This window comes from Cyphomyrmex costatus, unplaced genomic scaffold (assembly GCF_001594065.2).
Source record: "Cyphomyrmex costatus isolate MS0001 unplaced genomic scaffold, Ccosl1.0 scaffold281, whole genome shotgun sequence".
In the NCBI taxonomy this organism is placed as follows: Eukaryota; Metazoa; Arthropoda; class Insecta; order Hymenoptera; family Formicidae; genus Cyphomyrmex; species Cyphomyrmex costatus.
This window is the reverse complement of record NW_017276922.1, coordinates 827,118-891,965: the sequence shown is the minus strand read 5'-3', so window position 1 is coordinate 891,965 and position 64,848 is coordinate 827,118. Positions and strand designations below refer to the sequence as shown.

Here is a 64,848-nt window from a genome sequence, read left to right as displayed (position 1 = left end):
TCTCTCTCTCTCTCTCTCTCTCTCTCTCTCTCTCTCTCTCAAGCTTCCTTTCTTCTTTTATTTCGGTTCGTGACACGCATACGACCATTCTTGACAGATGTTAGAAACAGAGCGAATGCATCGTTATAAAACTATTACGATTTATCTCATTCTTGTTGCATTCGCGCATCTGTAATTACCTAACCCTTTTTTTTTATATCTTGAACACATCATTATCATTATTTATCATAAATTATAATCTTGGATAATAAGTACAAAGTTTCACTGATGAAATTAACTATAGTAAACAACTAAGAAATCAGAACACAGCCGACATCTCCCGGAAGACCGAACGATCAGAACGATCCGCAAGAATTGAGGGAAGATTGGAGGAGGTGGTAGCTTCTTCCGCGACTTCACAACCTCTCTCGGAGGTCCACTCTCGTTCTATCTCTCTCTATCCCTCACGTGACTTCACTGGACTCTGTATCATCCTCCGGGCCGGTGTACCAGTCGGCATCGTGTGAAGTCCGGCCGAGCCATTATATCCCCCTTGACCGCCTTCGAGGTGTATATACTATCCAGGCATCTCCAGGCATCGCGAGAACGAAGAGGGTGAGGGAGAAGCACTTTCTTTCTCTCTCCCTCTCCTCTTCTCTCGCCGTTCATCTCTCGAGGCTCTTCTTCTTTCACACGTACCTGTTCGTACAGGCAAAAGAGAATAAGACAGAAGAGAGAGGGAAGTGCGTGCTGGATCGCAGAGCCGAGAGGTGTCGGGGCCCGCATTAAGGGGGCGGTACGCCTCGAAGGGGCCCCGAATTATGACGTCACGGACCGCACACGACGCGATCAGGTGAGCCGAATACAAAATGGATTGTTAATTACGGAGTCCTCTTCCCACCCCTCTGATCGCCACGGTGGCCGTCACTTACTTCAGCCTATTTCAGCGAGTCTCTATACGCTTAACCTTAAAAGTAATATCTGTTTTCTATTAAAGACCTGGAGGCATCTGAAAATGCAAGGGTATTAAGAAGCGCAAATGTCTACATCAATATATTAATTTCTTTCTGCGAACAAATATTTGTTATTCGGAAGTTATTTCAATAATTATAAAATAAATAAAAATAGTACTTTTATGTTAAAGCAACATAGATATATGGAATCAACTATGTGAATTAATATCTCAAATAGTATCTTACAGAATACGTAAATAAATAGTCTTTATTTTGCAAAATAATTAAAATTCTTGCACATATCTCAGAACATAAAATCGTATAAAATATAATATTAATGAAACTGAAAATAAATTCTTTGAATGAGCGAAAATTTTATCTTTTTCATTTATTAATATTTATATAAAAATTTATTAATTCTGACTTTTTATTGACATTTGCAATAACTTACAGTTTATAAGTCGAATATTCTCGGCACATAAGTGCTTATCAAAATGTCACCGGAAATACGAATCTTTGAACCTTTCAGAAAAAGTTCATCTCAAGTAATTCGATTTATTGTCGGGATCATAAAGATACCGCGCGTTACGTCGATACTGGAGAAACATGCTCCAGGTGAGGAGAAAGAGAAGAGCGAGCAAAGAATGCTCGGTTGGGAAGGAGGCAAGATCAACGGAGAAAGGAGTCATCAAATTCATTAGATCCACTCTCACGGGCGAACATTAACGAACTCAAACGTGTGCTCAGCAGGCCATGCCATTCTGGTGGACGGCAGAATCATCCGGTCGATTATGAGATAATGCTGCTCCAAAAAATAAAGAGTGACAGACGAAAAGAGGAAGAAAGACAGAATAGGAGGGGTACGAGAGGGTGGAGAAAGAAAGATCAAGGAGGGGAAGCTCGGAGGAGCGAAAAGAGAAAAATAAGATACGACGTCTCCACCTCTCGGAACGATCACCAGCTATATCGAAAGAGAACTGTAACGCGTGTGAAAAGAGAGACAGATATATAGATGTGAGGAGAGCTTCGAAAGTTAAAAGAGAGACTACGAAACATGGAAGAGTAACTACAGCGGAAGGGATAGGCAGTTTACTTTCATTCATGAAATTCTTTATCTCGACAATCTTACAAAAATCGGTTCCCACAAGAAGAGAGCTGAATAGCAAGAAATGCTGGATACCTTTCACGAATGTTTACTTCATAGGTGGTCGATTTAAAGACTACATTAAATGATACATCACGTGATAAATTTATACGGAAAAAAGTGTCACCCTAAACATCGCACCCTATAATACATTATAGATTAACTTTCCTGTTCTTCAAATTTTAAGCATTACTTCGTATAGCATAAATACAAATGAATATATCAATTCAAATTACAATTAAACATCCGCAGAAAATATGTCTGCAAAAAAATATAGTCATCGCGTCGCCGACTACTCGCGCGACACAACTCGATTAAGTACTCAATCATACGAGGTTAAAATCACTAATGGGTTCGCGTTTTCTTCTTTACCGCTGTACTTGTCGCGATCGTGTATCAAGAGATAATAATAGATAATAACACGACACACACGCGGAGCAATTCGACTCATTACCTACAGATTTGAGTCGCAACGTACGATTGATTGCGCGTCGACCTTGTATCACAACACAATAAGTAGATACAAACATCGAGGTCACGCGTCAACCAATTTATCGAGAAATGTTTCATAGAAAATAAAACATTTTTTATTTTACACAGTAATGATTTCCCAGTTTTACAGCAATACTAAGTTACCGAGATGCTTGGTCTGTGAACCTATTTAATTAATTTATCTAAACTATTATAGAACATAGGAATAATTATTTATATCCGTTAGAATTACATTAATCATATGACAAATTCGCGGTAATGATGAAATAGTGATATGATGAATACCGATTACTTCCTAACTGATTGTGAATGAGATGCGGTAGCGTGAGAAAGGGTCAAGCATTGTGTCTGAAACGAATCGTAAATTGGCCCGATCTACGTGTAACCTGCCACCGATGTATCTAGGAGCACCGCAACATGAGGTACATAACGATCCTTAATCGATTCGCGGATCAACGCGTTGCTTCACAAACACAGGTTTCTACTCTCTGACATTCTAACTTACACGCTGTAGAATCATCTTGGAATGTTATGTTGCCGTACGTGCTATTCTAGAATTTCTAACCATCGGCATATTATCTATCATCTCGTGCTTAGATTATGTATTGCTTCATCTACGGCTATTTATCTACTTCAGGATAACGGAATCAATTACTAACGCAAAGCATATGATTATCTTTATTGATATGCTAAGCGCGTAATCGATTTATTTCTATTTCGAAATTATGGACAAATAAGATATTTCACCACAGATAAATGTATAAATTGCCAATTACGTAAAAATATATTAATTGTCGGATTCATAAAAATAAAATAGATAAATTTTATAATGTATGTTAAAAATAGCGACTGATTAAAACTCATGGCAGCAATGTGCGCTTTGGATAAGTAACAATTACATATAGCCATTATAGAAGCAGAGTATCAACAATTATCTTCATCACTGTCGGTTGCACTTGTTGCTCGATTATCGCGGTTAAGGTATCATAGTGATTGCGCACTATTTGAAATATTACGCATCATAATCTCTTGCCTTCTTGGCGATCTCCGAAGTAAAGTGATCACATTACTTAAAAGTAGTAATTACTTCTTTATCACCGATATTCCTCTATCATCGCGCCTATCACTTTCACGACGATCTCGCGACATCACATTCATATTTACAAAACGACCGTCGCAGCGTAATAAATATAGCCAACAGCTAATAAGCGACAGTTAATTATGTACACAAATTCGTATATTCAATCCATATAAGCGTAACGAAGGCAACTTGGGCGGTGGAAATCCAGGGAGCCAAGTTGCCTCGCACAAATGAGTATTTATGAGTCTGTCGCGGCTCTATATTATGCCTCATTTCGCCAGAGAATCGATTAGCTGCTCTAATCGCGCGACGTATAAACAAAACGTTAATAAACGCCCGTCCCGATCCACCGGATTCTGCTTGCGAGCGACGAAAGAAGGAAGAGAAGGATCGGGTCAGCTCCTATGACACATTTGCGCAAGTACTTCTGTGTGTGATTTAATTTGTCATATGTGAAAATAACACTATAGGGTATAACGAGGCTAGTTGTGACAATTTTTATTCAAATTATTATAAATTTTTATACAATTACAATAGATTAATGAAAATTACGGTAAAATTATAGTAATTTAAACTTTATAACGTTAAAAAATATATTAATAACTTTATACCAAAAGGACACATTTGATTTTTATTAATCACTTCAATTATTACAAAAAAAATTTACCAAACAATTTTACTTTTGATACATAAAAACGAAAAAGTACACGTGTTCGACTGTTCAAGAGTCAAACACGGATTATTGAGTTTGTGCAGTAGCCTTCATATCTTGCGCTATCTTACGCAAATATGAACGCAGTGTCTATACATATTTTAGTTACTGAGATATTTGTATGTCTCAATTTGCTCCTTGGCTCAACTGACCCCATTATCCTACGTTTAAATATGTAAATCCATTTTTGAGTATGCAGAGAGTATATTATTTTTAAATGAAACACTATAATAACGCTTAATTCGATTGAACGCACTAATGAATACTAAATGCGCACATTGCTGCAATGAGTTTTAATCAGTCGCTATTTTATTAGTCGCTGATGAAATTGTTACAAATTAATCGTATATAGAATGCCTAAAGTTAATTTTTAGTAAACAATTGGTCGATTGAACAATATTAATTTACATTACGTGATCGCAAGTTAAAAAGCAGCTATGTAATTCAAGCTGATTGAGAGATAAATTGATCCAAAAGAAATACGAGAACACAAATTGTTTTAGGATTATTTATACGAGCTATGCTAATAGCCGCATACATCAAGATATCGATTACTGCTACGATTCATGAGCGTTTAAATAAATAATTGAAAGATGTATAAGAATGATAACCATTCGCGACTGCTTATCGTTTATTTTTCGTGATGGAGGACTGTGTAAAGTATAGAAGTATTTTATGATTAGAATGATATATAATCAAGAGAAATTATAAAGTATACAACTCACAGTACGAACTTTGTTCTAATATTAACATTTAAGAGAATAATGATTATTTTTTAAATTATTATTTTTAAATATTGTTTTATTAAATCTATACATTAAATTTTGTATTAAATTGTACATTAATAATTGTGAAAATCATTAATGATTTTAAAATATTTTTATTTTTATTTAATCAAATATAAATTTCTTTATAATTAATTTACCAAAATAATAATATAAAAATTAGTCTATTAAAAAAATTAATAATAATTATGATAGTTTTAATAAAATATATAGTCAATTTACCTTGTTTATAAAACTTTGTACCTATATTAACAAACTTTGTCAGTTAGACATTCTTTCGTCTATATACTATTTATAATTTGTTAACATTATATACGGCTAAATTTCAGAAAATTTTTAAAATAGTTTATATGTGTACATATTGTATTCAAAAAATCTTATTTTAAAAAATACTGAATTGCTGATTATATAAAGAAAAGAGATCACTTGTACAAAATCTACATAAAGAACTTCAAATGTAATTTCATTCACAACAATGTACCCGATGACGATATATCGATATATAAAAACGACTGCTTTGAAGTATGTATCAATAAAAAAATCATAGATCGCGATTAATGTCCAGCGAGTTTTACGAAGAAACGCGTTATACCTCAAGAATGCACACGAAATTATACGGGTGGTCCTCCTCAATATAACGATCGAGATCTCTGTTTTAAATTGTTATTATAAATCGAAAAGAACTTACGTTTTGACTTTGTAAAGGGGTTCCGTGTATCGTTTGTCATTAATTTTTGTCACCACGCCAACACAATGATAACGTTATGACAGACGAGATATCGATTAACTTGTAAACATCGCCTCTGAATAAGATTGATTGACATCATTGCTATAAATATAAAGGCAAAACAGTTTCAATAAAAAATCTTTCTCTTTCATAATTTGAGGTATACCTACTGATTCAGTATGACAAAAAATATAAATATTTCATTATTGCAGCATTTTGCATTATTATACCATAAATTTTTAACATTTCGAATACGCACAATTTATTTTAGAATTAATAATTATGTAATTTGCCCATCGACATCTAATAATTCAAGTCAATAATATAATAATAATCGCGAGATAAAGAAGATAAATCAAGCTATATAGTTTTAATGACAATTAGTAATTATTTATACTTTATATTTCGATTTATACTTTCATAAATCTTAATTCTTTAATCATAATATCTCAGAGTACATGTAGATTAATTTTATTACATTACAATAAAAAAACATGTGTCTCTATATATAAATACAGAAACGAGTTATAGATACGTGTGTGTTTGTGTCCTGCTGATAGCCATATGTTCTAAATAAAAATAGGAGGCAATTATCATATAAGTCGTTATTTATAGTGCTGTCGAAACAGAGATCATCGCGGATCACGTTGGGAGACCCACCGCGCAGCGTAGGAAGTCTCGTCGATCTTTTCGTGGCACTCGATCGCGCGGGTGGGAAGGGAAGAGGAGATCCGAGATCGGCTCTCACCGATCGTTGGCATCGAAAGATGCTTGAATAATAGAGCCGCATCATCGTATTTAATAATCGTACAATGGACGACGTGACGCGATAAGATCGCGATCGTTTCGGTGGATGGACGAGACCTCGATAAGCTGGCCGCTCATAATAACGCAATTAACACTTCTTTGTTCGATCAATTTTCGTCTCGCTCGCCTCGGTGAATCGTCGCGAATTGCAGCAACGGCATATAAAGAAAAATGACTGCATTATAACCTTGGAATATTTTCTTCTGAGGATGCTTGTAATTCAGATCCGACAAAACTATTTCTTGCTGTTTTAGAAAATATGTTTTACATTCATTGGCATTTTCTAAATATCTTCAATTTTTCTACTGTTTTATACTTATCTAATATACATATGTAAAACATATTTACCAGCATAATTATAATATAATATTTAATATTATAAATAGTATGTTTAGCCATGTGTGGCATCTATATAATTCATTACATTTTTAATGAATGTATTTCAAAATCACTCGATTAATATTTTACTCTTCTAAAATACATCCAAAAACTTGTTCGTTCATAAAATTTTTCTACATGCAAACCTTCGCTAAAATAATTTTACGTGCCATACAAGCGCCTCGAAAAGAAGGGAGAACGCAATAAGGCGACGACAAATTCGCCCTAACAAACATACTAAGTTCTCGATAAGAATTGTACAAAGTGAGTACGAAATATTGCTTTCTTTGCGAAAATTACGACAAAACACGCTGATGAAAAGAGCCGGTCGATAAACGTGCTCGTATCGTAGGCTTATCATGCCGCAAACAGCTGCAAATCCTGTCGAAGCGAGTGTCTCCTGTCAGATGGAAAACGTAAAGGTACCCCCATATTATATTAGCTAATATATTTCTCTCCGTAATTCCCGAACACCCTGAAGTGCCTGATACACCGACGAGACCCCGGTCCCGGTTGATTACGATCGTTTACGACCGCTAAATCATCCGGCGTCTCCCCTCCTTTTTCTCTTTATTTGCGAAACGTCATGATATCCCTAATCGCTGAAACCGGTAGTAAAACGATCGTTACTAGTCGCGACAAAGAAACCGCCACCTTCGAGAACAAACGAGCCAATAAAACCGCTTTACCGGGTCCCTTCCGTTTCGTCGTACGCTCGGAAACACGCGCATTGCTATGCGTTGTTTTTTCATGGTGCACTTAACATTCCAGAAAAGTATATGGGGAAGCGATTTTAGATACGCAACGAGAATACAGCTGCCGACCATCCCGTGATGTTTAATATTTTGGGATTAACCGTCGCGCGAAACTTTCGAACGAGCAAATATGAGCCCCCCTTACAGTTCACGTAAAATTTCTTCAATGCATTAACGTAGATTCTGCAGCTCCTCAATTAAGGATCAAAATTTTCAATGTTGCATTTACATTTAAACGATAATATATTTAACCCTTCGTGATAACCGTGAGTCAAATGACGAGCATAATGTAAATCATCTCAAGAATTGGACTAAAACAAAAATTTTTAAGTACTTAGAAATTTAAAAAGTTATAATCTTTTTAAGTAAGAAAACTCATTTTCCGAAGTTAATTCGTTTACAATTTTTGTTTAGTGTTAAAATTAAATTTTCCACTACAACGTCATGGTTTCATTTTCTAAAAGAATGAAATTATATATTGTAACTTTTTGAAAAAAAAGTCGATAAAATTAATTGATTTTTTAACATTTCAAAAATGGTTCGGGTCAGAGTAACCATCGTGACTTTTTGTAAAGGATTAAAATACAATAAAATGCAATATTATATACTATTTCTTTCATGCTTGAAAAATCAATCATGCTTGAAAAATATCCACTTAGAAAAATCTGAGTTAATCTCTCATCTCAGCTTTTTTCAAAAGCTATAATCTTTTAAGACCTTTCTCGTGAGAATCACATATAATAATACCTTTTTCCTTTCTTCTATTGGAAGGATAGGATACTCACAGCAGGAACTAACTCTGGCTTTGTTAACCGAAAACTGAAAACGAACTGTCAAATGTTAGTTTATTATAAACAGTTTTGGTCCAAAACTTAGTGTCATAGGTTTAGTCCATGATCCGTTACTGTTTCATCTCTATTAGTAGAAAGTATTCAATTCATAGATTTACCACTGGGAGTTTATATATACAAAACACTGGCGCCACTCTCCTTCTTTCTTACTTCTATAGTATGCTTCTCATTCGTACAGTCAAACGTTATCTCGCGTATTCGAATGAAATTTAAAGTTGTAAAATCAAACGCGTGTTCAAGAGTATCCTCGAGCGTGGGTGTTGAGATTCTAATCGAATCTCGCCACTAGTAGAACAACAGCGATTAGGCTTTTCCAGAGCACACTTACTTGACCGGCTCTAATCTCCGTTCTTGTAGGTGGCTCCGAGAGATAGTCATCGCTAGTCGCAGCTATACGAGTCGCTCGGAAAGAACGCTTTATCAACTTCAACCCTTTACACGATCTAGATCTCGTGGCAATTCTTCGTTCTCGTATTTGCTATGCTGGACACGCGATAGAAAAAAGAAAAATGAATTCGATATCTTCCATAAATAAATAACTTACGTAATTCAAAATTGATAATAAGAATTCCTATTAATATGATATAGCATATTTTAACACTTTCAAAATTTACAATATTGTTTTTCTGTTTTGCGTTGAGTTGTTGACTTCCTTATTGGAAAATAATATATATTGTTAAGAGTTTAATATTTAAATTATAGAAATTATTAAAATATTAAATTAATATATGTAACATATGTGCAGTATGAAAAAATATAGAATATAAAATAATATTAATATTTCTTGCACAATTAAGAGAGAAAGAAATCACATGCACGTAAATTCCAAATGACGAAATCTATAATAGAAATGCCTTGGAAATCGGATTAGAAAAGTAGACGGTTCACACAAAAACAGGAAAAATGTGTTCGAGACACAAGATTACAAGGTTTAAAATGTCTGTCGATAATTCAAAAAGCGTTTCAGAATAATCGCTTCGGAGGTAAGGAATCATGGTCGAGGACTCGAAGGTGTGGAAGCATGCAGAGTATACGGTCAAGCATGAATCCCCCGTACGCATACCAGTATAGCTATCAGCGAGTGCGAGATCCGACAGCTTCGGAGGTGGCAATGAGCCCGGGTCCCGCCTGCCGCCACACCCACACGCATATATCTTATTTTCCCTTTTTATTTATTCGGATTGCTGTTGGTCGAGGGCCACTCTTCGAATCCCTATGGCTCGGTTGCCATAATAGGCGAGCATGGTGGCCCGCCGCAGCGACCCGCTAGCCTTCCTTCTCGCTCGCGGGCTACCATTCTTCACCTGCGGATGCATCTTGGTATGCATCGTACTCTGTTTTTCTCTTTCCCACGTGCCCACAATATTGTTGCAAATGTCTTCCAAAGAGATGTAATGATGTTTGACACGTATTATTTATAAAACAATAGAATTATAATAAAACAATACTACTTAAAGATGAAAGTTGAGAAAATATATTTACAAAAGATTCAATATTCTTTCAAAATCAAATTATTTTACAAATTGTTTTAAAATTAAGTGCAAAAAGAAGATCTATTTTGTGCTCAAAAACAAGTATATTTCAAAAAAAAAAAAAGTGATGGAAATTTACTTCATTGCTTTATTACTTTACTTTATAAAAATTCCAGATTTAGCTCTATTTAAACGTTTTAACTAAAAAAAATTAATTCTTCCTTTTTCTAAGCACACTTTTGAGATCAGCACTAATCCGTTCATGGCACGACCCTAATTCGTACGATAACTTATTTGTGCTCTACATGCTGTAAACCGATCATCCGATAATCGATGCGAGAAGAAAAGAACAAGAACATGATATATCGAAGTATATTCATTCTGTTCTCTTCATTTTTCTCTCTGTGTGTCTCTCTGTCTCTCTCTCTCTCTCTTGTGAAAAACCATGGGTACGTATATGTGCACGCATATAGTGCAATATTACTTAAGATATAAAAGAAAACTCGAAGCACAACATATACAAATGTAGAGAATATCATCGTTGAAGATCCTTTCAACCTCTTAAATAGTTACAGCCAAAATCGACGAAAAAAGGATTTCCCGCTATCGAAGCGTCCATTGTGTGCGTGTTGTATTCCGAAAAAGAAAAAAGACATCGAGACCGGAGATCGTCGTTGCTGCGAAGAGACTTTGTTCTTGTTTCCTTTCTGAAATACTGTGTTTTCTCGGCTGTGATTTTTCCCGATTTTTCTATAGGCGCGCGTACACGCGTGGATGCATCCGAGGGGTGTGCCACGATGAACGCGAGTCCTTCCGTCCAGGAGGGTGCTCCCTGCGACGGGGAGCGTGGTAAACAGGCGGAATCTCTATGATCTTCGAAAGAAGATTATTGGGGCTACTTTAACGAGCAGATCGATTACGCTCGGACGCACTCCAACAAGTGCCTTTTAACGAAAAAACGACGACGATGATACGTTCGGTGTATCCGGCCTGTCGATCGTGCGATCGAGCGTTATACGTTGCAATGGATATCTTTCCTCGACTGCTGTTCATACCACGTTGTTCAGCGAGACTTATAATAATATGTACCTGAGCTACCGCACTTCCTCTCAACTAGAAAAACCTTCATTTTTTTCATAAATTCAAAGTCGATATACTCTCAACAGACATTTGACAAGTAATTAATAATTATAATCGCGAGCTCTGTCATTATTATAAAGCAAATATAATTATAATTATAATAAGTATAGTATAAAATATATGAGGACTTTAGAATTATCGAACAAGGTACACGTGCACGCAGCAATTTTATTTAGGATCAGCATTTCTATTCCTTTCCGGAACATTTATGTCGGGTGATTCTTTCAGCAGCGAGTTTTCGGTTGTAATCTCGCCTTGAAACGATCAAATGGGTACGAAACCGCGGTACTGAAAGGATGGAGGCGTGACAACACATCTGCGTAGCTTTCTTCATTCATTCTTTCTTCGGGGGTAGATATCGCACTTTAGACCGCCTTATTTAGTCGATATAATAGTTAATGACAGAGCTCGCAATTGCATTGAGTATCATAATAGAATTGTCAAAGAACTTCCTGCTCGCCTACCGAGATAAAACGAAAGCAAAATCTTGAAAGATTAAGTCCAGGAAACTCTGCATTTATAAAAGACATCTCTCCTTTTTACACAATATAAATCGATGCATTATTCAATTTTGTTTTCGTATTAAAAAGTTCAGGTCTTGAATAAAATTAAGATAAAGTGTGACATGTAATTATAAATCAAATCAAATAGCCAAGTTCACTTACGAATCGATTTAACCTGACGAATGTTTTCATTCCTTATTTATATGTAATACTCGATAGAGAATAAAATTGTTGCGTTCGGGAGGAAAGATGAAGACCAGGAAGAAACAAGAACAAGGTAGTTTTTACATTAAAAATAACATTTGCACACGCGTGCGCATAGAGTACTCACGTACATGAATTATTATGCAGATTCTACAATAGAAATCGCAACGGCCGCAGGATCCCACACAAGTCGCAGAACATTAACCAATCACAGTCGAATATGAAAAAAATAGTCGTCCGCGATTGGTCAATTTAAGATTATACGGCTGCCACGACTTCTATTATAAATAATATCGTACTATAGGTACAAAAAGACAGATTTGCAGAGATGCAATATTAATTGCTTTTTTAGGTCACCGTAACAAATGTATTTTCACAAAATAATTTTTCAACTTCAACGTCGTTTTCAAAATTTCTATATGTGTGTCTCCTGCTTTTACTCTTTTCATTCACTGCATTCAAACCAACAGATTTTTCAAACCTATTATGATACTTTAATTTCAAATTTATCATTTTTTGTTTGCTATCTCCTTTCCATGCATTGCTTTCCCCGAGAATGACATCTCAAAACATTATTCATCAATAACAAAAATCTCAAGTCATGTTTTCGACAAGTAATAAAAGGAATCGTATTTCCTAAAAACTCCCCAAGCTCCTGTTTCGGGTCTTCTGCTCTTATTGTCAATTTTACGAAAAACCAGATTAAAAATCATGAGCGAGACAGAAACGAGTCTTTGACAATATCCATCATTAATCTATTACAGTATTAGGTGTACAACTTTGCTCCCGCCGTTTTTACAGGTATAAATTTATACCAATATAATAAATGATTAACAGGAATTCTAAATAATTTTGTTAAAAATAACGAAACAATCAACAGTTTCTTAATAAAAATTATAAACGTTAATTACATATTTCCAACAATGCTACGATATCGTCCCATACGATATCATTAAAAAAATTCTTAACGCAATATATGATAAATTGTAGAAAAGAGAGTTATAACCTAAGAATAAATCCGAAAATAAAAAAGCAAAATTTATCTAATACACTTTTACGATAATTCGAATATCACAAATAACCTATTAACTCTAAAACTTTGGATCTGTTTAATAATTCATTTAGCAACGCGAACTTTTTTAGACCGCTAACGACAAAATTATGTAAAGTGCTCACTGGCAGACGCATTAGTGGTCCATCTGCATACTGTCTCCTTGACAAGATATATCCCCCGAGCGTATACATATAGTAACGATAGTAACGATCGAGAAATTTATTACGCCGCAAGTCTAAGGCGTATATCCTGCCGCTCGTGCGGATTACTGTAAATTATCTTATCTATCTCACTTATCTCAAACACATCGTCATTCCTGTCAGCCCGCACGCAATAGGTGAAAGTCTGTAATTACGGGGAACTGCTCACCCCACGAGTAAACGAGTTTCAATACCGCTCGCGAAAAACCGAGCTTTACACAGCTTGGAAGCCTATTATCATTATACAGTTTCCTGCGAACCTAGTGTGTTCATCCCCAACGGCCCTTCTTGTATCCCCGGAACTTCAAAATTTCGTCTCTACCGGAATGCATATTATTAAAACATTCCAGAGTGCTCCCTATCGACCTCAACGTGCCCTGCAGGGACGCCGTGCCGATGGGGCAATTTCTAGCATATCCATAGCGAGCAAATTGTTGGCCAATGTAGAAATTTCATCACTTTTCTCGATAAATATTCAAAAGGCAAGTAATAAAATTTTTTCAGCTTAACGTTTTTTATTTTTGATTACATAATTTCGATTTTTTTTTTATTATGCATAATTGCGAATAAAATAAAATTTAAGAGATCTCTCGCCCTTGGATTTAGAAAAAAGTAAGTAATATTTATGATATTATAGAATAAATCTAAACGCGTAACATTAAAGTCATGTGTTTTATATTGCTAAATAAAATACTAATAATGTATAATAATCAGAATGTCAAAATATATATATTTTATTGTATTCTCTCTTTACAAAAGAAACTTCCTTTTTGAATGTTTTTGAAGTCTTTCCTTTGAACATGAAGCTTCTTCGGTACAAAATATGAAAAAGCATCTACAAAGCTTTTGTAACGAGAGATATTAGTCCTTTGTGAAGCAGGATAAGCAAAGTGCATAAAAATTTAAATAAACCGCTTTTTGCTCTTAACTTTTGTTACAGGATATTATGTGAAGATACGATAGCGCATCTCTATTATCGTTTCTTCACTACCTTCCTGTAGTTAACTTCTTGCTAACGGGCGGATGTCTCAATTAAGATCGAAGACGATCGACTGCAATTACCGACGATTTTCACACCGCCATTCTACGCGTTCCCCGTTCTTGTGATCTTTTGCTTCCTCTTCCCTTTGAAGACACAATAATGACTATCTTGCGAAAACAAAACTACTCTTTGCACGCGCATCAATCAATTATTGTGCTCGAAGGCACGCAGTTTCATCTAGCATGCGTTGTTAAATGCATTGCAAATGGATAACTAATGAATAATTTCCGTGAAGCTTCATTTTAAATCTATTTACTTAAAAAATAATAGAACTAGTAATTATATATACATATATATATCAATCTTACATGATTCTATGCATATTGCTTAAGAATTCATAAGCAAATTAATTATAACTAAAAAACTGGAATATACAAATAAAAATTTTTCACGATATCTTATTTGTATAACGCTTCTTGGCGATATTCAAAACTAAATAAGTATTATAAATATATTAGTTTCTGAAGATTAAAATAATTTTCCACGAAGATTACATATACATGTTTTTTACATCGCAAAAATATAAAAAATAAAAAATTCGGAAACTGTTATGAAAAAAGATGGATCCAAGCTGATATGAATAAAAATTTTGTGCAATAATATTTCACAGTTCCTTCTCCTATATGACTCAAATATGAAGTTACGAATAGATATCCATAAGCGTCGTATACACTTGTTCTATATTCCGCTGTTTAATTCTGTAATTTCAGCGGGAGACATCTGCTCTTTTCCAAGATAGCTCAAGTGAAAAAGGTATATGTACGTACGGGTTTAAAATAGAAGAGTGGACGCAGCAAGATACCTCTTTCATTGCGCACCGTTCGAGAAAACGATCATTAGCATTGAATCGTGCAATAAATTACGGCCATGATACGGCAATCCCTAAAGTAATCTCCCTCCTTCATTGTAGCGTAAATCACTCCCTCGCTAATGCGGTGTCGTAATAATGTACAGATGTGAGTATGCGAATATTTACGAGAACATTTCATTAACCAACCATCCCTGCTTGACCGAAATACCGAATCTGAAGAGAATCTTATACGAATCGTACTGCAGATATTGGTAATGCGCACATCATCTCTCTCTCTCTCTCTCTCTCTCTCTCTCTCTCTCTCTCTCTTTCTTTCTCTTTTTCTCTCTTTCTTTTACACTTCGCCCTTCATGGAAGGATTTCGTACCTTTTTTTTCCAAGCCGGCCAATTAGGTCGCCAAGCGACGGCGCATTGCACGGCGATAGGATGATCGAGCGGTGCGATCGTATCAGCGCTCGCGTGCCAGGATCATGGTCAGGACACTCGATAGCTCGATAAGTAATGCACCTTGATAGGATGACAGAAAATACACGGTCTAGAAGAAAGAGATGGGGGAAGGTAGAGAAAGCGAGAGATGAAATCAAGCAGGAGAAGTCCGCGCTTCCAGTGGTTCCTCTGGAAGTACGGACGATGTTATCGGGACGAGATATCGAGACCGGCAATGTGTGTCCCCCTACGAAACGAATGGAACGTGGCTCATCCGCGAGGCAAAAGGAACCATATGTGTCCAGCAGCGTATGCGCCGCGGTAAATGGTCGATAAATCGCCGCTCGATCTGCCTATAATTCCGTGGCATGCGAGATAACGGTGAGCGCCATAAGGTACAGACACCGCTGCTCGTTAGTTTCGAAACATGCGATAACAACATTGTGCTGATTCGCGTTTATCGAACCGCGACAACCGAAAAGCTGTTTGCATCGAAGCGAAGTGAGTTAAGACTAAACCTAATTAGGCACAATTTATTTCCGTCCCTTTTTACATTTCTACAGTAACTGTTGAGATTAAATATCATAAAGTTAATTAAATCAAGTTGTCCGTATTGGTGTTCCAATTAAATAAATTTTTCATAAGGCACTAATGAAGCAAAATAACATAGCATAAAGATAAATTCTTCTTGTTACGATTATTGCTATCCAATCTTCATTAGCGTTACAAAAATGACATGTAAACTAATTTGAAATTAATTTAACCATCTTATAGTTATTCCGCATCATCAAAAATTGATGTCCATCCTTTCATTTATCTGGTCTAATAGTTTCGCTAATTCTGTCCGATTGCTAACGAATTACACACCTGTTTTTGCTAGCATGTGGATCCTAATTAAGCGTAGGTCAAAGGTCGCGAGCAAGGGTGACCAAACGAGCCACCACAGATTCATCGTAGTCCATGTGACCGGCGTCGCTACCGATTATCGAGAGAGAACCCAGCTGGCTGCGCTTTGTGCCAGGACGTCGTTTGATCTTCGACCACGTGGCACGGTGGGGTGACTACGAGCGCGGTGTACGAGCCGGGGCCGTTGCGGCTAATTGCCAGCTCAGCGACCACGTCAATGAAATCTGCACTTCCACATCGCGTCGATGAGAAATCGAAGGCAACCCGGGAGCAAGGGGAAAAGTAGACACAGGGTGCTCTGCTCCCTCGCTGCAACTTCCATAATCGCACCATCGACCGAGATCTTCGTACGACAGATTATATTATATTAGATGCACTGCTAATTGGCTTTAGAAACGTATCAACGATGAGATAGCCATAAATATTTCAATTTATCTATATCTGTTTCGTTTTCTATACTTTTATAGAACTGCGTGCATATGTATGTGACAAATAGATTTTAAAAGTATGCAACTCTACATTAGTTATTTAACAATTAAAATCCGTCTTGCTTGAAGGAACAAGCGCATCATACTGTTTAAAAAATGAAGATGTCTAGTGTTTCACCAAGATCAAGAAATTCAAGAAAAGTTAAAGAGCCACAAAGGCCCTATTTAAAAATTTAAAAATTTCAAGAAATTCAAGTTTCTTAAGATCAAGACAGGAAATACAGTATCAAAAAAATGCTCAAGACAAGAAAAACGTAATTTCTTATCCTGAAAATTAGGACAAAACAAGAAATGTTCTTCAAGACAAGAAATCTTGTCTTAGTGAAATTTAGATGTCGAGCTGTCTATAATCAGTTTTATCTGATATTGATATTCACATTCCTTGTCATACAAAAGGTAACAATTCGAAGAATTTTAAATATCTTATAATCAATACGAAAAGGTAATATTCATCTTGTTAGCAAAAATCAATCGTCAATAAAATATTATAAAATCAATGACATCCTTTGCATTTGTTATATAAATCAGAGAAAATCCGAGGAAAGATCTAAAGAAGAGGGGATGAGAGTAGGCGGACGGCTGTTTGTGTAAGGGAGGAAGATAAGCCTCAATTATGCCGATTGACTCCTCCAAGTGATGCTAGGTAGGGGAATTTTGCTCCTCCTACTTGTCCTGTCACGTGATCTCAGACAACCTTCCTTCCTTCCTGCCTGCTTTCCTTCCTTTCGGTCTAGAGGGTAAGATCCTTCAAGAGTAGGGAAATGCACCGAGACATCTCGAGACATGAAGATGATCTGCCTGCTCGCACGATAATGAAGCGAGATATGCCTGTCAAGACATTTAAATGCACGAGAAATTGCATTCGTTTCAATTAATCGTAAAGATGCAGAGAGAATATTTCAATGCATATTATCTTTCGCTTAACAATCAAATAAAATTCAATAGCTTGAGCAATCAACTATATATTGTATTAAATAATTCGAAAAATATAATTGATAGTGTGTCGGTTGCATGGAAATACTTATGTTTAACCAAATAAGCATCATAATTTATTTTTACTTAAGCAACTTCAGTAAAAAAACTTTTTTTACTCACAAATAAATGTTTTATTCGTTATCTTCCTTTTTGCAAATTAATTGATTTGGAAGTATAAAACATTTTCCAACTACTGATAAGAGATAATATAAAATAAATAATAATAGAAATTCATAAATAATAAAATACTGTAAACAATTTAGAATCATATATCTATGACTACTAATTACGATCTAGAAATATATACAAGAATAAGAATAGAGAAAATTAATATTTCGCGATATGATAATCATCCCAAAAATTTAAGTTATGAATGACAACATACTTGTTGGTTCAAGGGGAGGCATTTATCTATCGAGATAAATAAAACGAAGTCGCACCGAAAGCGAGAAAAAGACAGATTCAAAGTGAGAGAAAAAGAGGAAAAGAGAAATCCAGGAATGGTCTATGGTCCACACATTTTTGCATCTTCCTTCTTCCTGCGCACGCTGTGTTATTTCTCTCTTTCTATCACAGCTCCTCGTTGTCACGTCATCCTTGTCTAGGTGGTTTTGTTCGTCCTTCTTCGTCTCTCACACTGAATCTCGGGGTGGTGGCCGATGGTGGTGGTGGTCGTGTCCGGATGGTGGTGGCTATGGTGGGGGGGTAGTTGGTTCCTTCGTGCCTATACTGCTCCCTATCTCTCCTTTCTCTCCCTATAGGAGGGCGAGGAGGGTCCCCGTAGCCGTGTACTGCGCACCGAGTTCATCATAGACAGAGCGATCTCTCTGACAGCTCCTCGTCGGTCTTGAACAGAGGCGGAATCATCCAGATTCTGTTTATCTCTCCGGCTCTACAGTAGCGTGGCGTCGGTGTCAGCGAACGTAGGAGACCAGAGTACACACGGGGATAACAAAAGTGCGTGACCTTCTCGCGTTTCTCAATCGGGCAGTTTGTCTCGAGCACCACAATCGTTTCAATTCCATTGTGCTCCCAGACGTTTAAAATTTCTAACTATTTAACTCTGTCTCATCTGCAGCTTTTCGACAAACAGTCTACCTTTGATCTTACCTTTCTGTCGACATGAATCTTTTCACCCCGCAAACGTGATCCGATCAAACGCATTAACACCTCTACTCCTAGAATTCTTCACGAAACGAATTCTCTTTTCCTCCCGCTCCTATCCGCGACCCTTCACGTTTCCACGTCTTCCGCAATCCTCAAAGCCTCGCCTGGCTCTGTCGTCACCGTCGCACCAAGCGTGACGATCTCGGGAAGTTTGCTATTTGACTGTTTGCACGAGCGAAGCGAGAGATAGGCGCGGTTACGAGGGAGAGAGGCAGAGGAAGCCACGGTGGAAGAAGAGGCGGTGGTTGAGGAGAAAGAAGAAGAGGACCTGTAACCGAGAGACGGGGAAGGGGGAGATCGTGATGGTCCGTGTGTGGGAGGAGTAGGAGAATCCGGAGGGCGACTTTTCTTTTATTTGAGCTTGACACTTCGCCGCGAGCGCACATACACCGGAAGTATCGAGTAAGTCATCAAGCTCTTCTCTCTTCTTCTACCCAACACATCGAAAGATCGATCAATTTGCCTGAATCTCGTTACCAACGAAAGAAAGTGAAGAAGAGAAAGAATTAACATACCCGGAGGGTGGAAGGACGATAGAATATTATCGGATCTTCGGATAGAGATTTTACCGAAAAGGGTATCGTGATCTACGACTTCGAGGTGCAAATTGGATAAAGGAATTATCCAAAGGCAAATTATGTTGGAATACTTATTCAGCGCCGAAGAAAATACCAAAGACATAAAGAATAAAACCGGTGCAACAAGGACTATAATAAGTGATAGTGACCTCACCATATACCTCGACAGTATTTGTCCTCCAAAGATAAGTGTATCTAACAAGATTCAGCGAAGCTGAAAATGTTCACATCGCTCTTGATAAATGTAACGGAGACCTTTCCAATGGGAACGTAAGTGAGTGGTTCATTAAAGGATAGCGAAAGTGAATACGCATTGAGAACGAGTCTCATCATCCAGCTAGCAAGCGAGCCGACGCAATAAGTTGTGACGAGAGCCGGAATCGAGACGCGTATACGCTCAATGAATCGCCCGATCGTCGCGGAATATTGTCCCGGAGTAGTTTTCGAAACGCACCCTCGAAGCAGAAAAACTGGGAGCTCTCGAATCGTACGGAACGTCAAAGGAGAAGCGCCGGTGCCCGGGGCGAGGAGGAGTTCTCGACGCGTGCCAGGCTGGTGATCACAGGCACCGCGGCGAGAAGAGTAGGAGAAAGACCGGAGAATACAAGGAGAGAAAGAGAAAGGCGAATGCGGAGAGAGTGAGAGAGAAAGGGAGATAAAGAACGGGAGCAGCTTCAGCATCATCTCGAACGAAGGGTTCTTCCGTTCGGGTGCTAGGGGTGTGCAACCCTGGACGAAGGGTCGCACTCAACTCTTTTAAAGTGGGTAAACCGCGCAAAGAAGCGAAGACGTCCTCGGGGCGATGACAGGATGCCTCCATCTCGTACAGGACGTGCATACGAAGGATCGCCATCCAGGATCGCCACCAGGATCGGTCCCACCGTCGCTTTGCTGCTAATTCTCTTCGAGCATCGCCGGTGAGTACCTCTATGATTTTACGCGACTCAGGAATTCATTAAAAATCATTTATAGAAACATCAATGCCAGCGATAAAAATCTTAGTACATACAAGTACATTTCAATTTCATATGCTACTTTAAAAAGAGACAGAAATTTATGTACGTATTTTAGTATTTTATTTATTATTTCATCCCATATAAAGTTATATTGATCAAGTCTGTTAATAGTACAGAAAAGAACTTCATACTTTAATATAATGCTCGTTCTTATAATTGTTATATCATATAAATATAATTTCCAGAGTAAAATATCATTGGTCTATTAAATGCATTTTATTTATAAAAATAATAATTTTATCATTGATATCCATGGAAATAGATAAAATAGTTTTTAGTAGATTTTGATTCCATATAAAAATAAACAATATACTGTATAAGATATATACGCAGTCTAGACATCTTTCGCGTATATAAGATTTAAAATAAACTTTTTTTCTGTAACATATTAAAATACAAGACGTTTTTTGTACACGTCATATTTGCAAAATAACTATATCAAAATATGTGCCGTTCTTAAATTATGCAAATTTATTATCGTGTTCATTACATGTTCCATTGTTCACTAACATCGCCAATCTATTTTCGCTTAAGCATCTCATCCGCCCTTCGTGACTGACTGACTAGTAATTCATGCGCGCGCGTCTCTACGATCCCTGAAGTATATCTTTCTCTCATTCTCTTCATCTTCTTTCTTCCCCTTCACTTCGCACTTCAGCGTCGCGGTGTGAAAACACTCTTCCTGGAGTGTCTGCCTCGTACTTTGGTCCACACGATACTCTGATGCGCCGCGATGCACCATAATGCAGACGTCAAAACGTCACTCTCGCCCGCTTTGTCCGTCCGTTGTGACGGAGCGCTACAAATCGCGAACTCGCTCACGAAATGCACGTTGTCCACTCCGCGATGGAAAATACACGACAATGTCCACGGGACAACCGAGGAGAAGCTGCAACGAGCAACGGGCTCGCCGTGTCTAATCTCGCCAAGAAAAATTTACGAGCGCGGTAGCACGGCCAGCTTCTTCGCCCTCTTTTTTTCACAGTGCATCCTCCATGCTCCTGATGCACCTCTTCTCTTGACACTCTCTCTCTCTCTCTCTCTCTCTCTCTCTCTGTCTCTGCTGAAAGAATCCGTCAATAGGGTGCGCTTCTTCGACCCGGCGGTCGTATCGACGGCTCCATAGAGGCACACAATGACGAAGTGCAAATAGACCGTTCCAACCAAGCTCCACATCACGAAGAATGAATCCCGCTGCGATCTTTATTATAGCTCTCCGTAATACTAATCGCGCCTTATGCACCAGGATCGTCCTGAACAAATCCTTTTCTTTTTTTGCGAAAAATGTACCAGTGAAACGACGATTCTCAGGCAACTTGCAGATTGAAAAACAGATTGCTTTGATACTGCTTCGACAGAGGTGTTGCCACAAATGTACGAATGTATTATACATAAAAAACACAATTTATTAAAAAGTTTTGTAACTATTTCAAGAATAGTAAATAATATCTCAAGTCAAATGGAAAGATCAAAATGGTACACATAAGTTTAGATAAAATTAAGAAATGTTGGCTCAATTAAAGCGAATTCCTTGATGTACACTTTACATTAATAACATTACCATAATAATATTCTCTCTCATTAACTTATACACTTAAGATTCTCATTATAAAGTTGTTACGTTGATAAACAACAAGATCGTCGCTTAGTATAACTTTCAATCACAGACGCTATAATCATAAAATCCGGTATCACGCGTATAAACGTGCCAAGTAATTAATTTTATAATCGTGGAGTTTCGTGATACATTCCTCGTTTGTTAACGTCTGGGGTGTGATATCGTACTAGATAATCGCCAATGGTTCCGTGCAGGTTCTCAAAATATATATACACATGAACGATTCTTCGTCAATGGTGACGGCTTCAATAGCCTCTTCTCCGAGACCCACGTAGCTTCTTGTAAATAATTATGTCTAGCATCCGGGAACAGAACGTGCGTTCACGTGTGTGAGTAAATCCACGTACGTACGTTCACATATGCACACTTATACGAGCCGGACTTGCAGGACGGCATTGAATTACGGTTCTGATGATATAATAGTCAATAAACTGGTTCGCGCGCGTCATTAACGTCTTAACACGCGTGCACGCGGCTTTCCCTGATTACGTCGCAATGCGTGTTTTTTTTTTTTTTTTGCACGATGCGAATTTACATCGCAGATAAATTACAACAAGAAAATGTATGATGAAAGAATTTAATATGCTATACCATACTTCAAATCTTACTAATAAAAATTAATCGCGCGTTGAAGATTCAGCAAACTTTATATTCCCAGTTTTTGTTGAGATAAAAGCATAGTTGACAATTTCTATAATATTAAATTTTTCACGGCAGATACCAATATATATATATATATATATATATATATATACAATTAATTAATTAATTAACAACATATTAAATGTAATCAACTTATAAAAATCTATTATGACTAAATATAAATTTTTTTAGCAAAGCATATAATTGAAAATTATAGAAATCATTTTAAGAAAGCCTAGATAGCGACAGCTTAAATGATAATTCGCGGTTAAACCATTCGCGGCTTCAAATGATATCATTTTCAAGGAATTCATATATTATATCGAGGAAGAGATTGTGTGAAATCTTGAATGTTTATTAACAAATGGAGTTTTAACGCGAATGCCCTGTGAGCTCTCTAGTAATTGACGAACTAGATGAGAATCCAGTTTTATCGTCAAGTTACAAGTCGCCATAACTTACGCTGCTAGATACCATCTGCAGAACGTAATTCGCGGCCTATCGCATTCCCGACAATGTACTCGCTGCGAAATCGATTTACTCTCATAAGATCGAGAGAAGAGCGGAGGCACCACGATATCTACCGCAGGTATTCTCGCGGGTCGGATCGTGAAAAAAGGCGAGTTCTCTCTTCCCACTGAGTATATCCCATTAGACGCGAAATTCCGTGCCGTGTTCCTCTCTCATCTCCGCGAGCAGGACGAAAAGGGAGGGAGGGATTAAATAAAACACGTGCATGTCGCCATCTTGGATTCTTCTGCGACCCCTTAGATTATTGCAAAAATGCGGGACACGCGCTCGCGTATCTCGTCTCCGATTTGCCCAGCGGATTCCCTGAGCACCTGAAGACCGAAGTGAAACTATAACGGTCTCTGCGGTAAAAGCGCTGATTGTTTATGTGCAATAAATCGATCTTACTGCGTTTTAATTATTACTGTAGTCTTTAAATGCAATTTCAAATACATGCAACTCTTAATTAAAAACTCGGCATTTCATAAAATAAATGATCTCTAATTTATTTAAAGTCTCATTTCTTAATCAGTACTGTGATGTAATAATCGCACACAATTGGTTCACCGTTATACAAATTAACATAATGTGTGCTGTACGTACATAAATTAAACGAGAGAGTAATTATATTTTTAATACTTCATGGTTATTATTTATAATTTTATAAAAAGGTATCTTTCCAAGTGTCTTTATCTTTTCATTTACAATAGTTTTATAGTAGTTGGTTTGAAAAACATTATTTAAAGTTCGTTTTATATTTGTAAATGTAAAACGATAAGTTATTGCAAAAAGACTCCATATACATATAAAAAATACCCATCATTCATTTTTAATCGTACATACATATGTATGTAAGAGATAATTCGACAAAATTGTTCTCGATAGATTAATCTGCGTAACAATTATGAGTTTTATAATAATTATACTGATTAATAAACAAAGATTTGCGGTTTCAACAAAACGATTGCTTTAAAGGGTTCGGTACGTAGAATAATTGCCTTACGTATCCGACTCGTTTCTTATTCGCGAAGTGAGACGCATGCACGAGCGGGGTAGCCGAGACGAGAGGTAGCGAAAGGAATCTCTTGATACAATCCAACTTCCTCTGCAGGTACGCGGTGTCTTCCGTAATTTGTTGGGAGAGTTAAGATCATTAATCTGCTTTCGGTAGATCATCAATAGCGCGAAAGATAGCAGCGGTGCAACGGTGTACCGGTAATGGGAGCTCTCAATAACCTCCGCGACCCTAAAACCTCCCTCCCCCTTCGACGTCGTTCTTTCCCACACTACTACGAAGTATCGCGCCAGGACCTTTTTACCTTTTCTTCTTATTAATGCCCATTCGCCCCGTCCTCTCCTTCCTCTATCCTCCTTAAATTCGCTGTCGCCGACTTCTTCGTCCTGCTCCTCTTTCTTCGTTCGCGCGGGTGCTATACACAGCTTTTACTTTAGAAGAAGCTCGTCCGCTAATTTGTACCCGCAGATAACCAAGCGACCCACGAAGAGCCTTGCACCCGCCCATGACATCCTACAGAACCCTACGACTCCACCGAGAACTCCTCCGAGGAAAAAATAAACCATTTCGGAACGCTACGAGCAGATTAATGATGATCGCGAGAAAGAGTATGGCGATTTTCGCGCTGCTGGCCAATCTTGCGAGTTTCAATGATCATCGATGGGAAACTTTTTGATCATATGTTCATGTTTTAACAATTTGTGTTAATTTTTATGAAACCATTCTTCACGGACAATTATTTAGTTATTCTAATTGATCTTACAAGATTTTACGAGAAAATTTCAATATTTGTCATATTTAATTTTTGCTGTTTTGGTAGAACTAGAATAATTTTGTAATAACTTCTGCGCTTTAATATTTACAAAAATACTTAAAGTACATATTCTTCATAATCTTTTTATTCAAAAAATAATTTATTGAAGACTTTATAAAGTATAATGGCGTTTTTAAAATTAAAAAATTTGTAAGGATCAAAGGTAATCGACACACAAAGGAAGCGCAGCTTGAGAGAGCAGTGGTTAATCCAACAGAATTCAATAAAGCAGTTCAGTTTATGGCTTACTATTTACTAAATACATTCGGCAGGCAATAAAAAAAGCTGTGGAAAAATTCTAACGGTGCATATCCTTTTGGTAAAGCATGAGGTAACTGGAAATGAAGATTCTGGTCTTATAGCGACAAATGAAGCGAAGGAATAACCCTCCCCCCCCTCTCTCTCTCTCTCTCTCTCTCGACGAACCGACGCACGCTCTCAAATACACGCGACCCAGACCGGCATACAGCGTATAAGAGCACGCACGCTCGCCTCTGCCGTTTCTTTTTTTCACCTCGAAATTAATTAACACCCGGTACGCCGTAATACGTAGCCATTAGGCAGCAGCCGTCGCTTAAGATAGCGTTTTAAGAGCTCCTCTTACAAGAGATGAATGCCGTTATCGCGACCAAGCGGGGGATGAGACGCAGGGTGAACCCCGGAGAAGCCGAACGTGGGCCTTTCCTTCTGCCATCTCTTCTCCGAAGAGCGCGATGGCAGAAACAGACGGTAAGATAGAAACGGTTTTATCGGCTCTTTAGAAACGTTCGCACCTCTTGACCCCGGCCTCGTAAAATTGAAGGAAAACGGACGCTCGCGTGCGGTGCACGCGTGCGCGAAAGTACCCGCGCGTGACCGTAAAACCTGCTCCAGACTGCCACGATTAGTGCTGCACCTTACAGATTCGAAGATGCAAGCCGGGCCAGCTCTCGATATTCAATGCCTCCGCACAAGCATTTCCATTAACATACTGAGTGTGAAATTTAGAAATCGCCGTTTAAAACAAACATCAGCATACAGCTATCCATTTAATTGCTGACTAAGTAGATTGCTAAAAACTATCACCACTATAATACAAATAAGATATTAAACAGAAATAAAAATTTTAGAAAATAACACTGTTATTTTTAAGATTCGTTACAAGTAAAAGTAAAATGCTATGAATAAAAAAAAAAAAGGATTATACCGAGTCCACTTCAGAAAAGAATCTAAGTATTTTCTCTATTCGTGCTCATAAAATATCGATGTTTTCTATAGTATCTCAATACCGATGATTATCCGTAGTGTAATTGCTTGCACACCGTTATCAGCGAAGAACTCAACGATAATCAGTTTCGCGAGTTTAACCAGGTGGCGAGCTTGACCGGCTGCTTCCCTGCTTCCTCACGTCGTCACTAATTACACTCGACATACGCTAAACTAATATGTACGTTCGCAACTGAAAAGAGAAGTAACGGCAATGAAAAGACTATGATGCGAGTTGTAACTTGGCGAGAAATACTTATAGCTTATCACATTTTCATTTTTGTTAACTTCTACAAGGATATATTTTTGGTAGGTATATAGCAATATATTCTAATTTAATTAAAAAATCATTCAAATTCCGATCAAAGATTTTGCAAAAATTTATGACAAATCAAATATACGACATAATTTATGACGTACAAAGTAGTTCTTTTCGCAAAATTTTCCGGGAAAGATGCGAAAGGATTAATTGCATTTCTATACATGTTTGCATTTCTATTTAGCAATCATCAAAAGAGCGTTTTAAAAATAAAAAAAAAGTGATATCTCTAACGATAACAAATTATATAGCCTCTCGCTATTCAGAACTTGCGATTAAAATCGAAAACTGAAATTGATTGCACGTTATATGACATTAATTTTGTTCTCAAAAGATAACTTTAAAATGACAGCCATATTATCGAATTGCACATTGTATGATTTCTGTATTAACCGTAAAAGTGGAAGATGCGTCATATGTATATATATTTTCCAATTCATCCAATCTTAATTTTAGAAAAGAAAATTTGTCTAATTTTATATTTAATTATCGCATAGCCTATAGTACTTTAATGATAACCGCTTAAGGCAATCGAAGAAATCGACGATTATTCATGCGCCGATTATCACTTTGCTACCTTTTTCAGCGCAAGTTGCCTAATGAGCAATTCAGTGGATGATTGGGTGAGTGGCAGCGCTGTCGTTTGTAACGGCATTCCAGGATTGACGAAGGATCAACGCGAGCTTTGCCATAGAAATCCCGATGTTACCGTAGCCGCGATCAAAGGGCTACAAATGGCCATATCCGAGTGTCAACATCAGTTCATGTGGCACAGGTGGAACTGCTCGTCCCTCACAACTAGCAGCAGAACTCAACAGAGCAGCGTCCTTCTTCAACGAGGTACTAAGAATACTTAACGAGCGAAATTATCTGATCAGATCTGAACTCATGATTAATAATCTACCTTGCCACTAATGGCGTATTAATGTTTCCTGGATCATTAAATTCGTCTCGGTTTGCACTATATGAACAAAATATAAAACCCGTTATGAAACTAAAATAATTGATAAAATCATGTAAAAAATAGCAATGCAGTTGAAAATTTTTATGATGCGAACATTATAGTTTTCTCGAGTATAATTTGTGGTTAAAAGAACTTAATTCATTCTATGCATAACACAAATAATACGAATATAAATTCGTTTTGCTCATTATTTTGAGTTTTGTACTAATCGAATATTTAAGTGCACAGAACACGTTAGACAATTGAATATCACAATCGAAAAAATTCCACAATAGTATTTCGCAAATGTATAAAAGTTCTGGACAATTTTTCATCGTATAATCGCCACGTACAAGTTCCTTGAAGGGTACAAAGTGGATTCTTTTACGACGTCGTTGACGGGACGGCGTAGGCGATGCGAGGCGAGGCGAGACGACGCGTTTCCTTAAATCAAAGCACACTGCGTAACCTACCCGCGGCAGACCCCGAAAACCTGTCCCAATTCCATAAGAAGACCCTGCCCCCACGGTCGGCCTATTCCGGTGTGACATATAAATTCGTCGTGGCGCGTACGTGCGCCGCAAGAGGAAACATATATCGTGTCGGACGAATGCGCGAGAGCGCGACATCGGGCGCACCTGACCTGAAAGCTTAAGCTCGTTCGCAGACCCGGGGGCCCGTTTCTCCCATTCGGCCCCTCGTTATCTGCCTCCGTGGATCGGTACGCCTTTTCTTGCTCGCGAGACAGGAGAAGGTGTCGATTCCACGACTTTTTCGAGAGTTATGTAAAGCGGCCCGTCTCCGACTGATCGTAGAATTCTAACAAAATGAAGTTTACAAGTACAATCCTCTTTCTCGCGAAATAGCTCAGTAAATCGTCTTTGTTCCCATTATGTTAATCCTATTTGGTTTGTCGCGTCAAATGTTTGATTTTAAAAAATGGAAAGTTAAAACAAGCAAATTATGTTAGATAAACTAGTTAAACATTTGATCTTTACGTTGTAAAAGACACAATGTCCTTCATTGTACAAAGCTGCATCACTCGCAAATGTTCACACACGGAAACGTTCCTCGTATTCGTCGCACTTTTACATCAAAGATGTGTAAAAGATTCGCGATTCGCTGATTATCCGTAACATTGGCAACAACCGATCGACCATTATTAGATTTTGGTTCTCGAGTCAGAGGGCAATAGCTTCCGAGAAGCTTGTATCTCAGCAAGCGCGACTAACAACCACTGTTCCTTTTTAAGATATCGGTGACCAGGTGGAGAGATGTCTGTGATCATTTGAGAAATCCACCGTGTCAAATTTGGGCCTCGGGTCTCGAGAAGAGCCGTTCATAGCTCAAGTCACTCAGACACGGTTCTTTTGCCCTCTCGTTGCTCTCAACGTTACCCTGCTTCCCCTCTATCCCGGCTTCTCGCCTATCGTCACGATTTCGTCGGACTTCAGCAAAACGACTTAATGTATTATGAAAAGTACACGGAACCGATCTTCGACCGCTTCGGCCGCAGCGTAAGGCCCACACAAGAAGACCGGACCGGCTGTCGCGTTTCCCATACTGACACGATGCTCCACGAAAACTGGATTTATAGACATAAATATGAAAACGTCAAAATGAAGACTCTTTTCTATTTTTAAGATTACTAACTCAGGTCACTCTTTTTGAATTCTAACGTCGAGAGATTCCATAAATTGAACTCGTACGTGATGAATGTAGAACCCATTAAATTCTCATTATAGAAAATAAAGACAAAGATTAGACCATTGCTTACAAGTCAGCTAATCAATTTTCTTTCTTCTATATTAATTAAAAAGCCGTCAAATATCCGTAAAAGAAATATTTCTCTTAAATCAAAGAAAATAATATCATTAATTAAACAAATCTTTTACATTTTTATTTATCCATACTCTGAGAGAGAGAGAGAGAGAGAGAGAGAGAGAGAGAGAGAGAGAGAGAGGAAACACAAAAAAAAACACTAGCATTGCAAGTCTATCGAGCGTATTGTTCATCAAGTTCTAAATAGCAATTCAATCATTATTATTTACGTAAAAGCTTCAATAATATAATTGTGAATTGTTAATAGTTTGTAATAATTAATAATTGTACAGCAGATCACAAAAATATAAAAACTTTTTATATTAATTGACTTATCACAATGAAATATTATACAACATATATATACATATAATATAAATATTATATTATATTATTATATAACAAATAACAATAACAAAATAACATCAGCCTTCAATTATTTAACTTATATTTTATCAAGCGTACAGCAATGATTACAAGCTGCATCTCTTCTCAATATTTTATATATTTATAAGTATTTCACTTATCTCTAAAATATCTAAATGATATTTACATTGGCAATAGTTAAAAAATAGATCAAATACGAAAGCTAAAAGAAAAGTTAATTGAACAAACTTGATATTTGTCTGCGGATTAGTTGTATTCAAGAGATACGCGTGTCTTCGCAAGACCTCTCTCGAACACTATCTATTGAGTTATCTAAATAACGATTTGGATCTGACACGTGGGAGTAGCGCAAGGCCTGTGCACCATTCGTCACTACGTCGCTGCACCAAGACTGCTGCGACGAGAAACGAAAGGAGCAGAGATCGCTGCGCGTTCCTCGGGATTCTTCCCTATCTTCCACTTCGAGTTCTCCACTGTCCGGTGAGAGAAGAGACGTACAACTACCCGCGGAGGATTTATTACACGCTCCCTCCGTCCCTCTCACTGTCGAGAAACAACGATCTCGCGGCACGGTAGCTATCTGCATTATAAAACGTTGCTGCCAATACCCGTATATAGCAAAAGCTTCGAACCACCTCTTCCACCGTAAGATCACATAAAAGGTCCCTCTCATTTCGTCTCATTCTACCGACAGACGTGCTATTCTCAACATCGAAACTAGCATTCTGAGCATCAAGTCGCGATATCGAATTCGATAGTATCCGCCGAAAACTAGTAGATCCGCTCTGCTGGTTCTCATCTCCAACGTTCCTATCAGTTTGGAGAATCTCGAAGAAATGCTTTAGTCAGTGACAATCTTCAGGTTTCACGAAGAAGTCTTTTTAACATCGTCGACGAAGAACGACGTAATCAGCTGCCAGCTGTCCGATTGCCTTCTACACTGAGCAACAATCCATTGGAGCCAATGGATCCATTTCGTCGGGTAATCTAGTAACAGTTGGCAATGACTGAAGAAATCCTTGTCGCAATAATTAGCGAAAAAGAACCAAGAGATTATATTTTATTAATTTAAATACTAAATGCTTTAACTTCTATACTTCATCACGCTATTCAGAATTAGAATGAATATTTCATGTAATTTCTTCAAGTTGCTATATATTTTCTTTTACTTAAATTCTACAAATATATCTACTCGTGAATTAAAATCTAAAAACTGATGATAAAAAGTTAAACGTCTTTAAATTTTTCAATATTTAATTTCTTAGTTTTCAAATGTTTCATTTTTCGAATTTTATAATTTCACATGAATATTTTAAAATTGTTCAAACAAGTTCCGAATACATCAACGCGATAAAAAAGATAATGTAATCATGAGAAAAGGAAAAAATATTCCAGCCTGTATTCCTGTAATTCAAAGATAGTTGTGCGTCGTATCGTTTGTAAGTTGAGCAGCCACCAAAGCAGTCTCGCGAATGGCCGTCCGTCAATCGAGTCTGAAAGATGTCTTGGAGATTCTGGGAGACCTTGAAGGGCTCACAGAAAAACCACATCGCATTATCACAGTGAACCAATAACTAACTCTTTTTTTGAAACACCAACTTCCATTTTATATTCGTTCATATCTTTGTCCTCTCTAAATATTCCGAGAATACGTGCATATAAATCTACATCCATTTATGATATAGTATGTTTTAGAATATTCAAACAAAAAATCCAAAAATTATAAAACTACAAAAATTTACATTGTAATGAAAAATATGTTATTGTTAAATTATTGAAAATTTAAACCAAACAATACAATTTAGAAATCTTAGACATCTTCAGGCTATTATGTTGTTGCTGCTAAAGTTAGACGATATCTTGCGGCGATTCGCAATTTCCGCGTAGAATTGGGCGAGAAATCGCGATTTGTTCGCAGACTTCTCGCGAGGACGGAGTTTGGCATCGCATTGCTTCAGGCACCCCGTCGCGAGATCGTTTATACATGCGGACAGTGGATGCCCGCCGGCCGCCGCTGCTGATGGCCGCACTTTGTTTTGACGGACGGCTGAATAATCTACCTCTGAACTGCGCCTGATGGCTGTCTGTCTGTCGGCCCATCGTTTCGTTCTGTCCCGAACTCGCTACCGAAGTTCCTTCTACGGAAGCTCGGCTTCCCCGGTGTCCCGCTGTTTCATGATCTCTACCTTTATCCACGAGAGGAGAGAGCGATATCGCAGCCTTGCGTGTATTATCCATGTCGTGTTCGACGGTGTCATTGACGACGACCAGCAATTTGCTAACGGAGACAACTGAGATACGAGTGTCTCCCCGAAGCTTCGATGCATCCTATCTTAAACAATTACTTACAAATATACCTATAACGATCCCGATTTTGTTACTTCACCGCGTTGATTCCATCACATCAAAAGACTAACACAACATGATAAACTAAATCAACCTATTATCGGTCTCAAAATTTAATCAATAAAACATTCTTAAATCTGCAATCGTTTAATGAGGAAACTATTGAAACCTCGAAATTTTTGTCCAAATGTACCAAAAGATGCAAAGAACTTTAATGTGAAAAAATGCGATACCTCATACTAAATTAAATGATAAATCATGGAAGGAATGATTTATTTTTTGAAAGTTTTGGCAAAATAAGAATGAAACAAGACACAATAGCCAACTATCGATCACATTCTGTTGCAGGCTACAGAGAGACGGCATTCGCCTACGCAATTTCGGCAGCTGGCGTAGCTCATAACGTGGCTCGTGCCTGCAGTATGGGCCGCCTGCTTTCTTGCAGCTGCGATCCTTTACACTATATGGATAATCCGCCGACAACTACCAGAGACGTCACATTTAAGTGGGGTGGTTGCTCTCACAATCTCGAATACGGCATGGAATTCTCGAAGCAATTCCTAGACACGCGGGAGAAAGCCGGCGACATACAGTCTACAGTGAATCTACACAATAATCAAGCCGGTCGTCTGGTAAGCATTATAATTACTTTCCCAATTTCGACATCGTTAAATTCCGGATATGAGCATAATCATATTAATAAGGGACTTAAAAAAGAAGAAATATCACGTCTCATAATTTTTGTTATAAATTTTTTTTATATTTTACATTTCGATATTGCAACGCGTAAAAATCTATAATATTAGAGAAAAAAGTATATAACTGAAAATATATTTTTTATTAAAAAAATATTATGTAATAAATTAATGTGTTCTTTTATATAATTATTAGATTAAAAAAAAAAAACAATTCGTATATATTTAGGCAAACGATGCAACGATATGCATCTTTTGTGTTATTCAGCCTACATAATCAAAAAATATTGCTAATTATTAAAAACTATTCGTCAAAAACTAGTTAATTTCTCGTTTGCTTTAACTTTCTATCCATGTCTTTCGCTCTCGTAAAATTTCTTCCGGCGATATTCTGTCTACTACATTTATTTACTCGTTTTATAGACAAGTTACATGCATGCAAACATTGAACGATCATATTGACGGAGAAAGCTGAGCTATATTTTAACATAAGTTATTACAACGAGATTATCATCTTTTTGTAACAGTCTTTGTATATATACACACGATATCCCACGATAAATGATGCGCCATCTTAAAGCAGGCGCGCGCAAGAAATGTACCGTTAAATGGTCGGCGGGGAATCCCGAGAGGAAGCGAATTCGCAATCGCGTGCCGCGTTCGTCCGCGAATAATGTAGCGCGCACGCCGTCATGCGTAGGTCCGTGAGAGAGCTTCAAATTATCTTGCGCGCGATTCGCTTCTCTTCGTCCTTTCTTCATTGTTCTGTCTTTCCTCTGGCTTTTACTTTTTAGCGATGCACAGTCTTCTTCCTCTTCCCTCCCATCACTGCGATAAAAGAGCGAAAAAGGAGCCAGAAAGAAAGAAGAACGAAGAGAAACAAACTGAAAAAGAGAGAAAGGGAAAGAAAGAGGAAAAGGAAGAGAGAAAGACCGACGCTTCTCTCCTTCATGGACCTCTCCACGCTCGCTCTCTCGCCTCGACGTTATTAAGACGAAGCCCCAGGCTGGACCACCCAGCCGTAGACTCATTAACTGTTTTGTACGCGACACCTCTTTGTTTAAAAGAAACTGGGCCCTCCTCTCTTCCCTCTCCTCGTCTCTTACCCTCTTGACCACTCTGCGCACCCCACACATCCGAACGACTCGTATCTGTTTGTACAGCGTGTTAGAACCGGCGTTTTTCAGCCAACGTCACAACAGCGGCATCGCGGATATCGCAATTTGAGAGAAGGATTCGATTCCGCCCGCCTTGTCCGCTGGATCGAAGGCTCCGCACGAAAAAGAGATCCCAACCGTGTCAGACGCAAATGAAAAAGTCGATTGACCGTTTTGTACAAAGTCAACCGACGTGAAAGCGACTTCTTAACGCAACTTCATCATTTAGAACAGTCAATACACAAAATATTCTCCAAGTTGAGTGTGGTTGGCCGCAAATTTTTTTCATAGATTCTCAAACTAATTTGGAATTGATTTGGATTTTGTTCAACAAAGATGTCGAATTTCTGAATAATAAGTACGGATATAGAAAATACAAAAGTTTTTAGAAAAGAGAGGAGAGAGAGGAGAGAGAGAGTCCATTGAAGAAATATTAAAATAATTATTATAAATATAATTATTTTCGTAAACCTAATACTGATATAAATAAAAAATGATCTTTTCTCAGAAAAAACGTGAATTAGTAAAAAAAAATTAAATATGAAAAAGTATTTTACGTAATTAACATCTTACGTAATGCTCTTTTATTCACATTTGATGGGAAATAAAGAAACTGATTACCACATTCTTAATTCTGATCTCACTTTACGTAATGCGATTAATCATTCACAATTTGACACAATTGCAGGCATTGGCGAACAACATGCAGATACGCTGCAAGTGTCACGGCATGTCCGGGTCATGTGAACTGAAAACCTGTTGGAAAATCGTCCCGGATTTCCGAGTAGTCGGCAAAGTCCTGAAGAATCGTTTCAGAAATGCTGTATTGGTGACGCAAAGCAATCTGGGCAGTGTGATACCGTCGAATAGGATTCGAGGATCGCGACGGAAGCAAAAGCAAAAGCAGAAGAAGCGTCGCGGCGGAGGCCGCAAGAGGAAACTTCGGGATCTCCCTAATCAGCTCTACTACTACCAGAGATCACCGAATTTCTGCGAACAAGATCCAACGATCGATATTCCTGGCACCGCTGGTCGTAGATGCAACAAGACCAGCACCGGCGGAGATGGATGCTCCAATTTATGCTGCGGTAGAGGTTACAACGTGGTACGACAGCGGCGAACGGAGCGGTGCAGATGCAAATTTCACTGGTGCTGCTTTGTACAATGTCAGAATTGCACCGTGGAGGAGTGGATCACGGTTTGCAAATAAGATGGAACAGGGTAACGAAAAACATAAAACGGAAGTCTAAGACTGATGGAAATTGACGCGAATTCTTTTTCTTTCTTCGCCGACGAGAAAAGTATGTCATCGGCGATTCAATAAGAGAAGAAATTAACTCCGAGGATTCGCCGAGGTTATTCGTTCGCAAGAATCGATCAAGGAACGCATAAGTAGGATTAATAATATGGTTCTTATTGGATCAGGATTACCAGGCACTTCTTTCGAACTATCATGATATCGGAGTGAATTTATCTGCTAATTTCGAATCTGTGCGAACGTATAAGTAGAAAGATAATCTTTGTTAATAAAATTAAATCGATTTCCACAAAGACCAAGAAGTCTTTAAATGCGATTATAATTATAATTGTACAATTAACTAACACAATTTTTTACTCGTCGACACGTTATTCGTGTTCTTTCGAAATCATGCAGTCTTTATGGTAGAGTAGCGCGCATTGATTGCGTTTCGAGAAATTGTTTTAATTCTTATTTCTCAGTGAGAAAGTAAATGCGAATTTGTATATTATTATTATAAAGAGTCCAATCTTGGATTTCGTAAATGAGTCTTGGTGTGGTGGAAAACTACGCAAAACTGACTGACATAAATCGTACTTTACTAAACGTCGATTACGGAAATTATACTTCGATTTACCAATCATTTGCGAACGATTGGATTGGGTATAGCGGAGAAACGTGAATCGATCGTAGAAGTCCAATCGAATTAGGACAGATCTTGCGCAAACTATTCCGTAATGGCATGAATAATTTAAAATGATCCATAGGCTAAGTAAACTCATAATTTATTTATAACGACGTTCTATTTAATATTTAATTTTATAATTTTTATGTGAACTGTAAAACCTCCAGCACAGTATTATTAGACGAAAGGCGTGTTCTGGTGAACACGATTGTACACAATTTAATAATACGCGTACAATAAAGAGAGTTCCTTCAAACAATATCCTCTATTATATCCTTTTTCAAACGTCAAATCGAATCTTGTCAAATTATTATAGCGATTAGTCCAAATAATATTTTTATTTTTATAAATATCTTTAGTATTTGCTAATTGTGTGTATGTGTGTGTGTCTCACCCTTGAATCATTGAAATATGCGCGAGCTCTTTTCTTATTGAGGATTATTATAAATAAATACGCATTCGAATCTCAGAAAGATCTATGCCAATTCCATTTTTAGGCAGAAAAGAGCGCATTTAATCTAAACCGCAGAGTTTAATAATCAAGAGGCTAATTATCTTATCACGTCATTCCTAATTATATGCTTTTGTCTGACAGCACACTTGCACTACTACTACTACCATCAATATTACTCACGTCATGTAATTAAGCATCATATAAAGACATGCTATTAAATAAGTGACGCCAAAAAACAAAAGAGTGTCAGCATACATTAAAAAAACTATTTTATAGATATCGCTAAAACTTTCTGTATTAGTGAAGAAATATTCATGCAGTCACCTTCATGATGTTCATATTTCATATCTTATGTCAATACTTTTAAAAGCCTAGTTAATGATTTGACTTAATAATATATTTAATTTATTATATTTTTCCTATATCTATAAAAATACTTATAATTGCCAAACAGATTCTAATTAGATAAAGCTTCTCATCCTTTAATTCCGCGCAGCACATTGATATCGTGCGTATATTATTTCTTTTCTATAAATCATTAATAATTCAAAGTGTAAACAATATAATTTTATCATAAAAGATAATTAGTTTTTTATGATAATTGATAGTTATGCGAAAAAAAATGCAGAGGCAAAGAGACGATATAAAACTGATATAAAAGATTCAAACTAAAGGAAATATAAAAAAAATGTAATAGTTTAAAAGATACAAAACATGGTGGTTTTATGTGAGACGATAAAAATGAGCGAAGTGATAGGTAATATTCCATGATTGTCGTAACTTATACGTGATCGGCACAGAAGTAGCTCACTAGAATCAAGTTAATTGATGATAGCTGTAAGATGAATCCCCGTAATAATTAATTTCCGCGATATATATAACTTCATCTTTATTTCATATTACTATAATAATATATTTAATTATCCGTTTTATTTCATTATTATTTCATTACCCAATTTCTTTCATTACGTTATGATATATATAATTTAAATTATTTCTTTTCTATTCTCTCTAGAAAAGATTTGCTACCAATTTTCAGGGATTGACTTAATCATTTTGATATTCAAATATCGATTACCACAAACAGTAGAAGATTATCATTTTTGTTCTCACAAGCAAAAGAAGGTTAATTACTTTTTTATAAGCTTCCGGTGAGATAAAAACTTTTTTATAAGCTTCCGCGCATAATAAACTGTTAATAAGTTGATGACTGGTAAGCAAAATGGCAATGATACGCGAACAAGATAAAACGTCGAAATCCAAGGAAATACTCGCAAAGCAAGGAGTGGTAAGGCGCGCATCCGCATTAATTGCACAGTCCCGTGAGCGGCTCCCTTTGACGACAACGACCAAGACGATCCTGAAGAAGCCGCGATAAAGCGCATTAATCGCGCGCGCGCCGCCCCAAGAGATCTTTTTCCAAGTTACATCCGAAGAATGAGACTAGAACGACACATAGACGCAATAGTTTCTCTTATTTGTATTTTTCTCTTATTAATTTCTTATCTTTCATCTTTTTTCTTTTTTTTTATTTACTTCATTACCGAACTCGTATTATGCATTTTTTCTACGTATGCATTTCTGATATGTTAATTTTAGAATACGCGACAAAAAGTCATCAAGTATTAAGTATTTTAGATTTTTTTCTGTTAAGAGTGATTAAATTTGTTTTTACATTACAGATTTATTTTATCATTAATAGTATATAAAAAAATAATATCTAATAAATATTAATTATTGTTTTTACAGATATTAATGGAGAATAATAAAAAAAGATTTTTACAATATACGTACAATAACAAAATGTATAATATTTTATATTCTTTTATATTTTTACTAACAATTGTAAGTGATATAAATAAATGAAAAAATTATGATTATAAATTTTATTTTCCTAATTTATTGTGACAATAAACGTTAAAATAACCCAGTAAATAATATTAAACAATTATTTCTTCCCACGTAAGCGTCTATGAAGAAAGATTAAGATGTCTGCGAAAGATAAGTGAAAGCGTTGAAAAGCATTATCGCACGCAGCAAACTTATTAAGTATCTCTCAATCCGGATAAGCAGTTTGAAAAGTCTGAGAAGAAAGATGAAGACGAGAGAAGGAAAGAGGGTCAAAGATTATTCATGCAACCCAGACAATTCTCTCGGTAGGACTTAAAACGGTCCTTATAATGACGAATGGAAGATGATATGAATTTCCAAGGGAAGAGAATGGAATGGTGAAACGATTGAACGGCAGTCTGGCGAGTGAAATCAATGAGCTAATAGGCTTGCTTGGAGTTAGACAGTTAGCTAATTAAGTCTGTATTATTGGATCACTGAAGCCAAGCATCGCATTCGTATCCCTTACACACTGTGGCCGTCGATACGGCCACCCTATACGAATGCGGCGTAGTACACTTAGTCGCAACTGGCATTGTAAGGGTGAACGCCGCGGGACTTGCACGACCTGCTAGACGTGTTTTAATTAGAGGTGAATTCCATTGCACGGGACAACTTGAGAGAGCGGCGTTCCTTATGTAAGTAAGTACAATTTTCGCACACCCTTCTTTTGTCATCACCACGCCTACCGCGGATGCGAGGGCCATACGAGAAAAGTCGTGCATAAAAGTACACTAAAAATAATAAAGTCGATGAGTGGTGGATGTGACGGCGAACAATAACCAGAGTATAATCGGTATTTGGAAAATTAATAAAATGTGTTGCGATTAAATTCAAATAGGCAACATGTGCGAGTAATCTGTTTTTTATTAGTATTTCTGTTCGAACAATAGAAAGAAAAATGTATGTAATAATCGCACTAACAAAGATTTAATAAAGAGTAAAAATTTAACTCGAGCTTAATCTGCAACATTATCAGTTCTCTTACATTCATACATAGATTTTTTTTAATTGTTACCATATAATATAAAATCAGATAATATTAAACATTTTGATAAGAAAATTTAATTTTTTGTAAAATTTCAATTTTTGTATCTCAAAAACTATTGGTTTTAAGACCTATGTTTATCTTAGGCCTTGAAAAAATTTACATAAACTTAAGATACATTCTTATATTAAAAGAAGATTGTCAATACGATTTTCGTGTGGCAGTACAACAACTTATTTTTTATTTATGATATTTTATATCTAATATTTGTAGAGATCTCATGTTGTGTGTTTTAAAACAAAGCAAAAAATTGTACGTTCTTCGTATTAGCATTCCTGATATATCGAGACATTGTTAAAACAAAAGAATGAAGTAATAGAGAGCGAAGAAAGACCAAAACGGAGCCTCTTCCTGCTCACGCAAATCCAAAAAATACATCGACAAGTTAAATGTTACATGAGCTTCGACGAAGAAAAGACTAAGTGGCCAGATTCCCGGTATCAATTAACTCGTTGATGGAAATAACATACAGTTGCTACGATTGTTCGAGATAAGAACGCGAGAACTGCAACACTTCAGGCTTAGAATCTATTAACACGTTGACACTTTATCTGCCAAAAGCATCGATCGCAGAGCGTCTATAAAAGGCGGAAGGCGCGAAGCAAGAAAGAACCACATAAAGCGAGAACGATTCTTCCGAGATTCATCCGCGCTTCTACGTCATGAGTAGTTCGAACTAGCATGCGAAAAGACTTGACCCGTCCGATTGCTTCTATGAGAATGTCTATATCGAAAACGAAAAATAGAATTTAAATTACACAAAAGGAGAATTTTTGAGAAATAAAGAAAAGAAGATCTGAAAAATAAAACAAAGGAACAACTCGCGCTTACTTCATGCACTGTGATATCTTGCAGAATTGCTACGTCACTCGAGCAATGATTTACCATGTTGAAGATCCATAATGAAACTAAGCGAAAATCTCTCTAGGTATTTCAATTACGATGATAATAATTGGTCGCAAAAGAAAAGGAAAGGGAATAAACGATTAACGATACGCCGTTTGTATGTAAGTGCACGGTTCTTGCACGAGCACGGGAGAGAAAGCGAGCGAGCCACTTGTCAGCGGTTTACCAGCGGGAGGAGTGCCGAACCCTTTTCAACTGGTCCCAAGTCCGGTCGGATCCGACGACGCTCGTTTTCGGTCCCCTGTCCCTCTCCCTCCTCTTTTTTCTTCTACCACTCTACTACCGTTGCCGTTTCTTCCCAGAGATTCGCGGTGCTAACATTCCGCTGTGGCAGGCGACCGTCCTCCAGGCCGAACAGATATCAACTTTCCCACAGGTGCTTTTTGGAGAAGCGAACGTACAATTTCACAGAAACGCAAAAATGAATGTCGGAAAGCCTATTGATCTCTATACGTTGCATACGTCGATTAATCACGTGGGAAATGCAAATGAAGATTGCAACAGATCAGCGGTTGCCTTGCGGCATTACACCTTGCCGTTACCTTGCGTGTACCGATATATACCAATCAATCGTTACTCAACACGATTGTGCGATTAGATTCAATTTCTGGAATGCCATGGATTGGGTTTGGCCGTACCAATTACCATCATCTTTAAAAAAAAAAAAAAAAGAGTATAATCAGCACTACGATAATACCTGCTTAGCAATAGTGACGCTGGAAACTTACAGCGAATTGAGAATAGCATTTATCTAATGATAGTAATAAAATAATCCTTCTCAAGAAGTAGCGATTATTCAAATAAGTTTTCCATGAAACGACATAAACGGACAACGCAAGCATTAATTTCTCAGAATGGAGCTAAAAGTCAGAAAAGATCAGAGAGATTGTAAACTCATCCCTATTAACACATACCTCGCAATGGTTCCTCGTACATATCGCGCGAAACTTTCTCACAACACGCGTTTCGTTGTCCCGCAGTTCTTCCTTCCTTTTAAAGAGCGCGGGAGCTCGTTTAATACGCAGAAGAGGACGAGCCGAAGACAGCGAGAAGGAGCGGCGGGAAGAGACCGGTGATGGACCGAGTGACGCGGAAAACTTTTTTCTGAAATCACAGGATCCGTTCACGTCCACCTCCTCCTTTCCTTCTTCGTTGTCTCGCGATGTGCAGTCAGGCATCAATAATTTAGCGCCCCACCGTATCAATAAACTTGCACCGGCATCGGTGCAAAGCGAAAAGAAAGACGACACAGGACCAGCCCAGGATGAAGAGGGAAGGTGCAAAGGCAGAGAGACAGAGGCAGGAAGATCCTGGAGAGCGCCGGGAGTAATAGGAGGAGAAGATGGAGGATGGAACTGTGAACATTCTCCGGATCGAGTGGCTTTTCTTACAACCGTTCACATATAGTCAGTGACGCGCCGTCCTCTCGCTCGAGTCGCTCTCCTTTCCTCCGACTCGATTACAAGCGGCAAGAAGCGGCATTACACGGGACACGCTGTGCCGACAAATCGATGGATTATGCTGGACGGGCGCCGACCTACCGGGAATAAATGAATTGGCTAACGACGTGACTCCTCTCTCTTCTCGCCCTGTGTACTCGACGGTTACCTTGCCGACCTATACGTATAACTAGGGATTTACACACGAGTTTGTAGAGATTCGATGATACATGTCAAGGAAATGGCAGATTAATTTTTTACTGACACTCGAAGATGTAACTCTTAATTCACACGATAATTAATGAAGCATACAATTGAATTAACTGAAGTGATCGTATTATATTTTCGAAGATATACATGCAATCATCAAAAAATAAAATTTATACATAAAATGTGTTTTTTTACACCAAGAAGTTAAAATTGAATTTTTAATAAGGAAAGCATAAGAAATATATACTCTTTATCTATTATACTGATATGATAGTATTTTAAACTGAATGATAATCCGATTAGAAACAACACGCTTTCATGAAGCTTACCAACTGCACCCTTAAGAACTAAGAAAAGAAAAATAAAGACAATCGGAGTAACTCATAAATGGATTATGCTAAAGTACAAGCTAAGAGAAAACATCTAAAATAAGTAAATTGTCAGGAAAAAATAACTTATAGTTGTATATTCACATGTATATTCAACCAACGTTTTTACACTTGCACGTTTAAAAAATATTTTTATGTGAGCCACAATATATGCCATAAATAGGCTACATCTATATTATACGTTTCATAGTTTACTTAGTATCGATATGTTCGAGAAATAAGTGATAAGTTTATATGAATATCAATTTGTCGTTTTTAGAATAATCGTCTATATTTGTGAAAATATTTACAAAGCATTATATCATATTCCATTTTATTAAAAATTGGAAATGTTTATTAACGTGAAAATGATAACTTTAACACTGATGTCTTATAATTATTCCCTTATATGTTGCAAATTAAGCAAAGTAATTTTCAAGAAAAATTTCGATGAATGTTAATTTGTTTGTGTAAAAGGAATTTGATTAAATCTCAACGTATAAGCTTTGTATAATTCGATTAAAACGTACGATCGATAAACAGACAGGGGTGCGAGTCAGGTTCGTGGCCAACGACGCCTTTCCGATCCTTTCTTCGCCCCATCCTTCTTCGGCAACGCCCGCCGAAGCTTTCAGGAAGCAAGCTACTAATTAGCGATTACCACTCGTTCACGGGGCACTCGAGAAAGAATATAATTAGCACTCACCTTTGTGGGCCGAGGAAGGGGGGCTGCTAAAACACTCAACCGACCCAATCTTGACGTCTCTTAAAATATTCCGAGAGCGAAGAGTCATCTCCTCAATCCTGTGACTTGATCCCAGAAGAAACTATTGTGATTCTCTGAAGATGCATTTCTTTATCATCGACGTCTACAAGTATCCATTACATCCATAAGCATCAGTTTTCTGAAAAAAAAAGCAGTACAGAAATTTGTATGGCATAATCTGTATATTACAAAAAACTATACGTTGGTTAATAAAATAATTTATCAAAGCTTTAAGTATAATATGCTTTATTATCATTTTTATTAAATGATATTAATTATTCTAATATAAAATTAATTATTTAATTATGCCATAAATAATATTTTATTTCAAAGAAATCTAGACATTATGTATAATATTGTTTAAAATTTTTTTAAACCCTAATTGCATACAAACTATCATTAACGGAATATCCTTTTTTTCGTAAATACATATATTTTAATTATTATTAAATACTTAGAATAATTGATACAAATAGTTTAGGGGATTTTTATTTTGGCATATTTCAGATGGTAGACGTTGTCTACCTGCAAAATGACCGATTTCGGAAAACGAGAAAATAACGATTGGCACGATAACGTCCGAAATGAACAAAGGGAAATGGAAAATCAGGATAAGAACCAGGATACAGGATCTGTGACTCTTAAACGGCTAGACAGCATTCAAGATCCAGGGAAAAGATATGCACTAAAGGATCGCATTGGCATCGGCATTTACGGCGATGTTTATGAAGGGATTGATCAGCAAGCTGGTACGCAATGTTCATGTTTATACATGAAATAAAATCATAAAAATGTAAATTATAATATAAATTAGGGACGCACTGGATAATAAAATTGACGGATACGGAATATCGAATATTTGAAAAAAATATGATACCGAATATCCAATATCTGGTCAAATATTTTTCGGATATCTAATACAATTTCTCTATTCCATTAAAAAAAAAAAAAAATAGAGAAAAAAAGCAAGGGAAAAATAACGATACTAATTTTTTTTATTTTCTCAACGTGAAATGAAAAGAAATGAATTGTGCAAAAAGTTCAGCTAAAAAAAATAGAATTCTGTATGACGTGAAATTTCATTATAAAATTTTAGTCGGATATATTGCCGGACACTATATAATAATATCCAATCACAGCTATCCGGTCAGATAATAAAAAAGAGCCAGATAAAGTCGGTGCACCCCTAATGTAAATACAGAAACGTATAAAAACTGCTATCAGCCATAACAATAAAGAATAATCACATACAGAAATAAATGTACATATCGATTATGTTTTAGGAAATAAAAAGGTTGCCATTAAGATTCAAAAGCTCACGTCGGAAACGCAGTCTTTTATTGTAGAAGAATATCGTATTCTTCGTGATTTTGCCGGTCATCCAAATCTGCCGGATTTCTATGGAATATATCGCAGACGATCACCAAAGAAATCCGATTACGATGAAATATGGTTTGTCATGGAGGTAAGAAAATTTAATTATAAAATAAAAAAAGATAATTATATATATAATAAAAAAATATAAAAAGTTTACAAAGTTACACATGTAATAGGAAGTATAATTTATATTTTAAAGTGATTAGTATTTAAAGGCATAAATCAAATGTGTATATGTATATATATATATGTGTGTGTGTGTGTGTGTATATATATATATATGTACATATTTTACAATATTATACGTTTAAGTCGCGATATTATAAAAAATAATTTAGCATCGCGAACGGAGTTCATTTATATGGACTCGATTTATTCGAAGACGTGTTGTCGTTGCAATCGCTTTTATTACTGTACCGAAGGTCGGAATCACAGCAAAGTTCCCTTCGATGTCGCGTAATATACCTGCAATGTGTTTCCTTTAACGTTGTAATTTTTCAACGAGAGAAAGGCATAGGGAAAAGAAAAAGAGAACACAGAATGTAGAGATGCAGAACGAAAGATGAAGGCGGTTTGAAAGAGACAGTGGAAGAGAGGGAGAGAAAGCGAGGGTTGCCGTGTATATCCGTGCTCAGAACCCGGAGGCAATTTCAAGCATTTGAGACCGTCGAATACACGGATAATTTACGACACACGCGCCCCCATTAAACAATCATTAAACTCGTTCGTGTACGCAGGTGAGGCTCGGCACGTCGCGGCTCTAATTTACGGACGGACCTCCGTGGTGTGTGCCCAAAATGTTATTACTTATCTCGGATAAAGCGACGATAGAGTTGACGTAATACATGCACTCAAAAATCCGCTGAGTTGTTTCAGAAATCAGGATCCTTTGGTCACGCCTTTGTCGTTCGGAACACGTTGATGCACAAAAAGTCTCTTAAAGGAAGTCATTTCATTAACTTTCATTAACTTTTAAATTTATACGATATAGCACTGACAGCAAGATATACGTTCTTTGATATTAACTCCGAAATTATATATATATTTTTTTTTTGTCACGAAAATATAATCATATATTTTCAATAATACAAAAATAAAAAAAATTATAAATGTATATGGAAGAAAATATTATTCTCTAACATTTCGAATTCTTTTATTAATCGAATTTAATTTGACAAAAGACGGAGAAAAAAGAGAGGGAGCAATATACTCACAATCAGTGCAGTTATAATATCATCTTCTTTTGCAATAGTTTTGAATAGTTTAATTTACGAAAATGTATAAATATTAATTTAAATGAAAAAAATTTATTCCGAAACTTAGAAAGTACTTAATTTTGTATAAATACTAGAATACTACTAAACAAACACAATGTCGATTGATCTATAATCTTTCATATAATAATCCACCCTTATTTGGCACCTTTGTTTACTTACAAGTATTTCTTATATTTTTAACTTCGACCACCCACGTTCTCAATCAATCTTTCTCTCTCTCTCTCTCTCTTTCACGTCTCGCACAGATTCAAAAGCGACGCGCGAACACGTCAAAAACGACGAAATCTACCTGAATTTCACGATTCACTTCGACAAGAGAACTCGCGTGCGAAGCTCGGATGAGCTAAGTACCCGCAACGAAGAAACGTAATGAGTCGCCGGTTGCTACGTTAAGCTCGCTGATTGCTCGTTGCCGAAGATTACAAGCAATAAAAGAGCAACTGGCTGCGGAGACTGGTATAGCGATAGAAAGGAGATGTGGCGCATCTCGTCGGCGGCACAACGCGAACCGAACAGCGGTTTTGTAAGTCAATCGTCTTTAAGACGGCTCAAGCAGAAACAAGAGCCGAGAACCTCAAGAAAAAAGGAAAGTGAGAGAGAAAGAGTAACACAACGACAATGTGGCAAGGATTTATCGCCGGTGGTATTTCATATCGAGCGAGTTTTATTGGCGCGAACGTAAGGTCTCGGTGAGGCCTTTCACGACTACTGCGAGCAAAATCTGATGAAAAGGGTCTTCTCATTGTCACTCATATATATATACGAATAGAATGTGTTATTTACGAATTAACTTTAGCAAAGCTGAACACAAAGCTGTAATCAGATCTGAATTGAGTACAAGTGAGCTCTAAAGAATTTTATGTAAATATATTCTGTATGAGAAAGAATAATGAATTTCTTTTAATTTGAGAAAAGCAATGAGACTAAATAAAATATGTGTAATGTTACAAATTGTGATTCATATGAGATATATCTCCTATCTAGACTATAGTTTAGGGACTCTAGGATAACATAAACGTAGTGATGGATCACGTTTACTCATAATTACTGCACGTTTCGTGTAATTGTAGACATATATACGCGAAGTTTATTACGCTTTTCGATTATAAGTTCTCTTAGATGCTTAATTTCTAGGGAAATGAATTACGAGAATCTTTTTCTCCCTAAATGAACTTTCATAAAACGTATCTAATGAAGAAACATTCAAAAATCAACGAGAATTAGGAACTGTTCTTAAAAGGCTTATACCCAATTTACCCAACGAACACGAACAAGTACACGAACGTGGAACTTAATTCTAATCTCATTCACTGATACAAATTACTTCCGCAATTAGAATGGCATTTCAATTAACATATATCAATCCTATGTTGCACAATTACATCATAAGTAAAAAGATTAAGAATTATTACGCGACAAAATAATTGTATAAGCAGTGAATCGTTCATAACATTTATGACGAGTTTAAGCTCGCATTCGATAAATGAATATAATTTTGCGGTTAACCCTTTTTATCTAATTTAATTTTTTAACTCAAATGTATTATAATTAACTAACAACATGTTATAGCTCTGCGAGGGTGGAACAGTTATGGATCTCGTTCACGGGATGATCGCAAGTGACAAAAGAATACGAGAAGAACATATTGCCTTCGTTTTAAAAGAAGTGATCAAGGTAAGTTTCCTGCTGCGTAATACATGTGATACATATTTTTTACGAAATATACATTATACCGTTAAATTGTGTAGTACAATATTTTCTCATAATGTAATTTTTCTTGACTTTGTATTATTTACATTATTCCTTCACGATACAAAACTTACATAAAAGAGATTAGATTATAGAGATTATAATTGAAACGATGGTATATAAATTAAAATAATTATTGCAATATGCTTCAGAAAAACATAATATAGCAGAAAATAAAATTAATAGAGATAAATGAGACAAATATCTTAAGTAAGAGACATATTTTGCAAAAGACATAGAATTAATAACAAATTATGGACGTTATAACGTGAAAATATCTGACTGACCGAAAACGGGTGAGCCTGACTAAGATAATTAGTTTTTGCTCGGGTACGAGAAGTTATATCCGTCGGTAGTCGAGAAAGGTGACCGTCGTGCAATGTTCAGCAAAATTGTGCCGCAATCTACCCCACACCATACCCCTCACTATCCCTCGCGTTTCTGTTTCCTTCCTCCCTTTCTTGATACAGAGCGTAATAAATATTACTTGCATGACAGAGCACACCAGTGAACCGACAGAAATGATAATAGTAGGTGTATAGCCACAGCAATAGTCGCGTTATTACGATATAATTATGCTCGATGGTATGTCCAGACGATGCTTTTATCTTGCGGCAGATTATCCCCCTCTGATTACAGAAGGTGCATTGACGCCGAAGTATATTGCTGTGCAATTACAAGACACAAAAAACGAAGTATTTTGCGACTTCAAAAATACAATTTACTAATAATTATGATAATACGCGATAAATGACAATTTTTTTAATTTTAAAGGATATTGTAATTACTGAAATGCTGAAATTGTAATAAAATTTATTTAATAATTAAACAATAATTATATGTAATTACATGCCACATATAAAAATAAAATAAAAGATTAAATAAAAAATTAAATATGCACACTGGACATAAAATGTTTTAATTTTGTTATATAAAAACATCATTGAATAGACAATACATTTTTTTCGAATCAAAACTAATTCATCTATATTTTACATAAAAAAATAAAATAATTTAATATTTTTATCAAAACGTTAGATATGATATATATATATATATATATATATATATATATATATAATAAATTAACAATTAACTTAATGGAAAAAATTAAGTGACGGTCTCAAAAACAAGGCAATAACCTAATGAATTCGCAAAATTCATATCCAGTACAAATATTAATTTTTTCTTTTGATCATTATTAACATTAATGGGAAATACAGTTAACGTCACGATAAATTTAAACCACCGCATTAATAGAATATTACCCTCGTTTACGACAACCATAAAACGTAAGCCGTATCGTTAATTTTTCCACAAGTTTCGAAAAAGAAGAAATATCTGGTAGATGACGAAACGAGCCGGAAATGGAATGATGCGAATAAAGCACAAATTGAAATCCGAATAAAACTTAAATAAAGAAAAACAAAGAAGAGCAAAATGGAAAAAGAGAGAAAGCAAAAAAAAAAAGGTAAAAGAGGAATACGGAGAGCTAAATACCCTTCCGTTTCATAAATTGCTATGATTTTGTTTAATAGTTAATGGTCACAGAAAACGGATTCACTTATTTACAATGATACTATCTTCCATGATTCCGGTTTCTCCTAGGAGGTCGAATAATTAGTGAGGATATCGTGCTCATTTCTCAACGAACTTACGAAGCCACATGTATATATGGAAGGAAAAATAAAGATGAGAATCGAGAAAAAAGTAAATGACTGATGCACGCCACAGGATGGAACTTAAGTGATCATTTCCGCTTTGATTCGTGTGTCATTGATTTTCCTTGCTCATTATATTTCTATATTTTATTATTTATTTCTTTATTTACTATCTTAATGTGTACGTAGAACAAAATTAATATCAGTTGTAGTAAGGACATCAGCGATTCAAATGCAAAGAGAGAAAGAGAGAATGAAATAATAAACTAATGTAATAAATTAAACTCTAATTAAAGCAACGACATTATTTATTACTATATTATCAATTTTATTTGACTAACAGAATAATTATATATTATAATTTCTTGAAATTTCTTTCATTTTATCATGTCAATAGGAATTGTAACAAAATTAAACAAAAGAGAAATCTTTAAAAATAAAAAACGTTAACTAATAAAAACAAAAAATAAAATTTTATACAACAAATTATAAAATTTAATTTGTTTCCCCGTTTATTAATATGATATGATAATTTCTATTTTATCAAGTATCCGTACAGATTTGTTTATTGATTGTACCTATACTTCTATTCTATATGATTATTCAACCGCTGCAACATTGTAATTATAGACCAATATGATATAAATGTCATGAGCCGTTAAACAGTAAACGTTCAAAATATATTATTACCGTCATCTATTCCGTGCACCGATACAAGATAAATTGCAGAATCAACGACTACCTTACAATAGATACAAATCTTCGCAGTTCGTACTCTCTTCAACATAGAAAAAAATATATAATAAGGTATATATTACCATTTACATTTAAAATATTTATGTATTAATGAGAAATGTATTTAATTCAAATTAATCAAATATGTATGTAAGCTAAAATAAATTAATAATTTTCAATTAATTGACATTTTTTATAACAGACTTTGACATAATAAATATCAATTATAATTTCATATTTAACAAAGAAAGAAGTGCAGTGTGTAGAGATACGTACTAAGTAAGTCCTAAAAGGATATTATACCAGAATAAAACAAGAAAAGAAGAAAAATTAATTAAATATTATTGACAATAATAAATTAAACTTTTATAAAGACAATAATTAATAACTGATAAAATTAATAAAAGTCTAATTGAAAATACTAATTAAAAGTATAGTTAAAAGCATGGAAGATATATGTAATCATACACGTAAATATATGCAAATTCCTTCTAATTTTAAAGTTGTATAATTATACAAGTATCAAAAACTTCATGCAGTATCACTGACAAAGCTCTTCTCTTTTTCGTGTGTGATGAGAAAAAGATATTTCTCTCGAAATCCACTTCTCTTCCCTCATAAGTTCACCAAGGAAGCGCGGCAAAAGGGCACGACGTGTAATGGGCCCAGCATTCTTTCTCTCGCGAGTAGCTCATGGCTCATGGCGATAATATTTACGATCCAAGCAGTTTGTCACTAAATCATTATATGGGTCTACCTTTCGGGTATGCCCCGTGCACGCACAATCCGATGCCCTTCGCCACCGGGTCCAGCATTCCCCGCCTTTTCTCCTCACCCTCCAATTGCCCATGCCGTTCCTTATCCACCTTGGAAACTGCACGCAACCCTCCCGTCTCCCTCTTTCTTTTTCCTTCTCCCGTTCTCCCCTCTATGCTCTTTCCTCGCAGATACGTGTTCCATGGGCCCGGTAGCGATTCGTCCACGGTCACTCGTGCGGTAAATCAGACCACGCTGACGTTTAATGCCGGCAAATTACACGCGAAATAAATGCTCGCGAAGAGAAGTGCGCAGCAAACGCAGTGCTCGAAACAGAAACACAAAGAGAGCACGGGAAACAGATAAAGAACGAGAGATGAACTACCAGTATGCTTCTTCTGAACGATCGTTATATCCCGTTTAATCTTTATCCGCCAATTAACAATTCGTTCGTCTCTCCTGAAAGTTCCCTCCTTACCCTTGTAACTATTTCTTGTCTACCATCCGATCAATGAACATTCATTAGCGAACGTTCATTATTATTTCCTATCTTTCTGTCTTATTTGTCGAAACATCTTCGAGTGCATTATCCAACGAAATATAAATTTCACACAAGTAATAATTTGTTGTATAGATCTATTTAAAAAAAATAACAATATTACAAATAATTAAAAAATTAATTATTTATTATTGATTTGATATTTGAGATTGATAAGCTTAATATACAGGAATTTAAATATAGAAAGACAAAAATAATTGTTTTTTTATTAAAATTAGATGATAAAAGATTTATCAAATATAGATAAAAATATATTAAAAATAAGTTGAAAAATCACAGGAAATAAATAAAAAATTGCGCGTTTATAATAAGCAACTTCATAAGGTAGCTTACCTTTAGTTTCGGAGTGTAGCTTTGAAGAGGTTTGTTGATGAACCAGGTATTAATAATTTCATGCCCATGCTACGTCAGAACTGCTCACTGACCCGTGCTTGTTACGCGCTGTAAGCACAGCCGGCTGCAAATTATAGATTGTTCAATTTGCAGTAAATCTATAAAGATGATTCTCGTAAGACGCTGAAGGTGCCGAGTTGCCAACTTCTCTTCCGCATCACCGTATCTCGAAGATATTACGTTCGTGTTGTTCTTAAGTTCTACGATCTCAAAATATTGCATGAAATATAATAGTGTTTTGTAGTTGTCAATTTTTAAAAGAAATAAATTAACACCATTAAATATTCTTTTTTTTTTTTTTTACTAAATTGATAACAAGTTTTCTCTTTGAGGATATCAGGGGTTAATAATCTACCTACTTGCTTCTAATATCTACAAAAAAAAAACAATTTTGTTTAAGTATCTAAAAATTTAGCTAGATACAGATCTGAAAATGCTTTTGTCAGGTTATCAAAAGAATTATATAAAAATCTCAAACATGATAAGCAATGCTATAAAACGTTTTGACATTCAAGCAATCAGCTTGAGAGTTTTACACAATTATTTTGATGGAGTCCAACAAAATTTTTAAATCTGTATCTAGCTAAATTTTCAAATTAGCAAAACTTTTCCTTGTATTAACGAAAATTTCTCAACCTTATAAAATAGATAGGTCAATAATGCAAATATTACACATTGTTTCTTTTTCAGGCTCTGATCCATTTGCACGAGCACAACGTAATCCATAGAGACATTCGTGGCAACAATATTGTTTTGACGAAAGAAGGCGAAATAAAATTAGTGGATTTTGGACTCTCGAGAACAATGAAAAACGAACTTAAAAAAAGATGTACTTACATAGGCTCACCATCTTGGATGGCACCGGAAATGATTGGCACAAAAGATAATGGAGTCGATGGTGGGTATGACAGCCGAGTCGATGTATGGGCGATCGGCATTACGGCAATAGAGCTGGCCGACGGCAAAGCACCGTTCGAGGACATGCATCCGACTCGTGCACTCTTCCAGATCGTCCGGAATCCACCGCCGACTCTCTACCGACCTGCCAACTGGTCGAAAAATCTCAATGATTTCATTTCCGAGTATGTAATCAGAGAGATATGAAAATCTCTTTACTGTGAATAAATATATCACCAACGAAATAACATGAAAGCAACACATTCGTTTCAGGTGCCTTGAAAAAAATCCTGAAAACAGACCATACATGATGGAGATTATCGAACATCCCTTTCTATCAGATCTACCTGAAAACGATTATCCTGTAAGATACGATTTTAGCACAATGTAGACTACCAGATAGAAAGGACAAATTATATATACATATAATGCACGATTACACAAAGTGTCGTAAATAAATTATCGAATTCCCCAAAATTCTTAATCCTAAAATTCTATAGCTATATTGAGTAATACAGAATTGTTAATTGTTATCAAGACGTAAATTTTACGTACATGGAAATAGATTATTTTATTTAATAAACTTTTTAATTAATAAGTTTTGCATACATTTCACATTTTTAATAACAAAATTTAGACTTTTATAAACACAAATAATTTAATTAGTAACTTAAAAAGAAAGAAAGATTAAGATAACAAATCAATCTTGAAATATGATATATGTAGTCCAATTGTGTGTATGTGTGTGCACGCACGCGCCTTCTCATAATATTTAAACAAAATATACAATAACACAAAACTACTTAAAAATTGAAATTACTTATCATACTCACTATTCTTAGAGCCTAATGGCCACTGAAGGCATAGCTTGGCGTTCAGTGACCTCGCTCTACTTTATACGTAAAATTTACCAATAGCATTATAGGATTTAATACATAATTCGGCTTTTTATTCCTTAAAATTTAATCGATTAATTATTAAAAATAATAATAATAATTGTAATAATATAAATTAAAACTTATTATTTATTAAGAATGACAAAACTGTACATTTTTTAAAATATTTTCTTGATTTAAAGTTTTTCATAACATCTTGGATATAATAGGTATATATATGTATAGCCTTAATTTGTCTTTTCTTTTTTTAAGTCAATAAATATTCTAATTAACAATGTAAATATTTCTGTAAAAATCAAAAGAATGAATATACATATACAACATATATGATGTTTCAGTTGACACAAGAGATAAAAGCACTGACGATGAATCTCTCGGGGAAAGGCAAGAAACAAAGGAAGGCCGAATCAATAGTTCATATAGGTTTCTTGAAGGTAATGACTTGCACAAATTAAAACTACGAATGATGAATTTATAATATATATTAGAGGAAAATTTTAATTTTTACTCGATAGACTCATCAGGATAAACCACCAGAACAAATGCTTACGGAGGACTTAGCAGCGCTAGATACTTTAACTGAAGACGTGATTTTAGATGAACTTCGCGATAGACTGCAGCGAGGTGAATACCACACGTTTATTGGCGATATTTTATTAATACTCAACCCAAACGAGGAGCATGATATTTATGGTGTTCATGTAAGTCTTGTGTTAAATTTTCTGTATTTAAATCATTTTTTCATAAAATTAACAAAAATGACATTATTATGAAATAGAAAAAATATCAATATAATAAACAGAAGTTAGAAAAATATAAAATACAAAAAACAAACATGAAATTATACATATAAAAGTCTATTAATTTGTATAAATAAGCGTAATATCAATATGAGCAATATTTTTTGTGTCTATAATTGATTCATAATGTAAGAAATATTATACGCATTTTTACTTTTTAATTTATCAGATTTTGTTTATAATTTTATACGCATATCAAATAAATTACTATTCTATACATAAAAAAAAAGTGAACTCTGTAAATTGTTGATCATAATAATATGCGTTTAACTGTTTCAATAATAAAATTGCAAACTATGTTATTATAAATTTCACAATAAAAATCTGAACAATTTTATTTGCAGCATCACGCAAAATACCAATGCAAATCGCGATCAGATAATGCTCCTCACATCTATGCCGTAGCGGATAGCGCATTTCAAGATGTTATGCTTAACGAAGAAACGCAGCATATTTTGCTGGCCGGGGAAAGTAACTCCGGGAAAACGAAGAATATGTTGCATTTAGTGGAACACCTCATGTTCCTCGGAAAAGTGAGTTCGATGCAACCATATTATAGATATACGAACAAATTTACGAGAAAAACTTGTTTACGTCTTTTTACTTTCAGGGTCTGCGCGATACCGGAGTAAGAGTGCTGCAAGCTATAAAAATTATTCATGCTTTTACAAATGCAGGGACACCGCTGAATGCTAATTCCACCAGATGCATATTGCAAACTCAGACAACTTTTGGATCAACCGGCAAAGCATCAGGGGCGATATTCTGGCTATATCAGCTGGAAAAATGGCGCGTTTCGACTCGTGACAGGTATTTATTTATATTAGAATAAAACTTTTACTTATAACTTCAAGTCTTTTAGTTTAAAAATCTCTAATCATTTAAAGGTTTTTACTTTTGCAAAAGTATAGTAATTCGAAATTTAAAGTATCAAAGAATATATTGCATTCTGTATTCCAATGTATAACGGGTTGCCATTATACAGGCGTGTAGAACAAAAGTATGAAGTGTTAATAATAACTATTTTACAATTTGAAAAAATACAAAAATGGTGGAATATTCACTATTTTATTATTATTAATAAAAATAATAAAACGAATTAAAATATAATCTTATAATTAATATTTAAAAAATGAGAAAAAATAGAAAATAATAAAACGCAAAAATGTATTAACACATTATAATAAAAAAGTACTTTTTCAGAAATCAATCAAATTTCCATGTTTTTTACTACTTTTATGACGGTCTCGAAGCATTAGAAAATTTAAAATCATATTTCTTACCAAGTGGGAGAAAACTTCGATATCTCAGAATAATCGACAAAGGTACTGAAAAGAAACGAGCGTTCAAAGTGAGAAGCGATCCGCAAAACAACGTAATTAAACTTGAAGAACTTAGGGACTGTTTTAAATCTATGGATATGGAAGAGCATTGCGAGACTATTTGGAAAATCCTTGCAGCGATTCTGATACTTGGGGAGATTCAATTTGTTGAAGGCAGTAATGGAGAAGCTGAGTTGGATAACAATGAAATTGCTAGCAGAGGTAAATTCGAAGAATTCAATTTGTCAGTGAAATTTATGAAAGATTTATTTTAATATATTAAATCATGTTAAAAAAAAAAAATATGTACTTGTCCGCGCGCGAAACATAAAAACTGATCAATTTGTGCGAATTGCAGTAGCGAAACTTCTTGGTTTAGACACAAAGAAATTTATATGGGCTCTTATTAATTATTGCCTGGTCATAAAGGGATCAGTAGTACGTAAGAAACATACTTGCGAAGAAGCAAAAGAGGCACGAGATATCTTGGCGAATACTCTTTACCAGCGTTTAGTAGACTGGATAATCAACATCATCAACTATAAACTTTCAATGACTCGTAGCCTTTAGTAAGTGAACATTTTATCCAAAACCAAAAAAATAAAATATCAATAAGATTTTTACATCAACATTTTTTTGAAACATTTAAATTTACAGTGGTGATAAATATTCTATCAGCATCCTTGATCACTTTGGACTCGAATGTTTCTCAATAAATCGGTTGGAACAATTATTGGTGAATACAATAAATGAGCAAATGCAATATTATTATAATCAAAGAGTCTTCGCCTGGGAAATGGTAAACATTTTTAATGAATAATTCATTAAAATATGTATTAGCTTATACCAAATTTATAATATTTTATTTCAGTATCTATTTTTCTTATGTATAAATAATAAAAATATTTTATCTTATTATTTTTATCAATTTTTTAAAATAATTTTACGTTTTAACATTATTAAATATATGGTATATGGTATACTGTTACATATCATAAATTATATTATAACTCTCGCTTTTTGAAATTAATTGAGTTACGATCATAAGAATGTCATATAAGCATGTATCATAAAATCAACAATATATTAACAAAATGTGTTAAAAATTCTATATTATAAATGAAAAAATTTGTATTAAGTACTCTTTTACGGTATTAGCAAGAACAGGAAGAGGAGGATATACCTATACAACGATTTCGCTTTTACGATAACAAGGAAACAATTGATCAATTGATGAACAAAGAAGATGGTCTTTTTCATATTATCGATGATGCTTCGCGACAAATGCAAGACGCTCAGTACATTCTCGAAAGGATTAAAGAACAAAAACGGAATATTCACATAAAACCGGTGAGTTTGCACGAGTTCACAATTGCACATTATACCGGTAAGCTGATATATGATGCCAGCGAAATTGCCACGAAAAATCGAGACTTCGTACCGCCAGAGATAACCGGCACAATGAGATACTCTTTGTACGATGCAGTCAAAGAGATGTTCACCAACAAACTAACCAAGTCGGGGAACCTAACAATAGTTTGCGAACACTCTCTCGCAGCGAAGAAAACAATGAAAACAAAATGGAGTGCCCTTATGCAGGAGTCTTCTATGTTTCGAGTAAGTGGTTGTAAATAAGAGTATCTCTTTAATATATCTCTTATATCAGATATATTAAATACATTTGTATTTTAATTTCATAACAAATATTATTTGATTGATTTATATTCTAATTTGGGGCATTTCTTAATGTAAACATTAGAAGCACTTGAAAATGAAAACTCTCCACTTCTAGTTTACATCATAACGAAATCTTTCGTTTAAATTCAACAGAAATATAACACTGCGTCCAGAGGACAGTACTCGCAGACACGCAAGATGCGAACGTGCTCGTTGACATTCAGAGCAACAAGTCTTGAAATTCTGAAAAATCTCGCGATAGGAAACGGTGGCATGCATTTTGTAAGATGCATACGTTCCGATCTTGAGGATGCTCCTCGTAGCTTTTATCGGGAAATCGTCAAACAACAAATCAGGGCATTAGCAGTACTTGATACAGCAAAAGCCAGACGACGCGGGTATCCGTATAGGATACCCTTTCAAGAATTTCTTCGAAGGTAACATTTTCTTCGAAGATAACAATTAAGTATAACAAATTACTTAATTTTTCATTTACAAAAGTAATAAATTATGAAAAAGTAATAAATTATGAACGTGCTTATCTGATCTGAATATAAAACTAAATGTACAAGGATATTTTTAAAAATAACATAATTATAATCATTAAGCAACACAATCAATATTTTTCTATTACACGTCTTCGTATAAAAAGCAAAGGCGACTGTTTCTAATTACAGATACAAGTTCTTAGCCTTCGATTTTGACGAAACAGTAGAGATGACAAAAGACAACTGCAGACTACTCTTGATCAGATTAAAAATGGAAGGATGGATTATCGGCAAGACTAAAGTATTTTTAAAATACTACAATGAGGAATACCTATCGCGCTTATACGAGACTCAAGTGAGAAAAATCATAAAAGTGCAATGCATGATGCGTGCTTTTCTAGCACGCAAAAATATCGCCTTGAAAATCAACGATATAAAGAAGGAAGTTAGTAAGTAAATTCCCGGTCGAATAAATCACGGTAAATGTGATACGATAATTATAGGTTAATAAGTATTTATATTTATTTGTGTGTGTAATTCTTAAATATGCCTATACAAAGTTTCAAATATTTTAAAGATGATAAAACATTATTTCAGTAAGGAAAGCGTCAATCAAGAGAAACTCATTCACTGAAGAAGAAGCGGCTTTGATGATACAAAAAAGTAAGTATTGAAAAATACAAAAAACTAATAATATATGACTTTACCTACTTTATACACATTGTAATATATTATTAACAATACATAAAAAATCCTAGTATTTACATTTTAACAATATATGTTATACAATTAAATTACGAAATTATCTTTTTTTAGAATTTTATACACAGTAATTAAAAAAATATTTTTATTTTTTTAAATTCATTTACAAAATATAGCAGAATTTTTATGACGTAAATTGAAGAAATTTTATAAAAGTTTAAGTCTATGTCATCTACACTATCAGTGCATATAAATAAATTATAATTTATATGTAAAACATTTGTAAACTCATCGATTAACATTTATAAGTATTTAGGATGACATTTACTTTATAAATATTTATATAAGTTATATTTCAATATTATACTTCAGCATACAGAGGGCATATAGTAAGAAAAGAAATGGGGCCCACATTCAAAGAAGAGATGAGCCAAGAAACGAAGGATTTCATTAAGTTCTATTGTAGCAAATGGAGATCGAAAAGTATGTTCCAAGTCCTCCTACGGTACCGTGCAGCCCGTTATCAAGATTTCGTACAATTATCGCAACAGGTATCATTGCTTTATTTTAATTAAAATTTACAAATTAATTTTTTTAATCTAGTATTTTTTCTAATTAAAAAAAATGTTATTAAGAATTTTAAACAATTTTCATGAAAAACCAATTAGAAACATTGTTAAAATCTCATAATGAAAATTATAAATAAATTATCAAAGGTTTATGTAATAGGTTCATCTATACAATCAATCAATTATGGCAGCTTTGGAGAAAGTAAATGAAAGTATATCTCTCGAAAAAGTCGATCCAAATGCCAAAATAGATGCCTACATAAGTGAGGTGAAACCACCTCAAGTATATAAACTGCCTTTCAATATGCAACAAGAACTCCCGTATTTCGACAAGAATTACATAAATGATCCTTCGAACATAAATATTAAACGAGGGTAAGTTACTTAAAATAACTTATAAACAATATAAGGTAAATGTACTAGTTAATGGACATGAGCCAATTGTTGGACAAAGTGATAAAACATTTCAAATATAAAGCTTTTGATGGTATGTACGATTTTAAATTAATTAGTAATTAAATTTTTATCAACAATAAATTTATTTAAAGTTATACATATCATTAAAAGCTTATTATTTACAATTTTGTACCACTTTGTCCAACGAATTGGGTCATATCTACTAACTGTCCACTACCCAAGTAGGAACAGAATACCATAAACCAGCATTGACTCCTGGCAACGTACCGATTGTGTACTGAAAAACGGATTACGTTTTTCAGTACTAGTTCTATATTGGGCCAGTATTAAATAAACAACATTAAGGAACTCTTCCAGCGTGTGAATCGGTATTGAATAATAATACCGAGCTAGTATATTATTAGTAGATTTTAGGTATGATATCTGTACAGAAATTAATAAAGAAATGTCTTTACATATCAGTACAGGAACAGTATATTACCGATATATCATCGATATCATATTCGGACTGAAATTGACAGAAGTATGTCAAGCGACAATACCGAACCAGTACATTGCTGGTAGATTTTCAGTACCGCACCTATATTGAAATTGTCAAAAGTAACTTATCGGGTATCAGCATTGAAACGGTAAATTGCCAGCGGATTATCTGTGCCATATTTGTATAGAAATTGGCAAAAGGAACATGTCAAGCCACTGTACCGAACCAGTACATTGCCGGTAGATTTTCAGTACCGCACATATATTGAAATTGTCAAAAGTAACGTATCGGGTGTCAGCATTGAAACGGCAAATTACCAGCGGATTATCTGTGCCATATTTGTATAGAAATTTGGGGAATTGAACTCGTCCTTTGTCTCCTAGTAACCAAAATTTTATTAAACGAACTATAATCTCTGAATTACATGTATAAAAGTCAAAGATTTCCCGTTTCGATAATCAGGTAAATTTTTTTAAATAATATATACTAATTAAGGTGATCATTATTTTATTATATAATATTAATAATTACTTTAAATTATATTGAATAATTTTATTTTTAATCATGATTTTTTTTCAAGTATTTTACAATTAACCTAAAACATCTCATACATTTGACTGTGAAAAACGTATCTGTTAGGATTGATTTATATTTCCTGCGATAAATTTATTTTAATATAAGAGAAGTAGTACGGATTTTTTACACAATACTAGTACTGTGTGTGTTATAATATTATTAATACAGAATCAGTACTGGTACTTATAGTGAGAAGTCAGCATCCCTAAATGTGAATTTTGGTAAAATCATTATTGCATTCGTTTGTCCACTGTTTGTCCACGTTTGTCCACCCGTTATTTTCCTTTGTCCACCCTCCAAAAAAAAGTTGTACACAAAAAAAAATTGTAGTACCCCCAAGTGATTATTTTTCATTATTATGAAAAATATAATAATAATAGGGTGGACAAACAAAAATAATGGGTGGACAAACGTGGACAAACAGTGGACAAACGAATGCAATAATGATTTTACCAAAATTCACATTTAGGGGTGCCGACTTCTCAGAGCATCTCCGAGAAGTTAGCATCCCTAAATGTGAATTTTGGTAAAATCATTATTGCATTAATTTGTCCACTGTTTGTCCACGTTTGTCCACCCGTTATTTTCCTTTGTCCACCCTCCAAAAAAAAGTTGTACACAAAAAAAAATTGTAGTACCCCCAAGTGATTATTTTTCATTATTATGAAAAATATAATAATAATAGGGTGGACAAACAAAAATAATGGGTGGACAAACGTGGACAAACAGTGGACAAACGAATGCAATAATGATTTTACCAAAATTCACATTTGGGGATGCTGACTTCTCATTGTTAGTACTGTTGCAGCATTATGATTCGGTAACCATTTTTGGTATAATATTGTTACTGCATTAGGTACAATATGTGTACTAGTTTTCGGTATTATTGTGGTACTGTAATCCCGTATTGCAATACCGTACTATAATGATACCGACGTTTAGAAACATTACGACACCGTAATCTCGTACCATAAGAGTACTGTATTCCGATTCTTGGCCCGTTGCTATCATCCCAGTATTATATCAGTACAATACCAATACTGGCATCCGATATCACGCCGGTATTGAATACTAAAAGTTTGTACTGGGCCAGTATCTCGCCGGTATTTAATTCCCACTTGGGTAACTAGTACATTTACTTTATACATTTTTATTTTAATAAGGCAGTATTTTTCTGAACCCAAAACATTACGTTTTAAAAATTATGAAGGTTTTTTTTAACAAACATTTAGTTAAAAAATTATGAAATCAGTTAGCATGGTTGTCACCCTCCTTCAGAAGTCACTATTCTGTCACAGAATGATTGCCTAGCAAAATTATAAATGTGTTACTGTTGCTTAAAATTCCTAGAAACGTTTACACTTAAAAGAATATATATATATATATATTCGCGCGCGAACATTAAAGAAAACAAAGATATTGAGTGTAACAAGAAACGCGACAGACTTAGTATCTCGTAGTACGTTCCTAAAAAGCAAGGAAATCATCAAGACTAATTTACAATTTTAATAGACAATCGGCTGTTAACACAGAAAATGATGCGTCACTTGAAAGTAAAATGAAAGCAAAATTTATTTACCAATCGTTATTTCAATTGTTGCTCTACCTTGATGCTGCATCTATCGCAAAGGAAATATCACAAAAAGCGGGAAAGCTTGCCTATACTCAAATCGGAACGTTGCGTCGATTTCTTAATATTCGTCCACTCCCTTTTACGTACAACAGTCATTTTCAACGAATACGAGTAACACTATAACGTAAATTGGATTTCTTTACAGCGATGCAACGCGAAATATGGCAGATGCACGTTTAACTTGTACGCATATATCGATCAGAAAAAGCCATTAATTTTCGCGATTCTAGAAGAAAATCAAATATCGTAGAAAAAGCAATGCGTACGCGCGAATCAACATGTTGCGATGATTGTCCGATATTTGTCCGATATTTCCTGCATTTCTTTGCAAGCAAAAGTCGCATTTAACGAATGATACACACAAAAAACGCGGAACATTGAAGTTTAACTTGTTAACACGATGCGGCGTGAACTTGCCGCAAATATGGCGGATACGCATTTGACTTGCACGCATACCGCTAACCAGGAGATGCGCGCGCGCGCAAAATTTAAATAATCACATTAACTAATTTTTTGCCATCATGATATAAAAAATTTAATGAAGTATAAGTAAAAATAAATAAAGCTATAAGAAATAGAATTAAATATACATTTCGTGTAAGAGTCGGTAAAATGAATTTTCAGAAATATGAAATTCGCAAAAAAATTATATATAAAAATCATTTGATAAAATTTGAAAAAAATGTGTATGAATTGATTCAATTTACTTTTACAGAAGTTAAATACAGTAATTTCTCATAATTAATTTTTCGGTGCTCTTCGATACTTACGAGAACAATATACACTTGAATATAGCATACTCAACCAATTCAATTGCTTATAGATTTTATAAAAATTAATATATTATACACAAATTTTTTCGATTACAAAATGCTAAACATTATGAAACATATATAAATAGTACCAAGTAAATGTATAGATATTTTTATTAATAAAAATGTATCTTCAATTTAAAAAATTATAGCAATGAAAGAATCATTAGAAGAGCATTGAAAAAAAAGCTCAGTATGTGGTATGTTTAGAAAGACTGAAGAATAAGATTGTTATTGCTCTATGTACATTTTTGAGTAAATACTATTCTTTAACTAATTTTTTCACATATCAATCTTCAGGGTTCTTTATATTGTGCTTTATCTATTAAAAAAATAAAAATTTTAAGAGCATATATATATTTCGACAATTCAAAATCAATTAAAAAAAAAATTCTCGCAGGTCTATATCATCATCTATATTAACTGACGATGAGCATGAGTCCTGGGATGCACCATTACGTAGACAAACAGTGCCCTGGGCTAATAAAAATATTCACACCAGAGGTACCTAAATTCGGTATAAGGAAATTCTAAAGAGTTCTAAAAATTAAAAACAAACAAATTTGTCATTCTGTTGGCATGTTATATATAATATATTTTGTGTGTGTGTGTGTGTGATTTTTTTTTAATTTGATACATTTTTTAGATATTGAAGTTCAAACAACAAACTCACCACATCGCATGCCTCTTCATAGTTCATCTGTCAACAGTGAACAAAGTTTGATCAACACTCCATTCACCAGAGATCCGAATGTTCCTATTCAATATCCACCCAAGGAGCCACCCCGACGCAGTATTTCTAGTTTTCAATCTGCGAATAAACACAGCTCCATCCAATTTTCCGAATCTTATACTCCTTACTCTGTAAGTTTACACATGAGTTATTATAATTACATTGTAAAAGAAGTTTCGAATCAGGCGGCAGTTGTGAAATGGCGCCTCGCGAATTGTAGCTTTCCATGTCTAAACATACTTTTTCCCTTTGGCGTCGAGTCGACCGGTGTGTCGCGGCGGAAGAGCGAGAGAGTCGTTTGAGTACGAAACCGTTGTGTCTGACTTACAAGAAAATACAGAACCGCTTTTTCTTGCATTTTATATACATTCTTTTAATTTTGCCCGCCGTTCTGATGACTCTCTCATAACATAATATAGCAAATATATTTTGAATAAGTAAAAATCGCTTCTATTAAAAACTTTCCATTTCTTTAGAATTCTTAATTTCTCCTCAAAAATTTAATTATTGCTAAAATCTCATGTTTTATAATCTTCAATGAGTTTTTTTTACTTAATTTCAAATAAAACTAAAAAAAAAATAAAAATAGTATTTATAAAGATTTATACTTTATACATATATAGAAAATCAATAATGCTGGATTAGCACACTCGAAGAAGAAAGGACCATTACCATCAATACCACTCAATCAAACACAACCGTCGGCAATGCGCAATTTCAGCAACTATGAGTCAGATATTCAAAACAAAAATGACAATACAGAATGGGAGTTTGAAAACAGAATTAATCGCAATGTTAACAGTGATATTCGGTAATAATTAATTTAGTTGAGACATATTTTTGGAGATATTAATCAATTTTTTTAGAGTAACATCATATTTTCTCCGTTATAGAATAAATCCCATCAAAGAATTAGAAATGATTGGACGTAGAAACAATGATGACAAAAACGATGATACACCTCCATTCAATTTTCAAGTAAGATATATTACTTTATTTATGTTAATAATCTTTCAATCATATACGCATATCTATATGTTTTGTATAAACGTTTTATATTTTTATAAAGATATTATTTTAAATCAACTATATATCAAATTTTAGAGAAAATGACTAGGTTGCCATAACAATCATCAAAAGACACTCATTATTCTAGGCGATGCTGCGGAAAACATC

At 35.2% G+C, this 64,848-nt stretch overlaps 2 protein-coding genes across 2 annotated transcripts in view; both read left to right on the top strand.

Annotated features, from left to right (window-relative positions):
• The first annotated feature begins 20,441 nt into the window (after window positions 1-20,441).
• On the top strand, window positions 20,442-35,369 carry Wnt10 (Wnt oncogene analog 10). Its single transcript, XM_018541341.1, has 4 exons — window positions 20,442-20,548; window positions 27,397-27,650; window positions 32,656-32,939; window positions 34,848-35,369. The coding sequence occupies exons 1-4, from the start codon at window positions 20,442-20,444 to the stop codon at window positions 35,367-35,369; spliced, it is 1,167 nt and encodes a 388-aa protein (XP_018396843.1).
• Window positions 35,370-43,675: 8,306 nt separating this feature from the next.
• The window catches only part of ninaC (STKc_myosinIII_N_like and MYSc_Myo21 domain-containing protein ninaC), a 21,581-nt gene continuing 408 nt past the window's right edge, over window positions 43,676-64,848 (top strand). The window contains exons 1-23 of the mRNA XM_018541309.1: window positions 43,676-43,911; window positions 44,446-44,627; window positions 47,386-47,490; window positions 52,360-52,751; window positions 52,840-52,930; window positions 53,801-53,896; window positions 53,978-54,163; window positions 54,607-54,795; window positions 54,873-55,072; window positions 55,466-55,806; window positions 55,943-56,153; window positions 56,242-56,383; window positions 56,743-57,201; window positions 57,415-57,698; window positions 57,939-58,198; window positions 58,347-58,412; window positions 58,824-59,002; window positions 59,181-59,395; window positions 63,340-63,443; window positions 63,586-63,803; window positions 64,296-64,483; window positions 64,566-64,650; window positions 64,829-64,848. The exon at window positions 64,829-64,848 is cut by the window's right edge and continues 408 nt beyond it. Coding sequence (XP_018396811.1) covers window positions 43,695-43,911; window positions 44,446-44,627; window positions 47,386-47,490; window positions 52,360-52,751; window positions 52,840-52,930; window positions 53,801-53,896; window positions 53,978-54,163; window positions 54,607-54,795; window positions 54,873-55,072; window positions 55,466-55,806; window positions 55,943-56,153; window positions 56,242-56,383; window positions 56,743-57,201; window positions 57,415-57,698; window positions 57,939-58,198; window positions 58,347-58,412; window positions 58,824-59,002; window positions 59,181-59,395; window positions 63,340-63,443; window positions 63,586-63,803; window positions 64,296-64,483; window positions 64,566-64,650; window positions 64,829-64,848 — 4,430 coding nt within the window. The 5' untranslated portion in view covers window positions 43,676-43,694. The remainder of the gene's footprint in view (window positions 43,912-44,445; window positions 44,628-47,385; window positions 47,491-52,359; window positions 52,752-52,839; window positions 52,931-53,800; window positions 53,897-53,977; window positions 54,164-54,606; window positions 54,796-54,872; window positions 55,073-55,465; window positions 55,807-55,942; window positions 56,154-56,241; window positions 56,384-56,742; window positions 57,202-57,414; window positions 57,699-57,938; window positions 58,199-58,346; window positions 58,413-58,823; window positions 59,003-59,180; window positions 59,396-63,339; window positions 63,444-63,585; window positions 63,804-64,295; window positions 64,484-64,565; window positions 64,651-64,828) is intronic.

Bases quoted from the DNA above. Each gene is read 5' to 3' on its own strand.
- Wnt10 (XM_018541341.1), top strand. From the start codon at position 20,442: ATGCCTCCATCTCGTACAGGACGTGCATACGAAGGATCGCCATCCAGG. The intron at 27,651-32,655 runs GTACTAAGAATA...ATTCTGTTGCAG, and splicing joins CAGCGTCCTTCTTCAACGAG to GCTACAGAGAGACGGCATTC. The intron at 32,940-34,847 runs GTAAGCATTATA...ACACAATTGCAG, and splicing joins ATAATCAAGCCGGTCGTCTG to GCATTGGCGAACAACATGCA.